The sequence below is a fragment of the Ceratotherium simum genome, chromosome 19 (assembly GCF_057802395.1).
Source record: "Ceratotherium simum simum isolate JZ-2026a chromosome 19, ASM5780239v1, whole genome shotgun sequence".
Classification (NCBI taxonomy): domain Eukaryota; kingdom Metazoa; phylum Chordata; class Mammalia; order Perissodactyla; family Rhinocerotidae; genus Ceratotherium; species Ceratotherium simum.
The window spans coordinates 11,897,109-11,969,197 of NC_141918.1; the positions used below are offsets into that span (position 1 = coordinate 11,897,109).

General features: G+C 40.1%; 1 pseudogene; it reads left to right on the top strand.

Annotated features, from left to right (window-relative positions):
* Nucleotides 1-15,989: 15,989 nt before the first annotated feature.
* LOC101394528 (small ribosomal subunit protein mS26 pseudogene) lies at nt 15,990-52,466 on the top strand (annotated as a pseudogene).
* The last annotated feature ends 19,623 nt before the right edge of the window (nt 52,467-72,089 follow it).

Consider the following 72,089-nt stretch of genomic DNA (forward strand, 5'->3'; position numbering starts at 1 on the left):
AATTCAAATAAATTCTCCTCAGGCCCATCTTTTCTAAGGATTCTTCTTGACAATATGCTCCAACAAAATAACGAGCTAACCAAGAAAGAGAAAAGTAAGGAAATCTGAAATGGTGGATTCAACCTAAAAAAGTGGTGAGAGAGTCCCAAAAAGGCAGCTGAATAACAGGTCTGGAGAACACTCAGGCCAACAATCAAGAGCAAAAAGACAGGACTCCAAGTTGACTCCAAGGTTTTCCAGGAAAAAGGGGAAGAAGACCAAAGGAATAGAAAATATGGTAGAACTTTTAGAAAAATTAAAGGTATGTGGATGGAATTGGACAAAAGAAAAAAGAGCACTTACAAACTCTAGGAAACAATTTTAAATATATAATAAATAAATGTATTCATATAATTATTGATTTCTGATCACTTAAATTAGTAATATATCCATATTGGGAAGATTGGAGGAGAGGTGGTGGGTGTCTCAAAAGAGATAAATCTTCACCAATCAAAACAGGAAGTCAATAGGTAATCTCTCAACTTGATTGGTAAGAATGCAATAGTATAAGCATATCATTGTAAGTAAGGACAAAACTACTGAAAATAAAGCAAGTAAAAGCATTAAAAATGATTACTTCTTAAAAGTTCTCATCACAAGAAAAAAATTTTATAACTTTGTAAGGCTATGGATGTTAACTAAACTTATTGTAGTAATCATTTTGCAATATATACATATATCAAATCATTAGTTGTACACCTAAACCCATACAATGTTGTATATCAATTATAGTATCTCAATAAAAAAAAGAAAAAATAATTGCTTCTTAGTGGGGGTGGCAATGGGTAGCACATGGCTAGTTTTCATTACAAGTGTTCTATGACTAAGTAATTTTTAAAAATATGTCCATGTTTCGTGTTAAACTTTTATATTTAAAAAATTAAAATATTAGAGACCTCACATTTTAAAAACCAGAGAAATAATACAGAATTTCCCAGAGATGTGGGGTGGACGTGTCCATATTGACAGTGCCATCCACATGTCCAGCACCTGGTAATGTATATGTGCCAGGTTATACCACTATAAAATTTTGGATCATTAAGGAATAAAGAGAAGACTCATGGATACAGAAAGCCATGTACTAATTCCAATTTATTTTCTAATCCATATTTTCTGTTCTTTCTTTTTGTTTTACTCAATAGATATTTTTCTTGAGCATCTAGCAGGTGCCAGGCACCATCTAAGATGCTGGGTCTATAGTAGTAATCAAAACCAAATTCTTGCTCCATGGAGCTCATTGTAGGTGGAGAGAACAGACAACATAATAACTAAATATAAGAAGTGTCAGGGAAGGTGAATTCTTAGGATTAAAAAGCATGGGAATTGAACATAATAATTCCATAGTAAATTCTGAATAAATTAAACATTTTTAATAGTTTCCTACCATCCATCAACCTGATAGTATTTCCCAAACCTGAGATTCCAGCTATTCTCAAAGCTATGTAAAAGTTGAAAGAATAAACCGATAAATCACCTATATACCCTTCTCCTAAATTCATCAATTCTTAACAACTTTCTGTATTTGCTTCCTCTTACTCTCTCTCTCCAGATAGATAGATAGATGAATAGAGTGTTTTACATTATTTAACTTTTTACTGAGCCATTTGAGAATAAATTGTAAGCATCATGACTTTATCTCTATTTCAGCAGGCATCTCCTAAGAATATTAACTTAACTAACCACAATACCATTATTTCACCTAAGAAAATTAATGAGGTGCGCTTTTGTTGCTCCAAGGGTATAACTGCTTCTGAGACATTTTAGTGCAGAGAGCAAGGAATATATATATACATATTCAATTAGTTCATTCTGATATCTCCAATTCCAATCCAACATCCTAGGGTTCTTCCTTAACTTCCCACATTCCATATTTGTAGCTCCCTTTTCCACAATGAAAATCCTTGTTTCCCTCCAAAATCTATATATTCATTAATTTACTCTGTTCCACTACACAAACACAATAGTTTGAGAGTTACACCACCAATATCACTAACAATAGCAAACCTAAAAAGAAGAGTTCAGATGTGTTTTGTGATTCTTTTTGTCCTTGGAATATTTTTTTAAGTGATTATGATCAGATTACTGTGTTCAAAAGTTACTTGAATTAATTCCTTTTTCTGTGTGGTTATGATATCAACTTTACATACAGTAAACGCTGTTTGCGTTTGTATTCTGTTTTAGTGTTTGTTTGCCTTTTCTTTCATCCTTTTTATTTTTTTATTTTTGAATATATAAAATATTTACATGAATATTACGTTACAAAAGTCAAAACTATTTAAGAGCATATTCGGGGCCGGCCCCGTGGCTTAGCGGTTAAGTGCGTGCGCTCCGCTGCTGGCGGCCCGGGTTCGGATCCCAGGCATGCACCGACGCACCGCTTCTCCAGCCACGCTGAGGCCGCGTCCCACATACAGCAACTAGAAGGATGTGCAGCTATGACATACAACTATCTATTGGGGCTTTGGGGGAAAAAAATAAATAAAAAATTAAAAAAAAAAAAACGAGTATATTCGGAGAACTCTAGCTCCAAGCCCTATCCCTTCCTTAATTCTCACCTGCCTGCTTATGTCACCACTTTCGTTAGTTTCTAGTTTGTCATTCCTGTGTTTTGTTTTTGAAAAACTAAACAGTGTGTGTTGTGTGTGTGTGTGTGTATTCTTATTTCTCTTCCTTTATTATACAAAAGGGAGTTCACTACTCATCCTCTTTTGTACCTTGCTTTCTTTATTTAATGATACATCCTGGAAATCACTCCATATAGTTTCATAAAGATCTTCTTTGTCATTTTTATGGTGGTAAATTACTCCATTTTGTGGTTGTTCAGTTAATCTAAGAGTGAGTATTTAGGTTGTTTTCAATATTTTACTATTAGAAATCATTTTGCCATGAGTAGTTTTGCACATTTTTGTTTTGTATTTGTAAGACATATCCTCAAGGGCTTACTAATATTTTTAGTATTTGGCATAACAGATGGCTAAATGCTAGAGAAATGGGTAAGATCATGTAATAGTTGTCTATACCTTATCCAATTTCTTCTACCTACTAACAGAATCCTGGTTTAATTACAGGCCTCAGTACGCCAGCTGGAAGACTATATTTGCTACTCACTTTTATGGTGGTAGACTCTACAGGGAGGGGATCCCTTTGCCCTTCTGTCCTCTGCATTCTTTCTGTATAAAACTTGAGCAAATTGTCTGGAACTCCAGCTGCCGTTTTGCACCATGAGGCAACCTCAAAAGCTGGATTCTAAGTACAAAGGATGGCATAGCAGATAAACAGTAGACTAAGTTCTGGCCCCAAATTGCCTGCCTCCAGACTTCTTTTACATGAAAGAGAAATAATCTTCCATATTTCTTGCGCTATTTATTTGGCTTTTTCTTATAATCAGCCAAATAAAATCTTTGTGATATAGAAACTGGTACCTGAAAGTGGAGTGCTACCAAGAATTTAAGCCAAAATATGTCAAGGCTTAGCGGAGGCAAGCCAACTGCAAAGCTGGTGATCCTTATAGTGAGGTAGCAAAATACATAGTCAAATGCTTGCCTCTGTACTTTGGAATAATGCCCATGTGTGAATAGAGACTCCAGTGTTAAGGGAAATGGTCGGAATATTCATAATGATCCATGTGTTGGCTCTTCCTTGTCACTTTTAGTAACACCTATAAGGGAGAAATAAACTCAGACCAGAGTTATCAAGTCTGCAAACTGAGATCAAAGGAAACACTGGCTTAGCAAGGGAAGTGTTCTCTGCCTGAGGTCTGCAATCTAAGTTGAATGAGAGACCCACAGTTCAAAACCTCTGAGCTATAAGAGACAACCACTGCTTCTGCACTTGCAACCAAAGCAGTAATAAGAGATGTCTGTAAACCTTCAGCCTCAACAGGATTTAATATGGAAGGTGCATCTGCTGGCAATGGCAAGATTAAGAATGTGGCTTCCCACTGGAGTCATTATTTCACACGTCCTCAAGACATCAGCCTTGAAGTTGAGAGTGTTGGAGAGAACACCAAAGTCAAAAGTAAAAGATGAAACTCTTCAGGCTTTAGAATTACATAGCTAGGGGGGAGCCAGAGTAGTATCATGCTTTTTGGAAAGGACATAATGCCACTGTAGCAGCCCAGGCCCATGACCATGAAAACTGTCCCTGCCTCCTTGACTTCTATCTTCCGGAGGAAAACCAGCTGCTGCTAATGCTCAAGTGTCTGCCCCAAAGCACTTATATCAGAAATGCTACAAGGAGGAAATCTGTTATTGGCTTTCTTCCTCCTAAGACCAGGAGGAGGACAGGAGGTCTAGCTGCTATTGGCTGGACTAACAAGTTCACTAAATCAGAACGTTCTTCTGGATGGGCCCTGCTGACCAGCACAATGTTACTTCATAATCACTGATACCTTTTGAGTCAAAATACTTGAATGCTGGTCTTTGACTCTTTTCAAGGGAAGAAAAAAATATGCAAAAGAAGGCACCTATGCCATAAAAGTCTGCTTTGCCTATTTCAAATAAATCCCCAGGATGAGATCAACACAAGGCTAAATGAAGAATTCATACAGGAGGTGAAACTTGAAGGATGGGCAAAATTTCAATTAACTGACTTATTTCAAGCAGAATAAACAGCATGCACAAAGGGTCGAAGGTGAGAAGCCTCAGGGTTTGTCCGGACAATGGACTGGCTTGGCTGAGGCTTCAGGCCCAGGTAAAGGGACTCATTTGGACAAGACCTTGAGTGCAAAGCTAAGACATTTGGACTTTGTCCTGTAGGTAGTACGGGTTTGTAGAAAACAGTGGGTGATGTTTGCAAACACTGTTTTCATACATTTGTATAGCAACGCCCAAAGCTAAATCATGGAGTCAGCTAGGACCCATAGGAAACAACCCAAGTTCAACTGAGGAGAACGAATAAGCAAAATGGAGTAAATCGCTGGTTAAACCAGCAATCCCCTTTTGTGCTCACCAGCACAGGCAGCGATGGCAGGGTGGAAACGAGGTCAACTGCCTATTTGGAAAAACTCTTCCATCTGTATTTCTATAGAATCAGACTAACCAATTTGGGGACTTAGGTAGCATATTATGTATTATCCTTGCCAACTGAGAACTTTTTAAATCTTGCCTTTTTTCTCTCCATCATTATTTGATAGTAGGTCAGCACTGGAACTCATCTAGGAGCATCAAGAGTCAGCTTTGTGACTCATCGATCTGGATCAAAATCTATTCAAATGTGAGACTAAGTGACCATTTATAAATGTGTTGGAAATGTCTAAATAAATACAAAGACAGAAGCTTTTCTAGGCTTACTAAGCAACCTTGAATTTTTGCATCAATTTGTATAGTACACTCTCTATACGCCTTAACCCAGATAGGATAAAAAAATATTGTCTTTATTCAGTCTCATTTATGTCCATCAGATTATGTACCTCACTCTGGCAATATGCTAGGATTTCTCCAAATTTTAGACAATGTGATCCTGAAATGTGGTGTAACCTCAGGTGACTTAGTGAACAACCATTATACCCACATCGGTGCCATCATTTCAGTCTCTGAACTGTCGGCCCCAGATTATAAATTTGATCTACCAGTTCATGAAGCTAGGTCACAGAGAGAGAACATCAGGCCTGGCTTTAAAAGGGGATTAGAAACAAAGATGGATTCAAATGTAAAAAGAGTATTCAAAAACAACAAAACAAAAAAATATTATCAATACTTTTCTAAGCAAGAGACTAAATTATTCCAACATAAATGCAACAGGAGTACTACTATTTGCTAGAGTTTCCTTCTCCTTCTCTCTCTCTCTCTCATTCTCTCTGTTTATCTTTTACCTCTCTCTTATTTGGTACAGTACTTCCTTTTAAATTACATTTTGCCAGAGGCAAAGATAGTTTTTGTTGATGTTTTTCCACCTCTGGAGGGAAAGCAAGGGTGAGTGTCATTTGAAGGTAGACAGCATCTTATTTGTTCTGCTGGAGCCCTTGCACACTGCAGAGACTTGATAAAAGCTAAAAAAAAATAAGGAAAAAACCTACTATCATAGTACCATCAAGATCAGTGTCCACGGTTATACTGAGAACAAAAATTTTAACGCCACAATTCCAGAGTTGTGTTGCCATAGATACATAAAAACCCTTCCGAACTCAGGCACTTGACCTGCTGGATCAAGGCTCACAAAGAAGGTGAGAGTCCTGATTATCTGTTTTCCTCCACAAAATAATACTTTCTACTCCTAAAAGGAATGCATAGCCATCGAGCAGAAATTAAATAGACATTTTCTTTTTAGTTTAAAGATTTTTTAAATTAATAATGTTCTCTAAATCATAGAACAGTCTCCTCGGTGGGTTAGTATACTATATTAGTGTGGAGATGAAGACGATTGTCTGGTGCAGAAATCCAGGAGCTCTTACTGGGTTACTTGATATTATGAGTTGAATCGTGTCCCCAGAAAGATTTGTTGAAGTCCCAGTCCCTTGTACCCGTGAATGTGATCTCATTCAGAAATAGGATCTTTGCAGATGTAATCCAGTTAAGACAAGGTCATTAGAGTGGGCCCTAATCCACTATGACTGGCGTCCTTACAAGAAGAGGAAAACGCCACGGGAAGACAGAGACACACAGGGAAAACAGAGGCAGAGACTGGAGTGATGCAGCTGCAAGCTAAGGAACATCGGAATTGCTGGCCACCACCAGGAGCTAGGAAGAGACAAGGAAGGATTCTACCCAAAGTCCTGATGGAGCATCACCCTGCCAACACCTTGATTTTGAACTTCTAGCCTCAAGAACTGCGAGGGCATAAATTTCTATTGTTCTAAGTCATCTAGTTTGTGGTACTTTGTTACAACACTCTAGGAAACTAACACAATAATATTGTATTACAACAATGGCAGACATGGGAGTCAGGCTGGACTGGGAAAAGATATGAAATTTATCTCAGAAAACCTGGATTTGGATCTTGGTTCTGCCACAACCCTGACACATGTATATTATGGTTATTATGATATGCTAACTTAAAATATTTTTACCTGAATTACAAAATGATTATTTAAAGCCTTACACAAATTGTAAAAGTATATGATTCTATGCAAGTGGTTCAAGAATCAAAAGAGTTGGACTTCTCTACTATTCTAGACTACCAGAACTACTCTAATATGTCCTACCAAACAATTGACTATATCACTTTGACACTTTTTACTTTGTTTCTTGACGTCACTGATTTTTTTAAATTTCCACTTTGCAAATTTTAAAACAGTGGTGAGAAAAGAGGTAACGTGTTAATAATTGTAGTAGAGAGAAGCTAGAAAACACTCTGTGTGTGTGCGTGTGTGTGTCTGTGTGTCTTACTGTTATTGTTGTTGACAGTCTCTCTTGAGACAGTGAGATTGGCTCTGTAGACCACTGCTATGGACTCATATGTTGAAACCCTAACCCTTTGTGTGACTGTATGGGAGATAGGGCCTTTAGGGAGGTGATTAAGGTTAAATGAAGTCATAAGAGTGGAGCCCTGAACCAATAGTACTGGCATCCTTATACAGGGAGGAGACATCAGAGATCTCTCTCTCCCTCTCCACCGTGTGAGGGCACAGAGAAACAAGGCCACCTGCAGGCCAGGAAGAAAGTCTCACCAGAAACTGAATCCTGCTAGAACCTTGATCTTGGACTTTCCAGCCTCCAGAACCATGAGACAATAATTTTCTTTTGCTTAAGCCACAGAGTCTATGTTATTTTGTTATGTCATGGCAGCCTGAGCAGACTGAGACAATCACTGACTGTCTGGCAGGGTAAAAGAAAGGCTGCATGATATGAACAGTTGGAGAAAACCTGTTCCAGGACAAAATTCCCATCTTGAAAATACATTGTATCTGAGTCTCCAGCAATATTTTGGTTTTCTTTTTAACACATTAAGGAATCATTTGGGGAAACTTCAAAAAATACAGATTCCTGGGCCACAGCGTCAGAGATTTTGAGTCAGTAGGTCCAGGGCAGGGTCTGGGTTGTAGTTTTTTTTACATTCCCCAGATGATTTGGATGCACAGCCAGGCTTAGAAACCACTGCACCAAGGAAACACGTTCATTGACAGAGGTAATGAATGAAATACCCTCCTCTCACGTTCTCTCCTCCTCTCCTCAAACCTGCCTACCCCTGCCCACTCCTTTTCTTACCAGTAAAATGAGTTTAAAATAATCGTGTTGAATTGGAATCAGTGCATAGAAATTATCTGATGAAGAATAAGAAACTTGCCACTCTTTGGTCCAACAATTAGGTGGTACACACAAGAGCAGGACAAGAACCTTAGGAATCCACCAAATCAATTCTGTCTGCTCCATAGGTCTAATACAGATCTCTAGACACTTGTATTCAAAGTGCCTGTCTGGATTAGTCTACTTACTTTCTTTTCACCTTTGCATTTTAAAACCATAGTTTTTGTCCCTCAGCCTAGAAACAAGTAAAAATTTCAAGATTCCTCATCTCTCCTGCCCCTCCTCTCCAGTTGGTCACCAAATCCTGTTGATTTTTCCTTTTTAAGTCTCTCTCAAATACTTCCCTACCTCTATATCTATCCACAGTCTCTGCCTTATTTCAGATTTTTATACTTTCACACATAGTTATTTCAATAGCTCTGGTTTTCCTTGCTTGTAGTCTTGACCTTCTACGATCTAATCCAGATTAAGGTCCTTCAGACTCCTTACAGTGACTGGCAGCATTCATCCTCCTTTCAAACTTACATAAACAAACACCCAGGGCCAGTCACGCTGAATTATTTTATTCTCTGAACACTTTATCTTATGACTCAAATGAATTCACACATTTGCTATTGTAAAATGTCCTTCTGCTTGGAACAGACTTCCTGAAAACTTGTACAATCGTACTCATCATTTTTTCCAGACCATCCTAAATGCTGTCTCCTACATGAAATGCTCCAGACCTTCCCCTATAGGGTTAACAGAAAAACAAAAAACATAGTTTTTCTGAATAACTCAAATCTCTGAACCGGCCTGTCCTTGATGAGAAAAGAGTATAGAGAGGTAACAACCAAGCTTTGAACTTGTGCCTCTGGAACCTGGGACGTAAAGTGGGGTCTGAGGAAGCCATGATGAAGGGAGAGTCTGGCGCCTGAGAGACAGCTCTGCAGCCTTTGTCTCCCCAATAGCATTGGGGGATGAAGAGACTTTCCCCCACCAGGCAACGTGGCCCCAAAGGAAAGGCTTGAACCATCTCCCAAGGGACGGACCATTTAAGCTGTAACACCAGGGACCCTAACTCACAAAGTGAGGAGGAAGGAAGGAGAGAAAATTCACTGAGAGAAAGGTAAAATATTGCAGTATTCCACAACTGGCTCTGCAGTTATGATATTTGAAGTGTCTAAAGCTGAAATTTTGAGAGAAGCTCTCATGGAAACTCAATCTATTTTCCTTCCAAGAACTCACTTTGGGAAGTACTTGTTAATAATAGTTTCCAAAGCCTGATGTAGCTAAATTTAAAAATGTTTTTTTTAACACCAACCCTTGCTGAAAGAATTGTGGCCAATTCTCTCCGTAGAGGCACAGGACACACGTGGAATTTTCATGCTGGCCTAGTCACCTGTAAATTCAAGAATTTGCTGGAACTAAAGTAGGTTTGGGGCCCTGTCAGACATGCATTCTTTGTGCTCCAAACTCAAAGAGAAGCAATTATGTCTCCTTTGTGCTTTTCCTTCCCGTTTCACTATCCTTCTCCTCAACATAAAGCTCACCTATGTTTTTCTGTCTCCCTTTTTTCTGTCTCCCATCACGTCAGCCGTTGAATCCATCTTTAAGGAGGTAGTCATGACAAAAGTACCAATTCTGGGGTCAGGAGAACTGGGATCTAATCCAGGCCGTGCCTCTGACCAGATGTGTGACTTTGGAAAAGGTCGTAAACATCTTTGTTTTCTCAGCCCATGTCATCATCTATACAAAAGGAAGTTACTATATATTAATGTCTTAGGTGTCTAATTTCTCTAAAATTCTCTGGGATCTGATAAATAAATTTATATCAAATATATCTGCATCAAGAAGGAGAGAAACACCTCCATTTACTAGCAATGGCCTTGAAAAAGTCATCTCACTTCTCTAGGCCTCACTACTGGTGCCAGATTGCCTGGTTTTAAAGTCCAGTTTTAAAGCCAACTTACTGGATGCAAAGATTTGGGAATGTTACTTAACCTCTTTGACACAGTCTACCAATCTAAGAGATGAGGCTAAGAATAGCCCTTTCCCCATAAAGTTGTTGGAAAGATTAAATGAGTTAATACACATCACATGTTTACAGCAGTGCTGCAAACAGTAAGTGCTCAATAAACATCAGCTACTATTATCATCCTGATTGCCATTACAAAATGAGAATAACAACCCACTTCGACTTCTTCCCATGATTCATGAGAGTCAATTAAGATAATGTATGTCAAAGTGATTTGTAAATTTAAAAGTGCTATTTAAAGTTGAGGAATTATACAAATGTTTAGCAACTGGTGACTGGATTTTTTTAAATGTGCCATATCCATACAACGGAAAACAATTCAGCAATTGAAAGGAAGGAACTACTGGTATGTGCTACATACTAATGAACCCAAGGACATTTTGCTAAGTAAAAGAAGCCAGACACAAAGTATTGCGTATTTATAGGTACTGGTCTGCAAATTTATAGAGACAGAAAGCAGATCGGTGGTTGCCTAGGACTGGGGCTGGGAGCAGGGAAATTGACTGCAAATGGGCAAGAGGGAACTTTTTAGGGCAATGGAGATATGGTACAACTGGCTGCACAACGCTGTAAATTTAATAAAACCACTGAATTGTACACTGACAATGGATGAATGTTAGTTATATAAATTATACTCCAACAAAGCTATTAAAATAAATAAGTAAATAAATAAATATAAAGTTAAGATATTATTTTCACCTAATATGTTAGGTTGTAAACCCATTTCTTTTTTAAAAAATGATTTGAAATTGTTGGGTTTTGTGAAGACAGTGAAAGTGCTTTGAAAGTTGTAAATTTCTACAGAAAGTAATAATATTACTAATAAAAATAAATAATAATAAACACATTTTAAGGCACTCTGTGATTGGTTCACCCACACACACAGCCACCCACACCACCAAATAGTCCCACAGGAAGCCCCTGCTTTAGTGAGCCTGAGTCCCACAGCCCACTCATTCCCATAACCAAGCTTTCCTTGGAGCTCTATCAGCCCATCTCTGGAACACATGGCAGTGGAATAGAAAAGAATAGGCTTTAGAGCCAGTCATGGGTTCAAATCTCAGCTCAGCACACCCTACCTGTATGATCACAGGCAACATATTCACCCCTGAGCTCCTTTTCCCGAGGGCAGGAAGACACGCACCAAGGCAGATAGATTAGCACTACACCAAGAGAGCCTAGTCATACTCCACGCGACTTTCCAAATCCAGCTTTGCCTCAATTCCTCCATATAAGCTTCTCTGCTCCTTCAGCTCTCACTCTGCTCCTTCAGCTCTTTCATGTGGTAATTCATGTAAGTGCCTTCACCTGCCTTGACTTTGAGCTTCTTGAGGGCAGGGACCAGGTATATGTCTTTCAAACTTCCAGGTTGGAGGTGTTCAAGAAACATTTATTGAAAATGTATCAACTATTTCTCTCCATCACTAAGTGAGCTGCTTCTCACGATTACTTCTGATGAAGATGTGTGTTGATCATGGGCCACTGTCTATACCACCAGAGCTTGAGGTTTAGTTCCATGCTAGGTTTGTCCTAATCCACCTAGTCTGCCTTACTTATTTCTTCATGAGAACAAATACGAACATATGCCAACATGGAGAAATAGCCAGTTTGTGGCCAGAGAATGGAGTTTTTTCTTAGTGCAAGGCCAACTGTTCCTGTAGAGTTTGGACCCTGATGACATGTTCTAATCAATTCAGTTAATCAACCTAGATTCATTATTTTGCTCCCTATATCCTGATGTTGGTGAACACCATTAGCCAATAGAGTTAACAAATAAATATTTTTAAAGAGAAAATGTCTTCATTCAAAAGCATTGTTCATAATGAGTTTCCACAAATTAAAATGTTTAGAGTCAGTAAAAAAAAAAAAACAAAAAAAACAAAAGCATTGTTCAAGACTGTTGCCAACTGAACAATTTGTTCACAATATTTTGTCACTCCCAGGCCCATCTCTACAGAGCCCTTCCCTGGAATTCCCCCCAGTGGGAGAAGTACGCTTTTTATTCAAAAAATTTAGGCTCAGCCATATGACTTGCTTTAGCAAATGGCATGTGAGCAGAAGTGATTTACCCTATAATGAAGCAAAACCTTTAAGGACCATTATAGTATTCCACCATTACTCTTCCCTCTGCTTTGAGAATGGCCTGGCTTCATTGGCCTACGTCCCATAATGACCGTGTCGAGCGGACCTGCAGCCAATCCACAGCTAGTATGCTTTGTTACCATAACATAACTTATTGAAAGTTGACTCATGCAGAAAGCTACCTATAGACATTTCATCCTCTCCCTCTGGCCTTTGTCATACCACAAACATAGGATATAATTTGAAGCGTACTCTGTGAAATCAACAGTAAAAGAGATACTAACTATGTCATGGGGTTATTGGGATTGTTTGATGCAAAAACATATGGGAAGCACCTAGGATTGTGTGAGTTCAATAAATGTGAGCTCCCTCTCCATCACAACTCCTCCCCTTCCCATTTTATTCCCACTTCCAAGGTGGAGAAAGAAACTACAGACAAGTGTCTACTAGGATCTTGACTTTTCTCTGTACTGGTGAGATGAACAAGTCATACATAGTCCCTACCTTAAAAAGCTTCTAGTCTAACTCCTAGCAGGAAAATGCAGTATGTGCATGCTTACTTCCTCATATATTAAAGTAAGCTTCCAGCATCCAAGTGGAAAGCTAACAAATGTGATTAGGTTGTGTCTTGCGGATGGAGGCAATCCATTGTTCATCATTTTTCCCACTCCCCACCAATACCAACCCTCCTCCTCTACACACACAACCACCACCCCCACCTCCAACTGTTACTCCCTGATCCTCAAGGCTGGATTACACTGCCCTCCTTTGTGCTCCCACGGCACCCTATACTTCCACCTTCACCCAACTATTACTTTGGTTTGGATTTACTAGTTTGTGAATCAGTCTTTCCACTAGACTCTAGGGTCTGTAAGAGAAGAAACTGTATCTTCATTATTGTATTCCTAGAAGCTGGCTCATGCCTGGAACAGAGTAGGTGTTTATCAATATTTTTTTAAGGAATGAGTGAATTTGATCAGTTAATTCCTTCATAGTGACTTTTGATTTCTCACTTCAAGTTGATGAATTTGTTATGCCATGTGCCCAACTCAATCCTTATAGACAATTTTAAACTGACAAGGTATTCTCCATTATGAGATTGGCACGTGATTTACATATACCCACAATCTTAAAGCACTCACAGAGCCCCATGGAAATTCAAATGAGCAGTCCACAAATTGAATTACCAGGTCCTAATTAAGCGGATGTTGATTTCCATTAAAACTAGTAAAAATATATCCCAGAAGTTAATTAATAGATTGAGAATAGCCATGAACCTCATGAAGCTGAAATCTGCCAAAGCAGGAGTATTCTGAGCTTTGTCCAGGAGAGTTTCCAAGTGTATAATATGTTTACATAGTTGCTTACACTGTAATAACCAAATAGGTAAGCTAATTTCCTAAAAAAGAACAGAATGAACTCAAATTTCCTTCATCTCTTGGAAGGACTCCAGAGGTGCCAGGGTAGGACCACATCCTTACTTACTCCTGGAGTATCTAAAAATCTTTGATCCTATGAGGTTCTTTTTAAATATGAGGAATGATTCTTATTATGTTTATTTTTATATAACACCTCCATCATCAAACACATTTCAAAATAGAAGTACCATCTTTCTTTGGTAGGAAAATATCCTTCCATCCCATCCTCCTGTTAGGCTTTAGTCCACTGAAGCCTTTTCTCTAAGTGTAATACGACTAACAGAAGCCAATCACAATTCAAGACTATAGTTTACCAACCTTCCTTTCTCTTGTTCAGTGAAATTCCCCTTCCCATCCATCACCCAGCCCCTCCTGACCCTAACAGGCCCTCCAGAAGGCAGGAAGGAGCACACACATGCTTGCTTTCTGAATTGAAGAAGAAGGATTTCATTGTTTCAGAATTGCCAAGCTCCAAAAAAAAAAAAAAAAAGCCTTCTTAATTCAGCCGTAAGGCTACACACAAGAAAGGCAATGTGAGACAAGTATTTTGGAGAGCTACATGAGTTGTCTACAGGGGTTCCAAGGTCCTTCCAACTCGAAGATTGTATCAGGCTGTCTATAGATCACATTGTCCGCATAAGATTTTCTATTTCTTTTTATGGCTCTCATCTCTCCTCTCCCATCTGTCAGGGTTGTAGTTCAAATAATCTGATTTTCCCCTGAGATATGGGGGAATCAATCTATGTAAAGCTTCAAGGTTTCAAGCCACCCAACTAGCCCTCAGGAAGCCTCCTTCGGCAGTGCCAGGGGTCTGTAAAGTCCCTCCAAGTTGACTTCTCGAGCATTGAAGCAAGTGGATGCTCCAGGAACACTAGGAGGAGCATAAAGTCCCTGCCAACCTGAGCTATTAGCTCCAACCACCCGCACCCCGCACCCCTTTCTCTTTTCTTCTCTGCTTTCCCCACCTCTCTGCCCCCTTCCACTTTTCCCCACCCCAATTTTCCTCCACTTCTTCCTCACCCCCTTCTTCCCATCTCTCTCTTTAAAGCATCCTGTGGGTGTTGACTGTAATTTTCCCCTCCCCAGGACTTGCCTGGAGGAGCCGCAGACAGGCAACGTCCACACCCGCCAACCACTCCCTCTTTTCCTCTGCCTCCTCAACCCAGGCTGCCCACAGGAGAGGGGAATGGGGTCTGCCTCTCCTTGCACCAACAGGCCCCTTCTCCGCCTGGGCCGCCGCCAGGAAAGGGCTCAGGAGGTGGGTCCCTTGTCCACACCTCCAACCCGTAGGCCAGATTTATAGCGTGGACAGCGCTGCCCTCTAGCGTTTGCAACCGAGAGCCCTGAGGGCGCCACCAGCTCCAGAATTCTCTTTTACAGCCTAAGCAAGACTTGCACCTTGGAGCTCCGACCTCTCAGTTTTCCTCAACTGCCACCTCCCGAGTTGCACCCTGGCGCACCTTTTCATCCCACCCACCCCCTTTTCAGTTCAGTGATGTCCTGGGTGGCTGCAACCTGCTGGCTGATTTAACAGACTGCCCCCTGCTCCCGCTCCCGCTCCTCCTCCTCTTCCCCGCGCTGGCTCTCGCCTCCTCTTCCAGTCGGGGCGCCCAGACTGGGCGAAGCGAAGCGCAGCGCCCGCTGCCCGCAGCGCCGCCCCGCGCTCCCGGCTCCGTCTCGCCGCAGCCCAGGGTCACCCGCGCGGGCACAGGACGCTCGAGGGGACAGCGCCCCGGGGCTCAGCCTAACCCACAGCTGGCTGATGCGAGAAGCAGTGCTTTGATAAACCTCAGGAGAAAAAGGAGCGGGCTCGGAGTGAGACTTCTGGAGCCAGCGGGACGCCCCAGTTCGCCCAGTGCGACGCGGCTGCACGCACCGTCCACAAGGTGAGGGGCGCACGCCTTCCGGGGGCGACCGCGGCTCCCCTGCTCACCCCCACCCCGAGTCAGGGCTCACGCTCTGGCTTGGGGATTTTGGACCCCTCTGAGAGGCACAGGCGGCCGTGGCTGGGGCACGGGGAGGGAGACTCCGGGGGTCGCCTGGGCGCTGTGCCTGCCCCCTGGACCTCTTAGTGAGGAATGCGTTTCTCGGTCAGTCTCCCAAATGAGTGACCCTGAGTGCCGGCGTTGTGCATAACTGTAGTTTAAGAAATGTATCCTGCTTCCTTGCAAAAGGATTTGAGGCGGCTTCAGATTAAATAAATGTAGAAGGGGTGCTAGGAGGAAAAATTGGGGTGGAAATCACGCGGAGATGGCTGTGCTCCGGGGACCGCCGGAGGACGAGGTGAATTCAAAGCCAACGCGAATTGAAAACCCTTTGATAGAAAGGACTGCACGGTTGCTCCAGCCCTCAGAAAATAATGATGTGTTTCGTCCTGATAAAGAAAATACCCAGGTGGGGAGGTGATGGGGCTGACTCATTTTCTTAAATTACAAAATAAAGCTTGGAAGTGCAAGTTAAGACGGAAGTTTAGTCTTAAGCTGTTTCCACGCAGTCCTGCAAGGTGAGAGACTGGCCCTCTACGTAGTGAAAATGAAAGGGAATTGAGGCTAAATGGAGGTGGTTCCCGCACCCATCACAGGATCATACAACGTTTTGCATTGTTAAAGTATATATACTTTTGTGTGTTTCTGCCTGCGTCGGTTTTGGATAGGACCTTGTATTCAACCTAACTTGCTTGTCCTTGAGTTAGAAGGATGAGGCAGAGGCTGTCAGCATCCTACGGTGCTTCTTCCTAGCCTTCCTTATTGTCCTTCCTTGCCTCCTGCGCCAAATCTCTCTGAGTCCAGGAGGGAATAAAAGATGGTCAAATGCCTGGGGGAGGGGTATTTTTCCCAATTAATTCAGAGTTCTCTTACCATTCTTCTTTTACCCCCAGCTCCAAGCAGTATATGCTCTGGTCTGAACTTGACAATGCTCCGGAATATGTATTTGCCACAGTTACACATTCAGATATAATGTGCATGACCTTAACCATCCAGGGTGGACTTGTGCATCCGGGGCTTTCCTGAATTAACCCTGCTCATGGGGCAGGAAGCAGGGGCCTGTGTCTGGCTCCCTGTGTGGACTCTTCCATGGGGAACATATTTGAAACTCCTTTGAAATACATATTTGAAATACAAAAAGGGGATTATGAGCCAGCCTTTCTTCTCTTGCTGGTGCACTGGTTATGCTGCTGAACTAAATGAGATGACCCTGTCTTCAACAAATAAATGAGTGGAGGCATTTGAGGCTCACTTAGCAAATGCAGGAAATGTGCCTGCCTGCCTGCCTGCCTTTTTCCTCCCTTCAGAATTTTAGCCCTCAGACCACAGAACTGTGAAAATGAAGCAGCCCTCCTAAGTGGGACGGAGCTCAATTTCTGTATCATGGTTAAAGCAAAGGGTGTTGCTTATTTCTAAAATTGCATAGCACCTCCACAACTAACCATTTGCTGCATAGAGGTGAGAGAGGTACTTCTGCCCAGGTATTTCATCATCGGAGAGCTATACAGAGAAACTTGTTCAAATCCTGATTCATCATTGTTGATAGAACTTAACTGTTATGTCATCATCACCTGAAATGGGCTGTAGAAGCCCAAGGATTGCTACAGATCTCTGTATAAATTGACTTGTAATGAAAGAGCTGGAAAGGAGCTCAAACCTAACATAGCCAAGACTCTGGCCCTCAGAGTCCTGGTATGTACATGCCTAAATATTCCTTTAGGTGGTAACTGTTCCTCTCATGAAGAATTCTGGGGATGAAGACTTCACAGATTATTTTTATACATATTATAAAGTATTCAAATTGACCATTTTCATCCACCAGCTGACAAGTTTAAAATTCCACAGAAATCAATATCACAAACATAGTAATTCAAGTTTTCATGCTTTTCTCTTCTCCTGCCCACGGTAACTTTACTCAGGGCATATTCCCAGACTAAGTGCTCCTGGGTATCGTCCTGGACACACCATTCCCTTGGGCACTTGTTGAGACATGAGCCACAGCTTCCCTTGCAACTCACCCTGATATCACCTTTGTTAGCCTTTCTTCTGTCTATTCAAAACATTTGCTTCCCATTTCTTCCTATTGATGCCTGGTCAGCATCAATCATGCAAATAAATTTCTATCCTTTTGAGGAAAATAACCAAGTCAGGGATTTTCATAGGTGGTGTCTAGGAAGAGACAAAATCCAGGACACCCCTCTAGCCCAGGTGACACTGCAATACATTTCCGTTCCCTAATATTTGATGAGATTATTATTGGGGAGCAAAGTGAGATGTATCACTAGCAGCACCTGGCCCCACCTGGCTCAAGCACCTCCCTGTCAACATATTATCCCCACCACCACCACCAAGATCCCAAGGCTTCAAATGGAAAGTAGATCCCTTTGCAGGAAACCTCAGGCCCTGACCTGTTGGGTTATCTTCTCATTACTTGAGCACCCGATTCCCTATGCCTCGCTTTTATGCAGAGGTCATTTTCGATGTTTCTGTGGTCCTTCTTGGAATTTTTTTTCTATGCTACCCTTTAAAAGTGAAAGATCTAAATCTAACATTCTAATATGGGGAGGCCTTCCTTCTATTTATGTAGGCTTATTTACATGAGAAAATAAGCTTGAAGCTGCTGAAGAAGTGAATGTCAACCTAATAAGGATGTATTGTCCATGCCGTATGTTATCAAGGCCATCTCAAGGCAGAGGTGAATCTGGGCTTCTCATGCTGTATGCTCCTTACTGCTCTACCTCCCACATCTTTATACGTGTGAAATCAAGTGAACGTTACCTGTGGGGAAACACTGAAGATGAGTATGCTCTGTGGGTGAGGAGGGGGGCAGATGGGTGGACAGGGAAGAGAAAGGCGGGAAATGGGGCAGCGGCTCTTTAGAGCGGCTGACTTCTCTCTTGTTTTCTCCTTCCTGAGTCATTTTCTGGAACCAGTATTATGGCCCATAAAGTTGGGAGTCCAGGTCGGCCAACTTACCAAAGTGTGCCTTCCTGAGAATGAAAGGACTTTCATCAATATCCCATCTACTTTCATAATTTGGTATCTGTTTCCACATCTTGTGGATTAAGAAATTGAGAACCAAAATTTATAGAGATCATTCAGTCAGTCAATTGGCATATTCCTGGATCACAATAGGTTGGCCAAATCCTTGAGATTCTATTCTTAATACAATTTGATTCTAATTTTATTTATCATTTCTAGCTCTGTTTTCTTTTCTCTCACCCACTGTGGATGACCTGCTTCACTGTGGTCCTTATCCTAATAGATTTCAGTGCTTTTGTTTCATGATTATATTCCCTTAAGACATGCCAAATGAAAATACACGTAGCCAGTGGAACACTTGTAATAGGTTCATTGTTAGCGCTGTCTCCTGTTGATCTGTTCTCAACACATGCACTTCTAGGATTAGGAAGACTAAATCCTTTAAAAGAAGCTGTAAAACCCAATCCTTCTACATCTGGATCATTTTAAACTACAAATTGTAAGAGGAATGAGCACCTCGAGATTCTAGTTATCAGTACAGACCAGATGGAAGGTCTTTATGAAATCTGGCATGTGAAGGGAAGCATTTTTATAGCAAGAAGATAATATTTTGGAAAATAGCAGCTTGCACTTCAAAAACTCTCAGATCCTTCTAATGACCTCATCTACCTAAAGTGCCCAAATAAAGTAAAAGCAGACTCCATGAGACGTCTTTCCTTAGCTGCAGCTGTTCTTTACCCCTGTATCAGATAATGGACATGTGGTGATATTTCCAAGGGATTTGGGAAGGAACAGCATGCCCAAGAAAGTCAAATTTGTGTCAAGATTTGTCTTCTCAGGAATCGAAGACAAGCCAGACTACTTTGGAGAGTAAACTCCACCAAATGGATAGTGAGGTTGATAGGCAATACCTCCCCAAAAGTGACTTCAGCTGCAATACCCCAGTAATGTTGAGTTCTCACAAATCCATTCATTGCACTGATGGGAGGGGAAGGAGGAAGCCGCAACACATGATGAGTGTCTGCCATGCTTCAAGAACTGCGCTACGAACTGCACATATATCCTTCTATTTCATCCTCATAAAAGCACGGCAGGGTAAGTATTATCAGCCCCACAATTCATTCATTCGTTAAAAACCCGTATTTGTGTTCCAATTACCTGATCCACTGTCCTTTTCAGGGAGCTGCAAGAAATACAGAGTGAATGAAGTGAACACACCCAAAGGGAATAGCTGGAGAGAAGGTTTGCAAAGTGTGCTGGTCAGAGAGGGGATCCTATGAATTTGGACTTTACCCTGTAGGCCCGGGGGAATCATTACAGGATTTTTAAATGTGTTTATGAAGAATAATGTACATACAAAAGGTGTACAAATCGTAAGTTTTAAGCTCAGTAACTTTTCTCAAATTGAACATACTCATGTAACTTTCCACACCAAGATAAGAAATGGAGCATCTGCACTACACAAGTTCCCTTCCTGTCCCCACCCCATCATTATTCACCCTCCTCCCTAAATGTAAGCACCACCTGCCTTCCAACATCATAGATTATTCTGAGCTTTTTAGACACATAAATCATACAGAATGGTCTCTTTGATTTGGCTCAATGTTATAGTCATGAGATCTATTCATGGGGATGGTTACACCAGTAGCTTGTTAATTTGTTGTTGTTGTTGTAGAGCACTGTATTGTGCGAATGGGCCACAATTTATCTAAATTTATATAAAATCTACCATCGATGGGCACTGGGGTTTTTTCCAGGTTTTTGCTATAATAAATAATGCTTCATTATAGTGTTTTAAGCTGTTGACCAAAATAATTAGCTTGATGTTATTAGGGAGCACACTCTGGCTGCATTATGGAAGGAAAGGAATGGGTCTGGAGGAGACAGGTACCATAATGAGAGCCCAAACCAAGGCCATAGCAGTAGATATGGAGAGAGGGAAATGGAAACGAGATGCATTGAGGCTGTAAGGGAAGAAGGAAACGATAGCAAGCAGATATTAAATGGATGTAAGGAGTGAAGGAAAGTATGGAATGCAGGACAACTCCCAGGTTTCTAAAACTAGTGAATAATTTCCCCCTTCACCGAGACTGAGAGCACAGGAGAATGAACAAGAACATATCTGTTGGATCTCAGAAGGTTAAAAGAATCGCTCAGGGTACCTTCAAATCTGTGCTTCTGCTGCAAAGCACTTTGCTTCTCACCTGGCTCCCAGCATGCCCCTTCCTCCTGCAAAAGCCATCCTTTTTAGGTGACTACCCCAAATTGTAATGAGTAGTCACCTAAAAAGGAACATGGACCACTTCATATTTCCTGAACTGTTGACTACAAATCACTTGCTTTTCCCTTCAATTTCATCTCCTTTCAGCAAGACAATTACCAAAGAAGGAGATGATGATGAATCAGCTAAAACTTTGTTTTACCTTCTAGACTACAAGACAGAATTCAGGATAAGAGAATGGAATAAAGGAAATAGAATGTAGAGGGCCTAGTCTTGTTCTGGTTGGTTCAGGGTGACAGAGCCAATTAAAATGTGCAGAGAGGCAGATACCAACACTTCTTGGAAGAACTAACACTATCTGAAAATGCAATTAGACCTATGAGGTGTGTACTCTGCGGCTTTGGGAAGTGCGACGTCTTTGGGGACATGTCACAGGTTGGGCTCTCCAACCCAAGAGAGACACACTCTATGATGGGGTTGATTGTGCAGGATGTTTAGTAGGGAATGCCCTTGGGAACCACACGGGAGGAAAGGAAGGAAGCAGGATTGGCAGAGGGAGAAGTTGAGCAGCAAAGTGGGTCCAGCAGCCTCAGACAACCCCGATTAGAGTCTGAGCTAAAATGATCCATCCGACTTGTCCCAAACTAGACCAAAAGGGTGTAGCTTTCCAACCCCTTCCTCCACCAGACACTGAATGTGGGCTGCCCCGAGAGGAGCACGATCTTGGGGAGGCAGCTCTCTGTAGCTGAGGACTTCCCGGAAGGGGCTGATGGTTGGAGGCTGTCCCAAGCCAAGCCCAGCAGCTGGACTACAAGGCCTGTCTCGAAGGAAGGATCTGGGCAGCATGTCTCTGTGTTCATCTCAGGGACTTTTTTTTATATGGACTTCAACTCAGAGGATTAAACTACATAATTTTCCAGGCTCCTTCCAACTCTCGGATCTGCACTTACTTATTTTGTTATATCCAGGTTTCTAAGCCACTGAAGAGTTTACAAATTGTTGTAAATAATTTGCCATTTTGCCTTTAATCTCTCCTCCCTCCCATTTCAGCAAGTAAATATATCACTTGAACCACTCGAAGTGGATGGGAGGTAAGAATCCCTATAAACATACGTGTCCCCTTCATGCAGAACTTCTCATAAGAGGGTAGAGAGGGTGTACTGCCAACTGTCCTCAGAAGGAACTTTTTAGATGATCATAAAGGGACAGAGTGTGTGTGTGTGTGTGTGTGTGTGTGTGATGTTAATATCCATATTTAACACTTGAAAAAGACTTTCCTATAACTGGTGCTTTATGATTGGACCTGCATGACAACTGAAATATAATAGGAAAACTGCTCATGAAAAACCTCCCCCTCCTATCTCTGCCTATTCAACTCAGTAATATAGTACACTGCAAAGGGATTTTATGCTGTACACTTTTGGCAAGGGCTGGCTAATACTTGTGGGCTCGAAGACCCTCTCAGAGCAGATTCTGCTGGGGAAGCCCCTACTCTCACATGACACACAGCAGCCCCTGAGCTGCAGACGCTGCCTCTGAACTCGTGGTTCATTCCATCTTTGCTTTCAGTGCTGGGACTGCTGCTCCAGCTTTCCCACAACTGTATTTAGTGAATTCCTCCCAAGAGCCACTCCACAAAGTTTGTACGGCACAGAAGGGAGGAATTACACTCTGTTTCCTGCATTCATCCCAGCTCCATTCCCGGGCACTATTTGCTTTTTCTCCCACAGTTTGGTCTCCTTTCAGAAACAGTTTTAGTGTCTGCAAAAGCATCATTATAAAAGAAACATGGTCTTTTAAGAAAATGTCGTAGGTTTTTTGGCCTTTGTGTGTTAATTTTCTGTAACGTTCTTACTCCAATTCTCCAGTTTGCTGCTGGTGATTATAATCTGATGCTCCCCCTCCCTTATTACCTAAAATAAGTTCTTTGACTGCTCTGTACCTCAGTTGTCCCATCTCTAAAATGTGAATGATAATTCCTGCCTTATAGACCTGTTGTGAGGAGTAAAGAAAAGATACTGCAACATAGGCCGTGAAGAAATGTCAGGTATTATTACAATTATTATCTTCATTATTATTCCTATGTGAGGTGTTGTAGAAATAATCCTGACCTAAATTTAGATGAAGGATGTGGTGCTGGCCTTGTAGAACATAAAGGGAGATGGGTCCAGGCTGAGTTCCACTGCCCTGAACCCTGTTGGCAAGAATTTTTTCTCTTTGAATAACTAAACTTTTCCTCAGATAAGATATGTCCTCAAGCCTCAGAGAATGCCCTTGAGTGCTGCTTTCTCCAACACTGAATCTCCACACTCTGACGCCACTCACAAATCCCTCCTTTCTCCATGCAGGTGAGGGGACCCATCCCAGTATGTGACTCTGCAGTTCCATTTGCAGTAGCTCTGCACCCAGAAAGTCACATGATTCCTGCATGCTCTGTAGGGGTGCCTCTCAAACCTTAGTGTGCAGAAGAATCACCCAGAAAGCATGTTAGACCTCAGGCTCCTGGTCCCCACCTGCAGAACTATACTAATCAGTAGGGTGGGGTGAGGCCAAGAAGTTGCATTTCTCACAGGCTCCCAGGTGACGCTGATGCTGCTCGTCTATGAAGTGCACTCTGGGTAGCGGAGATCTATGGGGTCAGCACGATACAAAGCTAAATGTTTTTGTTACACCTAAAGAAACAGAAAAATATATAAGGGAACTTACTCTCAAAGAACTACAGCCCTGATTAGAGACTTATAATCTTTAAGCAAGAAAATATGTTGCTGTCATGTCACAAATATTTTATTACCAGAGTCTTCTTTATGGGGAAAGCAAACTGCCTAAAAAAATGAGCAAGAATATCACATCAATGAGCCAGTGGTCATCTCAAAGGCTACCAAAAGTTTACAAAACTCAACATGTATTCATAATTTTTTAAAAACTGGTAAACTAGAAATAGAAGAAAGAAATTTCTTAGTAAACTAGAAATAGAAAGGAACAGTTTTTCACAATAAGAACATCTTTCTCAAACAATAGGCAACATCATGCTTACTGGTAAAACACTGTAAAGATAAGAGAAGAATTCTTGCTAATACCACCATTATTTAATACTCATCTGAATGTTGTAATCAATGCAGTAGAAAGAAGAAGGAAGAAAGGAAGGAAGAAAGGAAGGAAGAAAGCAGGGAAGGAAAGAAGGAGGGAAGGAAGGAAGGAAGAAAAAGAAGAAAGGGAGGAGGGAAGAAAGGAAGAAGGGAAGGAAGGAAGGTGGGAAGGAAGAAAGGAGGGAGAAAAGGAAGGAAAGAAGAGAAAAGAGGTGTTATACATACTTGTCAGCAGTAGCTCTGTTATTACTTACAGATGATGTGATTATCTACTAGGAAAACTCAAGTGAATAAAGGAAAATGCCATTAAAAACAATGGGGGAATTCAATAATATGGCTAGCTACAAAGTAGACAAAAGCTGATAGCTTTCCTGATTAGCTGCAATTTAATTGTAGAGATTTGCACTAAGGTTGCAAATTGCTGAGGAGAAAACACGCCTGAGAAACATAAAAAGATTCTATCAGAGTCCAAGAAGAATAGGGAATGAAAAGCCCACTCATCTGAAGAAGATGGAGGAAGAGGACCCTGCAGGAAAGGGCTCCATATTCCAAAACTCATCCCTGTGAATTCTGTAATATTTAGCCCTCCATGATTTCTAACACACTAATTATAGTGCCATAGTGTGGCACTATAATTAATTCTCTCCTGTGTTACTATAAATGAACAAGAAGTATACTTAAGTAGCTTATATCTTAAACCTTTACTACATAGTGAAAATTTTAGTGTTGGACTCTGCCCTACTCAAGGAAATTTTTGTCAGCTGGCATGAGAATTTGATATTTAGTAATCCATAAATACTCTCCTACCAATAGTCCAGCATAATTTAAGTAAACATTCAGAGAAAGAAGCAGAGTTTCTTCTTTCATTATCTTTTCATTTGAACTGTTTAACTTTCTGATCATTCTGTCCCTCTGAACCTAATTCAGTTCCTTACACAGATGCTCTAAGAAAATCAAGTATTAAATATGACATTTAATTAGTAATCAGCAATTTTGCAAATAAATTTATAAGATACATTCATATTGGCAAGCATATTCTATTTCATAGATTCTAAACTGGTAAAGCAATGTAATCTCACCCTTTCTGCAACATGATAAGCTGTTTCTAAGGCCACCTGAGGCCTTCCTTTATGCCCAAGGCCTTGGAGGACCAAAATGTGCTGACCCCAGGGTTCGGTGACTTACATATAAATGAAGCACCTTAGCAAGAAGGGATGAAAAATGACTTTAGAGGAAACAAAAGTCTCAGAGCTCACAAGATTTGATTAGTTTTCCGCTTGGTGGTAGAGGCAATGCTCCTGGGATGCAGATGGAGCTGTTTTCCCCAGCACATCCCTGGCAATTTGTCCCTTTCTACCAAAAGGGTGGCCAGCCAGGTCCCACTGACTTTTGGATAATCTCTCACATTGCCTTGAGTGTATTGAGTGCCTCTTTCTCAGACATATATAGCATTAGCATACATTTAATTAATAATTGATGATTCCGTATTATTGTTATTATGATTGCTACACATTACTGTTATTATATTAAAATATGTGGTATTTGTAGCATGTGATTTGCCTGTTTAATAAAAATGAGTATGCATCTAAGGGCGAGGAGGCACGGAGCAGAGACCTAGGGTCAGAGGGCATGGGTTAATGTCCCAGCCTCCTGGCTGGGTGAGCTGCGTGGTTTGTCGTCATTACAATAGGACAATGATACCTGCCCTGCCTACCTTAGCCTCCTTTTAGGGAAGTTTCTCAAATCAAAGTGTGCTATTGGAATTCATCCTTCACATTATCACCTGTGTTTAGTCAAACTGCATCTAGTCTTACTCCTAGTGGGCAATGCAGCGCAGGGCTCAAGCTTTGGCGTCCAGCAAGCCAGGTTCAAATCCCAGCTCTACCACTTGTTAACTGCTTACTTTCAGGAAAATTACTTCACCTCTCTAAACCTTAACTTCCTCATTTGTTAGACGCGGCTGGCATAATAGTACTACCTCATAGGGCTATTACAAGAATTAAAAATACGTATTACTTATCTATTGCTGCATAACAAATTACCCCAAAACCTAATGGCTTAAAGCAACAGACTTTTATTATCTCACAATCTATGTGGGTCGGGAATGTGAGCATGGCTTAGCGGGGTCCTCTGGCTCAGGTTTCTCACAAGGCTACAATCAAAGTGTCAGTCATGACTGCAAACATCTTAAGGCTCAACTTGGTGAAGATCTGCTTCCAAATTCACTTATGCAGCTGTTGACAAGCCTCAGATCCTGGCTGGCTGTTACCTGGAGACTTCCATTCATTGCCACGTGGACCTCTTTCCAGGGCTGTTATCAACACAGTTTGCCTCTCCCGGATGTTCCAACTTGCTTTCCCCAGAGCAATGGCTGAGAGTGAGAGATTCCAAAATGAAAGCCACAGTCTTTTTGTAACCTAATCTCAGAAGTAAGATCCCATCGTGACTACTGTATTCCATTCATTAGAGGCAAGTCGCTAGTTCCAGCCCATACTTAAGCGGAGAGGCTTACACAAGGGCATGAATACCGGGGGGGGGGGGAACAGATCACTGAGGGTCACCTTAAGGCTGCCTACCGCGATATGATAATATACAAAAAGCTGTTTGATAAGGCCTCAGTTCAGTATCAGCTGCTGTTACTACCTCATTGTTCTTAGACTGAAATTAGGTAATCTATGTAAAAGAAATTTGTAAAATATAAAGATCCAGGCAAAATCTATATTTTATTAGTTTTATTAATGTTGAGAATCTAGTTCCAAATTATAGGTGGTGCTGTAAGAACAGCAAACCAGGGTTTGAAAGACCTGAATTCTACATCTTGCTCTGTGAATGACCTTGGAAAAACCACTTATTTGTTTCATATCTTCCTTCTTTTATAAGAGCAATGATAATAACAGCCCTACCAGGATAAAATAGGATTTTATATTAAAAATTATACTGAAACCTAAAGAAATGAGATGGTTATGATGATGACGAGGATGATGACAACAATGATAAAGATGATTATACAGTTCAGCTATTGCTTCTTGGTCCTTTGTTGACAATTGAGCTAAACAGATGTGATTTTTATCAGTTATGTTTTAAATGTATGTATCAAATCCAGCTACTCTCAATTTTTACAATAATTTTATATGACTTAATCTTACCTTGCTTTGCACATTAGATATGCTGCCCTGAAAAGTGGATGTGAATAGAATCTCTGGAAACTGACCTGTAATTCAAATGCACAGAGAGGATTTCCACGTAGCTAATGGAATTTTACAATGCACCTGTGATATTGTGATATAACTAATATTTTTCTAAAAGAAATAATTGTCTTTATCTAATTAACTTAAATTTTCTGACATCATATCAAGTGTTCTAACATTAGGCACACGTGTATAAATATTCTTCTAGTATATAATCAAGCCTTAAAGCTATTTAAAGAACTCGCAAATCAGCCTTTTGAAATAGGCAAATATAACCAACTCTTGGTTATCTCAAACAGTGTTTTATGTTTGATTCTTGTGCTATCTACATTTCTTCTCTCACTCTACACTGACGCAAGTTGAGCAGGTAAAAAACAAGTTCAAAAATCATCTGTTCCACTACTTTATGGGGGGTTTTTTCCTGCTTATACACGTATTACATATTCATTGTAGAAAATAAGGAAATACAGAAAACTATACAGAAGAGAATTAAAATTACTCAAAACCCTACCACCAAGAGACAGATACTAATGATACTTTGATGTATTTCTACCCCTGGTGCTTTTCCCCTATATAGGCAGAAAACAGATGTTTCTTTTTTAATAAAATTAGAAGCATACTATGTGTTTTTTGTATCCAATTAACTGCTTTCCAGTTAACATTACATCTTTAATAGTTTCACATATAATTAAATATTCTTTTAAAACATCACTTCTAATAAGTATATAATACTCTATTGTATGGATATACCATAACATTTAACCAATCATTACTATTGGACTTTTAGGTTGTCACCAGTTTTTTTAATACTATAAAATTATAGTGAGAACAGAAATTTTTTACATAAATCTTTGTCCTTTATCATTCTGGTTATTTTAGTAAAAGTTCTGTAGCAAAGGAGTCCTTGAAGACACTAGGGGAAAATGAGGTTCGGTGATTTAATTGTGAATAGGATTTATATACACACCATAGCCTTCTCTTCCCTCTTCCCTTCCTTCCCTCCTTTGGCAGAAATTTACAGGCTTTTAGTGGTGGTAATTGCCAGAGCAGCAATCTACTTGGGGTGGCCATCTGTCAGTTTTTGCCTACCCAGCATCTATCACTCTCCTCTGATAATAGTGCCCTGATTTTCCTTGAGAAACCACACCTCTTCCCTCCCAATCCATATAACTCAGGTCAAACCAAATGCACCCTTCACTCAAAAAGTTACATGTGACCCAGACCGATCACATATCTTTTTCTCCCAGCCACTGTGATTGGTTCAGGGATGGCCTGTGATCCAGGACAGACCAATGGAATCAACGAAACTCAGTTCAGAGGTTTACAGGTGTCATCAAGGCATTCCCTCTATCCTGGCTTTGGAGAGTTGGAACTGCTGGGACCTGGCATAAGAGGAGAGCCTCGTAAAAAAATCCTTCATGGCAGGAAAAAGAGATGGAGAAAGATTCTTGAGTATAGTGTTTGTGTTTCTGGATTCAGTTTTGCCTAATCTCCTCTGGACACTGAGGTGTCATGAGCAAATAAATTCCCTTTTTTAAATAAACCAATTTGAGAGGATTCTGTCATTGGTGTTTGAATTGATCATCACTTATCCAGAGATCTTACACTCTCAACTGATGAAGATGAGTAGTGATTAAGATAGTGTGAGTACATACTTTATAACTTTATGAGTTGTGGGTAAGACAGATCCTGGAGCTGAACCCTAGTGACTCACTGCATAGCTGAGGGACAGTTACAGACCTTTCCCGCCTCACCTTCCCTGTCTCTATGATGAGGAGAACGCTAACACGTACCTCATGGGGTTTTGGAGGGTTAAATAAGGTAATATGTGAAAAGTGCTTCGAATAGTGCCTGGCACCTTGTAAGTGCTATGTGAGTCTGCCCCTGCTGCGGCTGCTGTTATTTTGAAGGCAGAAAGTGAAACGCAGGAGGGTAAATGACCTGTTTTGCTCATGCCGAGCTTTATTGGCCAAGCTAAATTTCAGACGCAGATCTTCTCTCTTCTCTGCTCAGCGGGCCTTCTCAAAAGTTATCCATGTCGTCGTCTTTATGACAGAGATTTAAGCATTGAGCTTTGAAAAGGTTTTGTCCACATATTTGAATGTTTCTGTCAAAAGCATTTGAGGGAAGTCTGGAGCCCACAGAATAGGTTCATGTTACTAGCAGTGACCAGACCCTGTTGTTGGGACTGTAGGTTATAACGTGTAACTGAATATCTTTTATTATGACAAATTTAATTAAATTTATTGTTAAATTTATTGATTTGACTTTAATTAAAATTAAAATACATTTTATTGTAATTTCTATTCTACCAAGTGACGGAAAAAGAATACTTGGTGACTTTTGCAGCTTTTTATTTTTAAAATAAAATACGCCTTCCCACTAAACCATTTGCTCTTGCAGAATTCATGAATCACCCGTCTCTGGGTTCGCAGACTCCCATTACCTGCTTGGTGCTGGGTGAACGTGTTTCCTGGGCGAGGCAGCTGGTCTCTCCCAAATGTAAATCAGATTTCCTCATGTCTGGCTCGGAGAGAACGTGGCATATGGCAAATGAATACACAGCTGCCTGGTGAATTTTTCCACCGAGAATTAGTCTACTATCTGAATGCACAGTGAATAAAACGTTTTCTAAATAAGAATATTATGTTCAAATTCCTCGTCACTGTTAAATATTAAGAGTGAGGTCATTCCCTTGAATTATAACAAAATCCCACTATCCTACTGAAAAAAGTACACATTACCTAGGATTTAATGTTATGCTATTCAAGTCCAGGCTGGCTTTGAAATTCTGTTATTAAACAGTATTTTCAGACAGCTACATTGCCTGTTATTAAAATGCAAACACTTCTTTGGGTAGAGAACTTTTCCATAAGGCCTTGTAAAGTCCTGATGGAGAAGGCGTGTGGAGGGATGATAGTGTGGTGGGAGGGTCCGTGGCCTGGGGCTTTGGAACAGTCAGGTCAGAGTTCAAACACAGCCCTGCCTCTTGGCTGCCCAGCATCGAGCAAGGTACTTACCTACCCTCTGCCTTTGTTCCCTCATCTGTAAAAAAATATCAATAATATTATGCAATGATGACAATACAAACCTCATAAAATCGTCAGAATCAAAATGAGGAAATGTATACAATACTCTTAGCATAGTGCCTGCTGCATAGTAAGCCCTCAGAAATAATTATTACTGGTTCTGAAGTTTTGCTGGATTATCTTTGTAGCCATGGGAAAATTATCAAGCCTTTCTGGGCCTCAGTTTTGTCATCTTTATGGGTAAATTGGATCAGATTCTGCGTAAAATGCCTCTCACGTTTAAAATGCTATGACAGTGCCCATAGGTGTTGGGGTGAACCCAAAATCTATAAGTGTCAAATTTGGGAAAATTTTTTCAAACCTGTTCTTCCACAGTGAAATGGAGCTGCCTGCATTCTCCAAGGGGGATCATTCCCTCAGGTAATACAGCAAGGTTCGTCTATTCATGACTTTTTATCCATCCAATGCTGAGATTTTTATTTGGGGAGGAGAGTTCAGAGCTCACTGCGGAACTTTCCTCATCATGACAACTTTAATAATATTATTGACATTCTTTCAGATTCCATAATGAATCCTAATTATAACCAAAGGATTTCCTGATGTTGATAACACAGACAAAAGTAACCAATGCAAGGATTAACTTGGTTAATGAGGATCACTTATATAGATTATTCCCTCCCAATTGTTGTGATAGGGTGGGTGTTGGGGGCACTATCTAAGAGTTGTCTACATTGATCAAGCTAACCTGAAAATCTCCTTATCAGCTCTTAAGTTTGCACTTCACCAACACAGCTTTGAAGTATTTATGTTTTTCTTTTCGTGCAGAGCTTTTGAATTTTTTTGCCTAGACTCCAAATTATGAAATTAATTTTAATAGAATTATTTTCAAACTAGACTTCTGAAAGCCTCCACACATCATCATTAAATCTAAATTGATATTTTTGTCTTTAAAAGATGCAACTTTTAAAGCTAGTACTATTTCCTCTGTGAATAACTATAGCTATATTGATTTATGAACTCCAGGAAGAATTACCACTGGGGAAAAAGACAGGCTAGACCAGCATTAGTCGTATGGCAGATATAACACTTTTAAATTGATGATAATGCTCCTGTTTATGTGTTTACTGATATTTTTACTCATTTTCCAAAAATTAATTGTAGATTGATGAAGGATATATTCAAAACTCAATTCACTGGAAGAAAAAACAATAGATATGTCTATCTAAATATCTGCAAGATTGACAAATGTTGTTCTTCTAATAATATAAATGGAATAATGCAAAAAAGAATGTCACCTGAGTTTTGAGTGGCACACAATATTTTTGGCCCCCAGATTGACTACTGCCATAAGTACCAGAAAATAAAATAGAAACCAGATACAGCCAGGCATTGGCAAATATTCTTTCATATGATTGTTAAGAAACTCATAATAACTGCCTCTTCATTGATGTGAATTTTCCTTAGTTGAGGCTCTCTTGATTACAAGTAACAGATTCCCACTTCAAATTAGCTTAATCATGAGGAGAGTTTATTAGAAGATGCTAGGATATTTGGTGGAACCCAAGAGCCAGAACTAGCTGCTAGGAAATTATCAGGAACCTGGAACCCAGTGTGTGTATGTCTCTCTTTTCTCTCCTCCCCTCGCCCTGCCTCCTTCCTCTCCCCAGATTGGTTTTCAATACTTCTGCATAGTGGCCAAATGCAGGTGTTCCACAGCTCCTTAGTTTAGATGCCCACGTTCAAACAACTCAAAGAGAAAACCAATAAGCATCTCTCACTTGCAGGTCCAGATTTTTAGAAAAGAGACTAATTGGCCCAGCTGTAGTTAGGTATCTACCCCTGGCCTAGTCAACAATGGCTAGGGAGTGGGGTTATGGAATGCAAACATGGTTACTGGGAATCTAGTCCTAGCAGGAGGGGAACAGTATGCAGAAAAAAAGGTATAGGTTGTAGAGATACTCCCCCGAAAGTTGTATATCCTGTCTTTTGGCTGGCACGTGCACATGGGCATACACACACACACACACACCCCTACCTGTCTTGCTCTTTGTTAAGAGGTCTCCCTGCCATACGTGATTTACCCATCCTACATTGAACTCTACTCTCACCCAACCTCTTCCTAAAGGGAGATAATCCAATCTGTCATATCCAGCAATTGAAACCAAAATGTCATCAATGGGCCCCTCTCCTCAAAGTGAATGATTTCCAGATTAGTCCATTTTCCCTCCCGATCAGGCTCCATTTTGTTCAGACAAGACTCCTTTCCATCCTGCAATGCAATGGTTAAATGGCAAAATTAAAAAGCTATCAGAACCACAAACACTCCCACTTAGAAAAAGATACAAGAAGCAAAAATCTTCACTGCAACACCACACATTGGTGACCAGACCCCAGAATATATCACACCCCACAGGACAAGGATTACTAGGTAAAGGGTAGGATAAACGTATTTGATGGGCATCCTTTGGTGTTGGGTGGCTTCCTTGCCTAATCAACTGCTTTGCTGCAACATCATGCAAATGGAATTCTTTCTGCATGCCGCCCTGAGTGACTCAGCCAGTCAGTTCCACATTCTCTCTGGAACTCTGTTCATTGTAGCCTTCTCTATTGATACAATTTCTCTCTTAGTCAAGACTCTTTTGGTTGCAAGTAAAAACATACACAGAGACAAAACCACACAGTTCAAGTTAGCTTAGGAAAAAACTATATTAGGAGTTTATCAGAAGCGTGCAGGAATGCACCCGCTAGCTTTTACTGAATAACAAATGACCCCAACACTTCATGCCATAAAACAGCACCCTTTATTTAACTCAGTTTTGTAGATTGGCTGGGTAGTTTTTCTGATCTGGTGCAGCTCAGCTGGTCTCTGCTGAGATTGCTCATGCTTCTGCATACAGCTGGCAAGTCAGTTGCAAGCTCAATCTAGTATGTTCTCACATTTCTGGGGCTTGGCAGCTAGTGCAAAGGAAGCAGGTGGGCATATGGTTCTGTACATCCAGGATACTAGGTGAGGTGTCTTCACTTGGTGGTCTTTTAGGTGCTCCTAAAAGAGCAATGGAGAAAGCTGCAAAGCTCTTGAGACTCAGACTCAAAACTCACACAACTCCATTTCTGCCATGTTCATTAGTCAGAGTAACATAAGTTCAGCCCAGATTCGAGGAATGGAGAAACAGACCCACCTCTTGATGGGAGGAGCTGCAAAACATTATGGACATTTTTGCGATCTCCAGCAAGTGATATTTTAAGGAAATCAAGGATTATATGTATAGCCGGACACCACAGCGGCTCAAACTGGGAACTGTAAAGCTAGCAGTGGATAGGAGATTTCAGTTTTTTTCAGGCTATCTGTCTACCTCTCATCATATGGTCTCTTGCTGTGCTTCTCTCAACGATAACTAACTTTATTCTGTGACTTTCTTCTCTTCTTTGGTGTGTGTATACAAGACTAGGGAGGACAGCCCCACAATTCACCAGCATGCGTGTCTTCAGTTCAAGTGACCTACACAGCAGCTGAATAGTGTCTTTCGATACCAGTGGGCAGCTGTTCCCCCAGTCCATCCACTACGTCTGGGTGAAGAGCCACAGAATAGACACACAGTTGCTGGGAGCCCATCCTGTGGAAGGGGATGTTGTGGGATCCTTCTCAGACGCTGAGAGATCCAGGAGGCACTTTCTATCACTGTGTAATGACAAAGCCCGCATGCCATGAAAAAGACAACTCTCCAAATGAAATAAGCACTCCATTACCAATCAGTAACTGGCAAATTGCAACAAAAATGGAAACCAAGCTTGTCATTTTCTTTTATTCCTTCTGAATCTGAAGCTCCTGTAAATACTCTGTTCTTTTAGAAGGTTTGTAAATAATATTTAATGGAAGTCAAATTTGGTATGCAGCATATTTTTTTTCATTTGATTTTTTCCCCTCATCTTATCTTGGGAACATCCCGTAATGAAAGAAATATTCCAGAGCACCATCACAGGATGCCTCTGGGAAATGAGCACAGCATAAACTGAGCAAATAGACTATCTGCTTTGTGGTAGTAAGCTTGATTTTCAGGAGCTTCCCCGAGCCCACGTCTTACAACTTCACCACACTTTCCAGAGGTCCAGCAAAGAGTCAGTTTCCCTGGCAGTCTTGGGGCAAACGATATCTCTTGCTGGCACCATTGCTTATTTTCTACAGAGGGATTGAGAGGGAATGTGTGCCCCATGCAGATTATCTTCCCATCTGCACTTGCCAGTCGTGTGACCTCAAGCAGAGCCTCCTCTCTGTCAACTTGTTACCTGCAAACTCTAGATTTAAAATATCTGCTCCTGCTGGTACTCCATGTGCTGGTTATCAAGATCAGATGAGACCGTGTCCACATGTGGTGGCACCTTGAAGAGTAGAATGTCCTGTACGTGAAAAGAAAATGGAACTTCTTTCACAGATACTTGGCAGTGAGATTAATTGTCACAGGTCATCTTGTGCCCAGTGTCATAGTACAGAACTAAAATCCCACCTTGGAAATGTAGGTGACCACATGTAGAATTTTTGCTCTGCCCGCCCCCCAGCCTGTTGCTGCCCTTTGCAGTATCTCGGAGCTTTCTTCTCAGCCTTCCTTTCTAGGAAGAAACACTTGAATAAGTCCATCAGAGGAAAGTTGAAGGCATGAGAACTTAATGAAGTGTGGTTCTCCCAGAAAAAGGCTCCAGAAAGCTCACCTGCGGGTTCAATGATGGCTTGTCACTCTGTTCTAGTTAGAAGCCCTTTGGCTCACCCACCTTCTGATATCTCTTCCATAGTTTTCTCCTAAATTTATCATTATTGTCTTCTCCGATTTCCTTTGAATTTTTCTTTAATGGATCATGCTTTCTCATGCTTGGAATCACTTCCAAATGTCAAGAGGACTCTTGTAAAATGCTAAAACAGCCAACCTTTATGTTCTGCATGTAGTACCTTTTCCTGTTATGTTTAATTCTTACACTTGAAATTTTTCCCCTAGTCCAACATTTTGTTTTGATAAATGTCAAATCTATGGAAAAATGGAAAGACTGGTACAATGAGCATGGGTATATCCTTCTAGATTCTCTAGTTGTTAACATTTTCCCACATTTATTTGCCTTCTGACTCTCTCTCTATATATATACATATATATATATATATTCACACACACAGATTAAACATAAATACATTATGCATATTCATGTGTGTCTATAAGTGTGTATACATAACACACATATGTACAGGTTTAACTATTTGAAGTCACAAGATATTCTGGGCTCATCTTGGACTTTCTTTATACCAATTTGGAATCATCCATTTCTCCAAGGAGTACTGGTTTCTTTTAATGGAGAATGGTACTTAGAAACCACAATTTGGGCTCTAGGTATACTTGTTACAAAGGTGTCATTGCTTCTATGCCTTTCTAGTGAACAGAACTAAAAAACCAGTTTTAAGTTACAAGTTTATATTGATGTTTCTAGTTCAAATCCAGCACCCCAGAGTACATTCTCACCATCTCCCGTTTCATATTTGTATCTCCCTCTTCCACAGTGAGAACTCTTGTTTCCAACTACATTAAGGTATTTACTCATGTGTTCTATCCTGCAGTACACGCAAAATGGTTTCAGAATTACTGCAGCAATACTACTGCTAACAATAAAGCTTCTAAGTAAAGGTTAAGATTTCTTTGCAGTTCCTTTTTTTTGGAATATATATCATTTAGTATCGTAGAGTATGTGTCACTATATTATCAGTTTATGTACATTCATTCCTATTTACATTCAATTTTACAGTTTGCTTTTTTCCCATTGTTTTTCAATTAATTATTTTTTGAACACATAAAATGTTTACAAGTTCAAAATTCAGAGTATATTTTTACAGAGTATACTTAGAGAAGTAATTATGCCTACTCTTTTTTACCTCATTCTTACCCACTCCCCATAGGTAACCATCTGCATTACTTTCTGGCTTATCTTTCTTGCATTTCTTTTTGCAGACTAAAGATACACATTTCCCTTTTGTCTTACACAAAAAGTAGCATATAAGATATATTCTTTTATACCTTGCCTTTTTTTGCTTATCGGTATGTGTTGGAAATAGCTCCATATCTGTTCATAGAGATCTTCCTCTTGATTCTTTTTCATGACTACAGAGTACTCCCTTTTGTGAATGAACCATAGTTTACTCAACCAGTAGCATATGCAAGGGCTTTAAAGTTGTTCCTAATATCTGACTTTTAAAATGACATTACAATGATTAATGTTGGACTTTTTTATATTTATAGAGGTAAATTCAAAGAATTAGAATTACTAAGACAAGGGTTAAATATACTTGTATAGTGAATTCCTAGAAATGGGATTGCTAAATCAAAATGTAAATGTATATGTAGGTTTGTTACATATTGTCTAATTGCTGTTTCAGTAGTGTGAGAGGGTGATGTTTTCTCTCAACGTGGCCCAATAGAGTATATTGTCAACTTTTTACATTTTTACCAATCTGCTAGGTGAGAAATGATATTTCAGTATAGCCTGGTTTTTTTTTTTTTTTTGAATTTCTCTTATTATGAGTGAATTTGAGCATGTTTACATATGTTTAAAGGTCATCTAGGGGCCAGCCCCATGGTGTAGCGGTTAAGTGCGCACACTCCACTGCTGGCTGCCCCAGTTCGGATCCCGGGCGCACGCTGGTGCACCATTTCTCAGGCCAGTCTTCGTCAGCAAAAAGAGGAGGATTGGCATGGATGTTAGCTCAGGGCTGATCTTCTTCACACACAAAAAAAGAAAAAAACAAAATAAAGGTCATCTATATATCTTTTTTGTGAACTGTCAATTCATGTCTTTTGCCCATTTTTTACATTGGGTTTGGGTCTTTTTCACTCAGTTTTAAGAGCTCTTTTTATATTAGGGAGATTAAACCTTTATCTTCAGTACATGCTACAAATATTTTCTCCCTGTGTGTTTGTGTGTGTGTGTGTGTTTTGCCATGTAACTTTTTTTAATACAGTCAAATTTATTAATATTTTCTTTTATTGCATTTGGACTTTTGAATCAACATTATAAAGGCTTTCCCCTGGGCTATAAAGGAATCGACATATATTTTCTTCCGTTCTTGTATAGTTACATTTTTACATGTAGAACTCAGATTAACTTGGAATTCTGGTATGGATCTAATTTTATCTTTTTTCAACTTCCTACCCAGTAGTCCCAACCCCGCTTATTTACAAGTCCATCATTTTCCTAGTGTTTTTAGAGGTCACTTTTATCATCATCAAAATTTCCATTTGCGCTTGAGTCTATGTGGGGGTTTCTATGCTGTCTCATTGGTCTGGCTATTCATGCACTAGTATAAATGTGATACCTTTTCAATTGGGTTTCACACAACAGACATTCCTCTGCATGGGGGTCCCATCAGGCCCAGTATCTCACAATTTAAAGACTTGGAAAAGTGTCTGTGGTGGACAGACTCTAAGATGATCCCCAATGATTCCACTTTCTGGTATTCACACCTTCCTGTAGTCTCCTCCTCTTGAATATGAGTGACACCTGTGACTTGCCTCTAACCAATAAAATACAGCGAAAGTGATGGGATGCCACTCCCCTGCGTTACATAAGACTGAGTCTAGCTAGTAGATGCACTCTCACTCTCCTGCTGGCCTTGAAGAAGCAGACAGCTGTGTTGTGAACTATGGAGCGGGCCACATGGCAGAGAACTGGAGGTGGTCTCTGGCCAACAGCCATTAAAAAAACAAAACAAAAATGAAGCTCTTGAGTGTCTCTCTGTCTCCATCGTAGGCTTTAAAAATGCAAGTTGCCATGAATCCTCCAGCTACAAGGAAATTAATTTTGCTGATAACCTGAGGAAGCTTGAAAGTGGATCTTTCAGCATTTGAATTTGTGATGAGGGCCTAGCCCTGGCTGACACCTTGACTGCAGCCTGTGCGCCCTTAAGCAGAGGACTCTGCTCAGTCATGCTCAGACCCCTGAGCTCAGAAACTGTGAGATAATTGACATGTGTGGTTCTAGGCTGCTAAATTTGTGGTAGTTTATTACACAGCAATGAACAACTAATTCAGTGTTCAATCTTAAATCTAAAATAATATTTTAAATAATAGAATCCTAAGTATGTATGAGTGTGTGTAGGCTTGAGTGAGAGAATGTGTGTGTGAAAAATGAAACACATTTAAAAATTAAATACATTTTTAAAAACATCGTTTTCTGGGTCCGGCCCGGTGGCGCAAGCAGTTAAGTGCGCGTGCTCCACTGTGGCGGCCTGGGGTTCGCCGGTTCGGATCCGGGTGCACACCGATGCACTGCTTGTTGAGCCATGCTGTGGCGGAGTCCCGTATAAAGTAGAGGAAGATGGGCACGGATGTTAGCTCAGGGCCAATCTTCCTCAGAAAAAAGAGGAGGATGGGCAACAGATGTTAGCTCGGGGCTGATCTTCCTCACAAAAAAAAAAAAAATTAAAAAATTAAAAATAAAAAAAATAAGCACAAGGAGATAACCAATCAAACTGAGGAAACTTTTAAAATAAAAAAAAAAAACACGGGGGCCGGCCCGGTGGCGCAAGCGGTTGAGTGCGCGCGCTCCGCTGCGGCGGCCCGGGGTTCACTGGTTCGGATCCCGGGCGTGCACCGACGCACTGCTTGGCAGGCCATGCTGTGGCGGCGTCCCATATAAAGTGGAGGAAGATGGGCACAGATGTTAGCCCAGGGCCATCTTCCTCAGCAAAAAAATGAGGAGGATTGGCGGATGTTAGCACAGGGCTGATCTCCTCACAAAAAAAAAAAAAAAAAAAAAAACACGGTTTTCTTGGAGTCAGAAAAGGCTGGGATGATGCTTGCCCTGTGGCCTTGTGCACATTATTTTCTTCTTTTTTTTTTTTTAATTTTATTTTCTCTTTTTCTGAAAATAAGAATAACCCCACCAGCCTCAGAGTTTTGTGAGAATAAAATGATAAAGGTATATGAATATGCTTAGCATGTTATTTGGCCACACTAGACTATAAAGTTAGGTTTTTGCCTATTTGTTTGTTTGATTCTTTATTGGTCCTCACTGGGTTCAATGGCTGACTTCCATTACATGTCAACTTTGTGGCTCAGTATCTAAAACAACGTGGAATTTGTACCATTGTTGAAACAGCCAGTCTCCAGATACCCAACAAGCCTATGACACTGAGACAGCTGACTTAATAAAATCTATCCAACAGAATTTAAGAAGTCTTGGAAACAGATGTTTTGGGGCATTTTTAAACAACTTTAGGCACCAGGAATTTTTGCTCAAGTGGAGCAAAAACATTGTGGGACTTTTCAAAAACAATAAGCATTCAACATTGTTCAAAGCTAATTAATTCCTGCCTTCTGAGGTGACTACTTGAACAACATATTTCCAATAATCCTAACTAAGAAGAATTTTTCATGTTAACCTTTTAAAAAGGCATGAAAAGAAAATATCAATCTTTTTCTCTTAATAGCTGTGTAGAATAACTTCTATTTCTTAGGGCATTTGAAAGTTTCCTTTTATGATAGATACTGGCTAAGACCATCTGTGTTTTTGTGAAACATTGTTAGAATTAAACCCTAAAATGCAAGATGAGCTGTCCCTTACACTATCACTGTTCCCCCCACCTCTTAACTGTTAAAGGACTCTCAGTGGATACCTCAGCCCTGTCATCTCATCATGTGGCACCAGATAAAGAGCACAGTGGTACCTATCTCCCAAGTCAATTGATTTGAGTGTTTAGTACTTCCTACTTGTTTTACAATTTCTTATGAAATAAATTATTTTCCCAGTGGGAAAAAAGAAAGATTTATATGCATTTTCATGGAAAGATTTCGAAGATATATTGTTAAATAGAAAAAAAGCATGTGGCGGAATGAAGATTAAGATGCATAGCAAGATCTCACATGCATGGAAATGCACGGGCGAAGATGTGCAGGGTGCATTATGGTTAATACTGGTCCCCATGGAAGGGGAATGGAGTGCGAAGGGGGAGGGCGACCATAACTAATGAGCTTTAGTTACGTATACTTCTATATTATTGAAAATTTTTACATTTAGACTAATTCACACATTGTTTAATGTTTTAAATTGGTTTTAATTGGAAACAGAACATGTAGTCCTTGATCAGTAGGGGCACTTGTCATCAACAAGCCTATACTTAAATGTCAGCGCCTCGAAATAACCTTCTGTGACCATTCTATCTAAAGTACCCTCTCTTCCTCCAGTCTGTTCCTGCTTCCCTTTTTTCCCTCAAAACACTTGCCACAATCCAAAATTAATTTGCATAGATGTTTATTGGCCTCACCCCCAACTAGAATGCAGGTTTGTGATGGCAAAAGTCTCATCAATCTTGTTCAGTTTTGATTCTCCAATGTCTAGAAGAGAACCTGGCATGGAATAGACAGTCAGTAAATATTTGAGTAAATATTTGAATGAATGAGACAGATGTCCATTTGCCCTTGTACCATTGTTCTCAGCTGCACAACCCCAAAGGGGCAGGAGCCGCAAGGAAATGTGGCATTTTGCCCAAGTTTTGCATCTGCTTCCAAAGCACCTCTCTCTTCTTTGTTAGACACACTTGTTTCAAGAGCCCCAGAGAAATTTTGCCCAAGGGAGGATCCTAGCAGTCACAGACCCTGAAAGAGAAGTGTCTACCAACTGCATGTTGGCCTGGCTCCCCAGCAGTGTGAGGCAATATGTTAATCAGGGTTCCTCAGAGAAACAGAACCAATAGGACGTATATATATAAAAAGAGAGATTTATGTTAAGGAATTGTCTCACGCTGTTGGGGCTGACAAGTCCCAAATCTGCAGGGCAGGCAGCAGGCTGGAGACCCAGGGAAGAGCTGATGTTTCAGCTCAAGCCCAAAGGCAGTTTCCTGGCAGACTTCCGTCTTCTCAGGAGACAGTCTTTTTTCTGGTAAGGCCTTCAACTGACTGAATGTGGCCCATCCTCATTCTGGAGGGTGATCAGCTTTACTCAAAGTCTACAGATTTAAATATCAATCTCATCTAAAAAAATTCATAGAAACATGTAGAATAGCATTAAACCAAATATTGGGGTACCTTGGCCTACCCAAGTTGACACATAAAATTAACCATCACAGGCAGGATAACAGTGTTTCCGCAGGTGGGGTAGAGGGTACTGTGGTAAGAAGATTAGAAACAAGGGCACATGTGAGGAAGAAGGGCAAATTTTATGTAACTTCCTGACAGATTTTGAACCTCTTTTAACCCTCTTTTATGCAATGATTGGAAAGAGAAGCTGAAGATAGAGGCAAGTTCAGCAATGGAAGCCCTGGCTTTCCAGTCCCAGCTCAGCCAAGAGCCAAGATAAAGCTGTTGGCAGAGACTGGGTAGCTCTGAATCCCCAGCTTTGTCTCTAGTGACATTTTCTCTAGTGTTACTGTATTCCTGAGTACTAGGAAGAAAGCCAACCAATTCTACCCAGTTTACAGAGAAGTAAACTGAAATGCAGACTGTCTGAATAGGCAAACTTAAGTGGCACTCTGAAAAAGTTGTCCAGATAAATCAGGAGAAGAGTTGGCAGGCAAGTTTGAAAGGTTTGTATTTTGGGTTCACATGATTCCAGCTGGTGACGTTCACCACTTAGATTCTTTTCATGACTCAACTTAGGCAGGTGCCCTGCTATCACAGGTGTTCGGTCAAGCTCTGCTGAGGTGCAGGTGGCGAGAGGAGTCCAACAGGGACAGCCATTCCGGGAAAGCGGGAGTTAATCAGAGAAAGGCCCGACTGGGCATCAGGGGAACAGAATTCTGATGGGTGTTAACACCTCTCCGGGTAATTTGGGTCCAGTCACTTAGTCTTCAAGCCTTAGTTTTCTCTCTGATTCTCTCCCAGCCCTACAGTTTCATGAGAGTTCTAATCTCGGACACTCTGCTGGCCGTAATGGCCTCAAGCCCCTCTCCTGATGCCTTATGCTAACCCCCTATGCCTTCCAATATCCGCTACTGCTGCTGTCAATTTTACTTCTACCACTCAAGTCACGAAACACCCGTATTAAAAAACATTTACTTTCCCCACAATGGTGAGTCAGAATACAGGTTGTGAATTGCTTTACACGTACACTGTATGTTTATCTAATTATAAATAGAAAATAATACTGTGCCAGTGGTAAAAACGAAGCTAGGAACTACCAAAAGAGCCTTGTCGTATTTCCAAATACCATTATATTCTTTAATATTTTGGTTTCAAAATAGCTTCCAATATTTGGGGAGTTGGTTTTTTTTTTTTTTTTTTTAATATTCTTGCTGCTAACTTGATTCAGAAAATCTCTTGTTGCTATGGAAGTCAGATGGGTTTTTTCATCTGTTTTAAAATCTTCTCTTCATGCCTTTACAATTAAAAGTCAGACCTAATTAAAATACTAAACTACTGAACGTGAGAACACTTATGGAATAAAAAATGCTTTTTCTGACCATGTTTATTATTTTATCAGACTTTAACTCGTTCCCATTCTTTCACATCCCAGTTGAATAAGACTAAAGTGTGACTAAATCAATTATATGAGTTTTATTTGCCCAAGCTCAGGGTAAAACTTTATTACTCTTTTCCTGAGTATCTGGTTATTCTAATTAATTTTCTCCTCTTTATCAGCGGATTTAATGATTCACTTCCATGCTCTTCTTTTCCAAGTGCGTCAGAGCAGTATTGTTAGCCAGAGGTGTCTCTATGGCTGTTAAGAAGCTGACTTTGGATGAAGAAACAGAAGCAGTTTGCCGAGCAGGAGGAGAGGAATGAGGTCGTAACATTGAGCAGTGACTGTCACCTTCATTTTGCTCTTGGGTTGTGTAATGTACACACATGCACATCCAAATACATGTGTGCAGACACAAATATATGCATCGTTGTATGTATCCATAGGTCAGAAATGGATGGCAAGTGAAGAGGAGGGCATGTTCCACAGTTTGTAACCTAGGCTAAATTCAGCTCCTTTGCAGAACTTCATCTGAGTAACCCCTTTTAAATCTGAGTCCTCTAATTACTCCAGATTCCCTTAACACTTGGCTACCTATGTGCCTCTGCTGTCAGAGCAAAGTCACAGGCTGACATCCACAGCAGGGGGGATAAGTAGCAAATGCATGAATTTGTGGCACAAGATCAGGCTGCAGGCATATGTGCTCATGACTGGCATTGAGGGAAATGTCAGACCTGCTAAAAACAAAATTAAGAATATGATCTGAGTGCCTGGAATTAAGAACGGAGACAAATTAAATCTGAAAGGTATGTATGGCCCTTATGGAAGGTGTGAAGATGTCCCTGGTCCACTGCAGCCCCAGTAGGTTTATTTTCTCCTTCCCTGCCCACATTCTTTTTTTTTTTTTTTTTGTGAGGAAGATCAGCCCTGAGCTAACATCCATGCCAATCCTCCTCTTTTTGCTGAGGAAGACCGGCTCTGAGCTAACATCTATTGCCAATCCTCCTTCCCAAAGTCCCAGTAAATGGTTGTATGTCATAGTTGCACATCCTTCTAGTTGCTGTATGTGGGACGCCGCCTCAGCACGGCCGGAGAAGCAGTGCGTCGGTGCGTGCCCAGGATCCGAACCTGGACCACCAGTAGCAGAGCACGAGCACTTAACCGCTAAGCCACGTGGCCGACCCCCCTTGCCCACATTCTTGGTACATAGCTCAGCCCATATGTTGAGTGTCTGCCAGTACTGAACAATGTGTGGGAAAACAGGTGCATGAACATGAATACATCCATGTGGAAGGGTACTATCACCACCAAAACCTGTCCCAAGGCTAACGTCAATCATGCAGAAAGAATACATCGACAGCCCCTGCCCTGTGCTTCTGTTTTGCCTTTAATTCCCAAGGCTAATCTTCTAGGTAAGAACTGCCTTCCTGAGAGCATTTTTCCCTGTACCTTTTACTTGTTCACAGAGAATGGGCAAACAAGAGAGGAACATAAAGCAGGTGAGATCTTATTTGCACATTATGGAGAATTTCTTGGTGATGAACAATGGAACAGTTTATAAAATATGGTTGTGTGGTCTCCAACCTGGAGCACATAAAGAAAAAAATCAAAAACCATTTGCCTGAAGTTGTTTGGGTCACAAACAGAAGGAATTGAATGCAAGTCATCTTTATCAGCTGTACAAAACCAGTCAGACATAGATATGAAGAGACCAAGAGAATCATCTATCCTGTAAATACTTGCCAAGCACCTGCTATATGCCAAACACCGTGTCCAGCACCAGAAACATGATGAACGGACTCTCTCTTCAAGGCCCTCATAGTCTTAGGGGTAGGACAAACAGACAAGCGAAAATTACTATACAGTTCAGGACACAATTCTAGTAAACCCTAGAAAAGAAGTATGCATGGGGTGCTATGGAGTGCAGAGAAGAGGTCCCTTACCTGGGGCAGTGCATGCGAGGGAAGCCTTCCTGACAACATCCAGCCGTCAGTTCTAAACACTAAACTGTCATATGATTCTGAAGAAAGCTTAATTAGTCATTGGTAGGAATAAAATAATATGCACTGGATTCAGATCTGGGGGTGTGGGGTAGGTTGCACTATTAGCACACAAGACAAAAATCAAGTATATTTACAATTATTCATAAAATTCCTGCATGTAGCATGTAGCATAGTACTTTATAGTACTATGTACATGAGTATATGCATATTTTTATAACTATATTCAGTAATAAATATGCATAAATATATGGTCTAAGCAATAAACACAAGAATCATCCAGTGTAGCAAGATGCTCTCAATGTGAAAGACACAAGGAAAAGGTGATGGAGGTCTCACACTCATTTAGTGATATAGCAGAATCATTTGCAGTATTTAAATCATTTCTTCCTTCCTCTGCCTTTATATGTTTTTTCAAGCACGGCTAGTTAGATTTGTCTAAGTTAAATGAGCAAGTGGTATGATTACACTGTATTATTTTGACTTCTCTTTACAACAGTAATAAGTTACAGCTTGAACAAAAGTCTTCAAAATACCTTAACAAATTCCCTTAAAATAGTGATTCACAGTACTGAAGAACTAAATGAAACAGCAGTAAAATGAACCTTTACAGATAACAAATGTTTATTCATTTTAGTATTCTTATATTTTTAATGCTCTGCAATTATGAAGAATTACTTCATTTGTAGGAATGATAACTTTCACATAAAATTACAACTGATCATTTAAAATTAATAAATGAAACAATAGAGTACCGTTAAAAGAAATTAAAAGGAATATCATTAGAGACATAGTCTCCAAATTTACTGTCCTTCATCCACCCCCAGACTGTGTTGTTCAGAACCAAATACGCTCAATTAATATCATCTTCTGCCTCATTTCTGTTGCCTCTGTAGGCCAAGTTCCCCATCACTGCACCCACTCCATGCCCCATAGTCAGCCTTCCAGACCAATCCTAACTTGAGGGACTCAGCATCCTGGGCTTCCTACTCCTGTCAGTGGAGCTGTCTAAGGGGCTCCTCCATCAATCCTGGGGCATGCTCACTGCTGCTCTGACCCAAAGTGTGACCAGAACCAACCACTGACAGTAGGCAGTTCCCCGAGTCTCATCCCCCTCTACAGTAGTGCTCCCTATCTGATAATAAGGCTCCCATTCCTGGTGTGGAATCTATCCCACTCCCCCCACCTTCTGTGAGTTCAGGGATTCTCAATGATTCTCAACTGAAAACATTTAATTCCTTAATGAAGTGGTTCTCAAACTTGATTGCATATTTTATTCATCTGGGAAATTCATTTTTTTTTTAATATCAGTGTGTTTCTGCTCCCATAGAGTCTGATTTAATGGTTCTAGGGTGGGTAGAGTCATCAGCATTTTGTAGAGGTTTCCCAGGTGGTTCTGATATGCAGCCAGGGTTGAAGATCACTGCCCAAGTAGGCTTCACAAATAATCCCAGCCTCACCTTCCAAGGCAGTGCCAACAGCCAGGCCAGTCCATCCAGGGGTTTCCAACACACACACACACACACACACACACACACATACACCCCAGACTCGCTATAAGTAAATAACTCAAAGAATGATAACAAATAAGTGGTCTTTATAACTAAGGAGTTCTAACTGATACAGTCTTTCTTGGAGGGTGGTAAGGGATGAAAGGATGAGTGGTTTCATAATTCTTCAGACTCTGAAAAAAATAATTGAGTAAAGGAAATGCCTTGGCCATGTGGAATTTGAGGGAGAAAAATGATATTACCAAGAAGAGAGAAGAGAAAACACAGCTGCAAATAAAAGTCAAGTGAAACAATTAAGTCCAAGGGGAAAAAAAAAAAAGAGAAGAAACAAGAGAAGAGTGAAAAGTAAGGAGGGAATGGTTGATATTTTTAAGAAAGTTCATCTTACTCAAATTAACAGACTTACAAATAAAGGGAACCCCCATCCAATTATTAGCATCATCAAATGACTGAGGCCTGGTACTGGAATGAAAAGTATAGAGGTTTTGAGCTAAAATGGATAGGATGAATCTCATCTCTACCTCTTCTAGCTCTGAAACCTTGAGCAATTGTGGCAGATTTTCCAAGAGGCCCACAACAAGGTCTCTTATCACACAGACTCTTCTTACAATGTGACATTAAATGTCCTAATGAGATGTGGGGTCTGTGTTCCCCATGCCTTGAATCCGGGTGGGCCTATGACTACAGTGGCTTTGACACTGCATGACTTCTGTGACTGCTTCATGAGAAGCAATACAGCTTTTCTTAATCTTCTTGGGATGCTCCTGTTGATCCCAGTCACCATGATGTGAGGAAGTGAGAGACCATATGTAGAGGCCACGTGTAGCTATTCTGGTCGACGGCTCCAGCTGAGGTCCCAGCTCACCACCAGCATCAACCTCCAAAGAAAATCTTTAAGTGATTCTAGCCCCCAGCCTTCTGGGCATCCCCAGCTTCAAGTCTTCCCAGCTGAGGCCCTAGACATAGAGGAACAGAGACAAAGTACACCCATCAAGCTGTTTCTGAATTCCTGACCAGCAGAACACTGGAGTATAAAAAAATAGCTTTTGTTTTATACTATTATGTTTGGAGGGCTTTGTTACATAGCAAAAGATAATTGGAACAGAAGTTACATAACTTTTCTAAGGTTTGGTTTGATGGTTTTCTAAGGTTCTGGTTCAATGGAACCTCCCTTGTGTGTAATTTAGCTGGCACAAAATAAGTGCTCAATAAATGATATCAATTCATGATAACAATTGTCATTTGTTTCCATTAACTTTCGTCTCTTTGAGTCCTGGCCTCTGCCACACTCTGTAGTTGTCCTTCAGACTTGAAGATGCATAAGAATGTGGACACAAAGCTCTGTCTGGTGATGCTCTTTCAAAGCTGACCGTGCAGAAGGACCAGCCCTGTGGATTGAGGTGATGCCAGTCATTTGCCCAACAACTCAATTATAGGTTGCTTTTTTAGATTTACTTTTTTCCAAGAAATTTAATAAATATTTATTAAACAGTGTGCTATGCACAATGATATAGAAGATAGAAGATAGAATCCCTGCCAATAGGAGTTAATAACCTAGTTAAGAAAACAAAAATCATCAGATAGACCTAAGGGAGCTTCTAACATATCCCTTCATTTTATACTTGAGGAAACTGAAATCTGAACAAGCTCATCAAGTTGCTCTGGAGCACACATTATTAGCAGCAGAGCTGGGACTAGAATGTAGGACTCCTTACGTCCAATTATTCATTCACTCATTCTTCAGGAAACATATTGCGCACTCCCCATGTTCCAGCCACTGGGCATTCAGAGGTGAACAGGAAACACTCTTGTTTATAATGAGCTCACAGTCTGATGGGAGATCCGGTCACAAAGGCAGATAAGGACGGAGCCGAGAGAAGTGCTGCAGCTCTGGGAGATGGTATGGATGGCAGGGAAGCAGAGAAGGCAGCTGCTGACTCTTCTTTGTCAGGGAAAGATTCAAAAAGGAGATGATGCTCGAGCTGAGTTTTGAATGCTGAGTAGGAGTTTGCCAGGCAGAGAAAGGGCATTCCAGGTAAGAATAACCAATTTTTGTGAAGACTTGGAGATATGAATATGCATTTTCATTACACTGGGGTTCCTGAAACTCAGCTGCATAGGCATATTCTTAAAGAACTTAGAGAATTTTTATCCTTTTAAAGGCTTAATATTTTATTCAAGTTTATTAAACAGACGTAATTCTTTATAACCGAAAACAATACAAGACACCTAAAATATACATGTTTTCTAAAGAAACAGCATCTGAATTGGAGGGGCCCTTTGAGATAGTCTGTCTCAGCCCCCATGTACACATGTGCCATAGCTGAGGAGTGATAGAGCCTAATGAGCAGGGAGACTGTGAAACCAGAGACACGGTTAAAGAGCAAGAATAATTAAAGGTTAGAATTAGGTTGTTATTCCCTTTGATGCCCTTACCCCATAGCACGTCACAAAATATAAAAGCAAGGAAAAGGAAAAAAAATAGCAAACGGGAAGACTATACCCTCTAGCCAGCCTATCACAATTATAATATGGTATTTGAAAGAAGAAAAGACACTTCAAAAGGGCACCACTATTAATGCCACTGAGAAGGAATTGGAAAGTCGCAGTTTAAATCATTGGTTTTGTGCCAGTTCTCTTTTTTATATAAATATCAATTCTCACTGTGAATTATTACACCCTAATTTAGTTAGGAATATATTTTAAAAATGGCTTGCTGCAAGGTATGATTCAATGGAGAGAAAGTATTAACAAGTGGTGCAATGATCCATAAATAGCTATTATTATTATTTAACATTCATTGAACACCCACAGTGAGCTAGGCACCGCACTAAACTTTGGGAAGATGCGGTTCTTTCTCTGACAAGGAAAGGTTAAATACACAGAAGAAAAGAAAGCTTAAATCTACTTAGGATCAGGGAAATTTATTTTTCTACTCCAATTTTTCCTTGCTTCACTTGTCAAATTAACATAATTCAAGATATTAGACTACTACTAATAATACTTATTCCTTACTTGTGTTTAGTGTTTTATACTTGACAAAGGGTTTTATATACATATCTCATCAGATAACTTGGTATATAGTCTCTGGAAGATGTGAGCGTTAAAGAGAGAGAGTTTTACTTCAAGTGAAGACCAAAAAAGTTAGAGGAGTCAGCTGGTCTGCCAGATAGAGCATCAGAGGGCAGTTGTACTTTCGGGGAGGAGAGATATTTTTCAGATAGGCAATATATGCACAAAACAACGGTCCCTCCCACCTCTGCCTTTCAGCCAACAGTTTCCTTCCCTGGAGTCAATCAACGAAACCAGTTTCTTGTGTATCCTTCCAGAGATATCAAATATGCATACTAGCGTACAATTTATACGTGTGGTGTCATACTATATGCACTGTTCTGCACCTCACTTCTTTCTCTTATGATATATTTTGGAGATTATTTCATGCTGTGTTATCATTTTTAATGGTTACATCATATTTAGTATAAATGTGCCATATTTTACTTAATTAGTCTGCTATTAAAGGATATTTAAGGGTTTTTTTGTTTGTTTCTACAAACTTCTGCTATTACCGTGATTCATAAATATCCTTGTAGAAACAACTCTACAAGTATATATATATATATATATAAAATTTCCTATAAGTGGATTTGCCAGGCCAACATGTACATGAATTGGTAATTTGATAGTTGTTGCCAGATTCTCCTCTGGAAAATCCATACTGACTGAAATTCCCAGCAGCAATGTATAGAAGTGCCTATTTCCCACTGTCACTGACATAGTGCATTATCAAAAAGTGTGATCTTTGATAATCTAAGTGCAAAATAGAATCTCATGGTAGTTTCACTTGCCTTCCTTCTGATTATGAGACTTCTTTTTTTCACAGTTTAAAAAACGTTAGTATTTCCTTTCTGTGAACTCTGTTTATATCCTCTATCAGTTTTTCTTTCAAGGTAGTTGTTCTTTTTCTGGTTGATTTTGGGGAACTCTTCTAATATTAATGAAATTGATCCTTAGTACATAATCTGAATTGCATATATTTTTCCTAGTATGTCATTTTTCTTTTGACTTTGTTAATGATATTTTTGCCTTACAGAATTGTCTAGTTTTAACAAATTGGTGAATTAATCCATCTTAGATTTTGTTTCCTATTTATAAAAGTCTTTATTAATGCAAGATTATTTTTAAAAGAAACTTCCTAATTTCATCTAGTACTATGATTTTTGTATGTAAATTATTAACCCATTTGGTGTTTGTTTGGTGTGAGGTAAGGATCTTTGTTTTTTTTTTCTTGATAGCTACTAAGTGATCCCAACCCCATTCAGGAATAATTCACCTTTCCCCCACAATTTGAAATGCCACCTCTGTCATATGTTAAATTCCCTTTTAGAGAGTAGTGCTTTGTTAAGGCCATTATTCAGTTTAGGGATCTAGAAATTCCCCTGAGTCAATTCACCAGAGCTGATGCTAGATATGAACCTACTGAACCCAAGTAGATATGTGTGGCAAGGACACGGAAAAAGCAATATGCAGGAAACAGGCAGAGGGGCTAGCTGGAATTAAGTTAGCAAACAGGAACAGAGAAAAGTTACGATAAAAAATATGAGGGAAAAAGTAGGGAAGATTCCAAAACAAATGCTTTAATGATGCAGAAGGTGATGGGAAGAAACCTATTCCAACTGCCCTCATGATAAAGTTCAAACTCCATCACGTGAACTCCAGGACCTGTCTGATCTGGCCTCTGCTGACCTCTCTAACCCAGCATAGGTTACCTCCTACTGTCTTTCAGGTTTCAGCTTAAGCATTATTTCCCCAGGTGTACTTCCCTGACCTGGCCAAGACTGACTCAGGTACTCCTCTTATGCATCTCTGCAGGATTCTGTACTTTATAGAGTTTAATAATCTAGTCTCTTAATACTTTCACCTCTGTTGTGGACATTTTCCTTCACTCCCCAGATTCTATTTCTCTTTCTCCTGGTAACTAAGTTTCTCTCTGCGAGACTGTCCTTTGTCTTACAATAAGCTTCCATGCTTCTGGTGGCGTAGACTCCACCCAGCATAGAGGTCCCACATGTGATCTAGAGCAAAGCCACTTAAGCACCAATCGTTCTCCAAGCCCCAGTGATTGGTACACGGATGAGTGTGTGCCCAAGGAGAGCTAATAGGACACAGTGAAACAGGCTGGGGAGCCTGAACAAAGACTCAACTAGAAGTCATCTTACAACAGGAGGCTGCAGAATGGACCAAAATGAAGGACTGGGACTAAGAATGGAAAGAGAATATCACTTGAAGCCGTGAGTCAAATCTGAAGCCCGTCTTGTCTCCGGACTTTTTAATATTATGTGAGCTAATAAATTCCCTATTTTTCTTCAAGTCATTTTAAATTGGGTTTTCTGTCACTCTCAAAGCAACTTCTTAACAGCTCCTAAAGGTTAAGCTTCTTAAGGAAAGAAACTGTGTCTTAAAGCTATTGTATTCCTAGCCCCATGCCTGGAGCATAGCAGCATTCAATAAATATACAAGGAAAAAAGGAATAAATAATCTGACAAAGTTCTTTTAAATCCTAAATAACAATTGCTTCCATGTATTGATATTCTGCTTGCAAAAGATCACTCAGCTAACTGATGGTGGAGTCTGGATTTCAAACCCAGGGCTCCCTGAGTCAAAATCCCTGGTTTTCTCATCTATAAAATGGCGACTGGAACACCTACTTTGAGGTTTGGCATAAAAATGATGATAAAATAGGACGAGGGCGCGTGGCCCCGGGTGTCGACCCCGGGGGCCCGCTGCTGCTCCCCGCGCGCAGCCGCGAGGCCCGCCACGCGCCGCCGGCCAAGTCCACGGTCGGGCGCGGGGCACCCGCCGCGGCGGATCCTGCGGCGTTCTCGGTGCGGTCGGAGCATTACCGCCAGACCGTGCGCACCCTCGGCTGAGTTCGCGCCAGGTGCGGAAGAGGGTGCACGAGGCCCGGGCCGGGGTCCTGGCAGAGCGCCAGGCCCTGGAGGACGGCGGCGAGCGCAGGCAGCTGATGGCCTGGGGCCAGGCTGGGAACCAGCTGCGGCAGGAAGCGCGGGAGCAGGAGCCGCGGCAGGCCAAGGGGAGGGCCCGCTAGGCTGGAGGGGCGCCGGCCAGGGCGCACGCAGCTCCAAGGGCGAGAAGTGCTGCAGCTGCAGGGGGAGGCGAAAAACAACCTCCCCCGAGAGAACCTGGAGGCGCGGGTGGAAGAAGCGTTGGACTCCCCGAAGAGCTGCAACTGGGCCATCACCAGAGAGGGGCAGGTGGTCAGATCACAGCACTGGGGCTCCTAGGGCATCAGAAAGGACAGTGCCCGCCCAGGACCCGGGGACCACGTGTGGGTGGTTAGGAGAGTTGGGCCTCATCTGCCTGTTTTTGTAAATAAAGGTTTACTGGAACACACACACACACACGCTATTAATAATAACTACACGTCAAATGCTTATTCTTAAACCGATTATTTCACCGTTTTTCTTCTCTAGGCTCATTGCTCTTCAGAACCTTTATGGGTTATAAAAACCACATAGAACTCTCTAAACTCTGAAAGGAAGGCATCATGGCTTGGAGAGATTACTCTGATGTCCACAAATAAATTATGTTTTTATTCAGCTTCCAATTGTCTCTGCTAATGAGCGAATGCAGAGTAGTGGGTAATCAAAAGTCATTTATATGTGTTTGAGGACCTTGTTCTATGGTGGGTTCAGCAATCAATTTTCCTTCCTAATTGCATTTTGCCTACAATGGCACCAAAATGAGTTTGGACTGTCTGAGCATATGTTGACTGGGTGATAAAGAAGACAATCATTGTGCTGGATGGGAAGAGAAACCATTTTAAAATGTTTTAAAATTTTACTTTATGTAATCCTCAAAGCAGATAATCCACAAAGCAGAGTGGTGAATGTCAACTGAGTATAGGAAATTTTTTTGTTCTACTGCATCATCATGATTTTTAACATAGCATTATAATTTTTTATTTTGCAATAATTAAAAACAATCTTACCTACTTTAGTTAGTGGAACTTTCATTAACTGTAAAATTTTAGTGATGGCTGAAGCATTATTATTCATTCTATTCATAAGTTAACGCTGTTTAAATTCTGTTAGTGAAGGGTATTACACATTCTTTTTTTTTTTTTTTTTTTTGAGGAAGATCAGCCCTGAGCTAACATCTGCCAATCCTGCTCTTTTTGCTGAGGAAGACTGGCCCTGGGCTGACATCTGTGCCCATCTTCCTCCACTTTATATGGGACGCCGCCACAGCATGGCTTGGCAAGCAGTGCATGGGTGTGCGCCTGAGATCTGAACACCCTGCAGGCTGCAGCGGAGCATGCGCACTTAACCACTACGCCACAGGGCTGGCCCCTATTACACATTCTTTATGCATTTTTCCACCCTTCATATTCTTAGCTATGCAAGGTTTAAAGGCCAAGCAGAATATTTGAAGATATACTTGGGGCCTTCTTAGAAAAAAAAAGTTACCTAAAGTGGGTGAAGTGACCAACTTTTATATGGATCTGGTTGTGTACATTAATTGATATATTATTTCTGGAAGGCAGTTTTCCAATTTGTATAAAAATCCCTGAAATATTTAGCATTTGACTCAATTACACTTTGAGGAGTTATCTTAAGAAAATAATTAAAGACTCAGAAAAGATATGTCATTGCAGTACTATTTATTATAGGGGAAAAAAATCTAAATTTCTAACAATAATGGCATATCTGTAATTTTAAAAATCATGTTTTCAGAGATTATTTTATAGCCAGACAAGGTGCTTACAATATAATTATTAAGTTAAAAAAAAAAAAAACACAGACACACACACACATACACACAAAGGCAGAGAATTATCCCAGATATCTATGAGTATGTTCAGAGCAGGGTGGAGTATGGAAGAAAATTTGCCAGTGATTATTAGGGTTGTGGGATGCTGGATGATTTTTACTTCTCATTTTCAACTTGTTGTACCATCACAAATTTCTGTAATAAACACGTATAGCTTTTATAAGAATGAATTTTCTTTCAATAATTAGCTTCTGGTTCCCAGAACTGGTAGATTAAGTAAACAGTGCTCTTTAAAGGATGCTTTCTAAAAAGCACCTTCAAGACTTGAGCTTGTTTGGCGGCTGCTGTTTCTAATTAGCCTGTTCCTTATCATGGCTGTACTTCATAGCTTGATCTATGATACAGAAATTCTCTAGCAAGGACAGATACCCCTTTGCTGTTCAGTAGGAGGATTTACTTTCCTAGAGAAGAATACTATCTTCCTCTCTCAAGTCTCTTTCATTCCGCCATCCACATTCTCATCTTAAATCCTTGGCTTAAAGCTCACAGTAGGTTCTATGCTCCTTGTCTGGAGGCAGGAAGACCTGCTAGGAGCCTGTTACAATAGTCTGGGCAAGAAATGATAAGCCTGAACCAAAGCAGTAGCCGTGTGTGTGTGTGTGTGTGTGTGTGTGTGCACGCGCGCACGTGTGTGTAGGTGAGTGGGAAATTCAATTAGTCCACACAGATCACAGGTATCCTCTGCCTAGAGTGATCTCTCCTTCATCTTTGCTGGACCACATCCTCCCATCCCTCAAGCTTCCATTTGAATGTCTCCTTCTCCATAAAATCCTCCTTGTAACCATAACAGGAAATAGTTTCCCTTCCTTTGATTTTCATTTTTTTGCCTTTTTTGTATATATATACTTTTTTATTTTGAAACAGTCAAACTTACAGAAAAGTAGTAGCTACAGCACAAAGAACTTTTTTCTTAAACCATTTGAGAGTAAGTTCCAAGCTAATGCCCCATCACCACTGAATACTTTAGTGTGTATTTCCTACAAACAAGACATTCTCTACATAACCACAGTACAACATCAAAATCAGAAAATTAGTATTGAAACGTTAATGCCATTTATTCCTCACTCCAGTAGTGTTCGTTACAGGAAAAAGGTCCTGTTCAGAATCAAGTGTTGCGCTTTATTATCATGTCTCTTTAATCTCATTCAATCTGGAACAGTGTCTCAGTCTTAACTGTCATGACCTTGACAGTTTAGAAAAGTACAGGCCAGTAGAATATCCATCAATTTGGGTTTGTCTGGTGTTTCCTCATGACTAGATTCAGGTTATGCATCTTTAGTAAAAATACCACAGAAGCTACGCTGTGTTCCTATTAAATGGTACGTTCTTGCAATTTGTTCTGTTATTGGTTACGTTCACTTTGATTACTTGATTACGATGATTTCTTCCAGTCTTCTCAACTCTGCAGTTACTCTTTTCCTATGTGTCATTAATAATATTTTGTGGGGATATACTTCGAAACTTGTATTCATTCATGTAGTTTTTATCAGTATGGACTCACTGTTCGTTTTATTCTATGAGCTATAATCCATTACTATAATTATTTATTTTGAAGCTCAAATTGAGACAGACTTGGCCAGTGGGAGCCCCTTCAGAGTGCTCTTGTGTCCTCTGATATGTCCTCATCATTCTTTGAACATTTCCTTGTTTTGTGATATAAGACATTCCAAGATCATTTCTGCTTTTCTTGGCCCATAGCTGGAATCATCCATTTCTACAAGGACTCCTGGTTCCCTTGAGAATGGTATTTAGAAGCCAAGGTCTGAGCCCTAGGACTTCTTGTTGCTTTTGGAGTGTCACTGCTCCCAGGACCATTCAGTGGACAGAGATCAGGAATCTTGGGAATATGAGCGTGTGCACATACATATAAATCCACACATATTTACATCTGTAGTTATTGAGACATCTGTCTGCATATACTGAAATCCATGAATTTTCACATATAATCTTCTGACTCCACTGAGTTTATTCCAGCTTTCCATATTTGCAGTTCCTTTTTCCAACAGTGAGAAACCTGGCTCCCATTAACCTTAACATAGTTACTTATTTAAACACTTCCCCGTATGTAACCAGTGTCTCATCTTTGAAACTACCACCTCCCCCACAGAGTTGTCCTCCGTACTCCACTCAGGCCATGACCACACATGGATGTCCTCCTTGGTGTACTCAGTCACTGAAACTTCTTGCCGAGTCACCCTCCCCCACCCTGTAGATATACCCTCCCCAACCTATTCATTCTCTGACACCCCCATGCCAGGCCACAGGCCCCCAAGAGGATGCCCTCTTCACCCTGCCCAGACTCTGATACCCCATTCCAGGCCATCCTACATGTGTGCCCTCTCACTCCACCAGGCTGTCTCATACATGGATATCCTCTTTACCCTGCTTACAAAAAATAAAAATTTTAAGCTAAAGAAAAAAAGATATTGGTAGAATTTTTAGTCTAGGGACATTCTAATACCTTAAGGTCCTTGGTCAAACTCTGACTTTATTAGAATATGTGAAACACACTCAAGAAAGAGGGATCCCTTTTTTCCTACCCACCAGACCAGTCATCAATATAATCATTGTTTAAAAGAGAAAATGTATCAATTTTTGCTTATTACATACCATACACACACACACACACACACACACACACACACGCTCACACGCCTTCACTATGAGAGTTTCCTTCACTGTCACTCATCCCTCTGTGGATCAAAAATTGGCAAAAGAAAATCAAATTATTAATTTTTTAATTAAAAACACTGCCTATTACATTCTGTTGCTGGAAATTCTTCTGATGCAACAAGAATGATGGCAGCAACCAAGAGAACACAAGGAAGGAGTTATGGAAGACAGAAAGAAGGAGAAAGATGAGAAAATAAGAAAGTGAAAAGGTGAGAATGAGGAAGGTAGCAAAGAGGGGGATGGAAAGGGGAGATCTAGGAGAGAAAAGGCAAAAGAGGGAGGTCAAATGGGAGCAATGTTAAAGGGAGTGGTGGAGTGGCATTCAGGAGAGTCTGACTTGGCCACCAAATCCCATGGCAAAGGGCTCCAACCTTATAATCAGCCTTAAAGCAGTGCTACTGTCAAAATGAAAAAAATCATCTATTCCAGGATCACTGACATGTCTAAGTAATAGAAACTGTGAGTTCATACACTTCCCTTAATACACAACTGAATGAAACTGACATCTAGAAGCTTGGTACAGCCAACTTCTAGATTCTGCCTACATATTTGCTTACTGACATCTTTAAGTAATTCCTATTTTGAGAGTCGTTTTTGGAAACCACACACACATCAACATCTGCAGAATGGTGAGAAGGTTCTTCGTTGATCAAAACTTTAACGAGGAAAAATATGGATATTATATGTATAAGTGGAACACCTGCAACCCTTAGCGTCACATCTGACTTTGCTGCTTTGATAAAGAAAGAACTACACATCCTGTAACTCCTGATGTCAGTGTGTTGAACTCAATCCCCCATCAACAATCCAGAAAGATGTTTTCTCTAGCGTTGTGATCTTGTCAAACCAGGGTATTAATCCATTGCTTTTTAATCAGTTTTGGTTCAAAAAAGTGTAACAGAATATGAAGTTCTTCTCTAATACATGTTAGATTGCTGAATTTCCAAAAACACAATAGAACTTAAGGCAAAAGTTTTAGGGAAAAGGAATACTCATTCTCAGAATAACTATAGAGAGTTAATTTATAGTTTGGTTTAATTAGCAGATATTTTTACTGAGGTAAATCTTTCTATGTGCTTCCTACTGGTGCTTTTATAGATACTACTGAAAATATTATTAGAGAAAATTATTTTCCCAACATCCATTTCTCTTTCTTCCTTCCTCATAGAATCCTGATTTTGTTTGGATATTCTCCCCAAATGACTGAGGGAACATAGATCTCATGGTCACATTGTTCCTGCAGGGAGCACATGGCATTGCTCTGGCTCCTGTTGTAGATAGAGAAGTCATGTGGCCTATGTTGGTCAACTCATAGTTGGGGGAAAGGGTTCTCTTTTAGGATGTGAACAAGAATATATGTTGGATCAGATAGTGCTGGTAAGTATCCTGCCACCATGAGAGAAGCCAGTCTGAATTCAATACTGTCACACTGAGAAAAACAGAGAAAAATATGGGAATAATTTGGATCTTTGATGACATCATTGAATTACTGAGTCACCAACCTGATCAAAACTCCACTTCTCGACTCTCTGTTATGTGAGATAATAAACTTCTTTACTGTACAATTCTTCATTGAATCGGGCTTTTGTATTTGCAGCCAGAAGCATCCTACTTAATCAAACCATGTCCAAGCTCCAGTCTGAAAGCTAAAATTGCAGGCAGACATCCATGCCAACCTTGCAGTGTTGGGGAAAGTCCTTTTACAGGTTAGAGTCAAGAGTTACAAGGCCTTCTCAGTTTCCTTGCATAAAGAAATCTGAAAATAACTGGAAACACTGGAGAATTCGCTTGCAGATTCCTTCTGTTTAGACAACTGTAAAATTTAAATATGAACTCATAATCCATTCTTTTCTGGCATAGAGACAATCAATAATGCCAGCTTGCAAAGGTAAACTCACTGATTTGAAGACAAAGGAAAGGATGCTACATAAATTCAACCCAAAAAAGTCTCAGAGAATTCTGGTGTTCTTTGACAGCAACCTACCTTTGAGTCACAATTTTTTAGCACTGGTTGCCATCAGAATAAAAATGTCAAAATCAATTGGTGCCCAAGATAACTTTCACGTTGCTATGTCAACCTCTTATTCAAGTTTAACATCAGAATTCTTAATTTGGGCAGAGTTAATGTTTACTTTTTAGAAGTATTTTTGCACAAATTAGATGCATTTTAATTGTTTCCAGAAAGTCACTATTAGATTTTACATGATTTTTTTCCATGAATAAATTATTATGTGGTCAAAATCACTTTCCAATTTAGTAAAATAAATCATATGCAAATTCATTATGTATATATCTTAGGTACTGTTCTGGGGAGAAAAATTATATTTTCATCTGATTCACAAAGGAGTCATGACTCAAAAAAGTTAAAACTATTGCTGGAGGCTGAATAATAACTGTAGGTGGTCAGAGAAATTACCATGAAAGGGGAAAGTAGATAGGAGGAATAAAATAAGATATATTCAAAGAGTTTTGACATGAACACATATAAGAGAGGACAGATACAAGGAAACTGCCTCCTGGATATGGCAAAGTGCTTGTATATATATTTGAATCTGTTACAGTCTAGTTGTGGAATACAACAAGCACATAAGAAGCCACTGGAGTCTTTAAGATACTTAATGACAATACACTGTGATTCATGTATGAGTCAAATAGTATATTATCTCCAAAGTTTCCCCTGACAGGAAATTTAAGGCACAATCAAAAAGGATAATTGAGGGGTCAGCCCGGTGGCATAGTAGTTAACTTTGGCACACTCCACTTCGGCAGGCCAGGTTCACAGATTCGGATCCCACGTGTGGACCTACACCACTCATCGAGCCATGCTGTGGCAGCGACCCACATACAAAATAGAGGAAGATTGGCACAGATGTTAGCTCAGGGCTAATCTTCCTCAAGCAAAGAAAATAAAGAGGAAGATTGGCAACAGCCATTAGCTCAGGGCGAATCTTCCTCAACAACAACAACAACAAAAAGAACAATTGAAGAGATTTTAATGAAAGGAATATTTACAAAAGAGTGGACAGGATTAAGGTAAGCCACGGGGATGGTGAAGGAGCCTAGGATTGACAACAGTAAAAGCCATTACCACTCCTAAGCCTGAAGAGTAAAAGGAGAGAGTTTTCTCAGAAGCTAGCCTAGTGAGAATCAGAGCTAGAGGACAAGGGCTTCTGACAGGAGCTGTGACCTTAGGTAGAGGGATGCAGGAACTGCCAAATGGCAGCCCAACAAGAAAGGAGCCAGGAACTTAAATGGCCAACCTCACTCTCTCCCCATCCTCTGACCTCCTGCCACAGCCTCTCATTGACCAAATTCACACAAAAGCTGAGGGAACGAGTGCTGGATTAACTTGTCTGAAGAGGTCAGTCCCTGAGGCCCAAATAGGGTCAACAGTAGAGAAGGACCTGACAGGGCAAACAGACGCTGCCCGAACAAGAGCACACGAGGGACTCTCACTAAGAAATGGAGATATTTGGTTCCACGACAGCTTTGGTACACATTTTGGGCAAAGATGTATATTTTAGAATCCTTTCCTTTTTTTTTAATGTTTTTAGTCATCATACTTCATGTTGACAACTTTTTTAATATAAACAAATACATGTTTCATAATCATTAATTTTCTGACAGTAAATCCAATGTTTTTTCCCTCAGGCAAAAATAATCTTCTAGTTTGATAATCCCGGCAGTACTTTATTACTGTCAAAGACCAAAGTGTTTATGTAAACTTGGGACAATTGGCTTTGATTCCATCTCCAAACTGTACTAATTCACATTAAATTCACACTTCTCTTTTGAGTTATGATGAATATAAATGGTGCCTGGGCATGTGGGTGGGTGTGTGTGCATATTTGAACTGATCAGTGGAGAGTCCCTGTCTACAGGCGATCTGGAAGGCCACTAGCTCATCCTGTCTGTGTCTTTTCAGGAACTGATTGTGTGGATGGTGTGATGCAATGGAACGAGTTCTGGGCTTTTGGTCTGGAGGCACTGGTTATGATCTGTCTTTTGGTTAACAAGCTGTAGGATTCTGGCAAGTCCCTTCACACCTCTAGCTTCTCCTTTATTTTCATAAAAGGGGTTGAGGCAACAGAGGCTCTGATGTCACTTCCACCTTTAAAATCCTGTACTTCTCGTGCATGACCCTAATTATCATGCCTAATAGGAACCATCAGTTTTGCTGCTTATTGGTTGTTTTAATTTAAAAAGGGCTTTTTTTTTAACGGATGTAGAGAATGCTAAATATTCTATTTTAAATTAAATTTTAGATAACATTAAAATACAGCAAATCCTCAGTGACTTTTTGAGAATCTAACAGTTACGGCCTCCAATGAACGTTGGCATTTCCCTGAATTGCATAAATTCTGGTTACCATTTCATGGGTAAATATTTACCTACCTAAGTAATGACTCCCCAAAGCTGTGAGGAATGAAGAGGATAATTTATGCCTTAGAGTAGATCTGTACTTTGTAATTCAGCTCCATTGAAGAAACTCTCCTTAATAGCTTCTTCCACGTCCTAGAACAGAGGTTGAGGCTGAAGTATTCCATGTAAGCTGTCACACGGGTGTTTGAACAACATTCCTGCATGGTATAAATAAATAATTACCTATATTTCATACCTACTACACACTGTATTAAGTGTATTTAATATATTATTTAATTCTCACAACTGTGCTTTGATATTATCTCCGATTTATTGGTCTCAAAGAAGTCAAGTAACTTAACAAAAGACAATAGCTCGTAAGAGACAGAGCCAGGATTTGAACCTAAGATTCTAAAGCCGATGCCTTCATTCTTGTGACGCCGGTGTCTCCAGCAACACTGGCCAGACACATCCACTACATCTCAAATACTTCACTTGTTTCTCACAGAAAATGAGGAATTTCACTTAACTTTGATTTCTCCCTGGAGTGATGCCTCTGCACGCTGAGCCCCTCCACATGTCCCTCTAGCGATATCCACCACTCCCTCGGGAATGAGACCCAGGTGGGCTTGGTCTCAAAGATCCGTGTTCTCAAGCTCCGGTTGACACACCAACATGGCAGGTCTTTGGGCATTAAAAGCCCTATCTCTTTTCTCTCTTCTTAATTATAGACCACATTTTCCCCATAAGTATCTACCTCCTCTCTCCTTCCACCATAATTACCCAGTTGTCCAAATAACCTGCTCCTTGCTTCAATTCTCTCTAGAAAATATCTACCTTCTAAATGTGCTTTAGAAAATTTTACACCTTTACTGGTCTTTGAGAAAGAAAGAAAGATTGGAGGCATTGACCTAGACCTCTCCCCTTCTGTCTTAGATTGGGTCTCCTGGAAACACACTGAGATGGAGAATTGTGTGCAGAAGGTTGGTTGGGGAGTCCACTCAGGAGATACACCTGCAAGGAACTGAGGAAAGAAGCACTGAGGGAGAGAGGGCCCAGGGATGGGCCAGCCCTGGAGATGAGACTGGGATGAGGAGCATGGTGTGCACTATACCCTGTCCAACTGGTCGACCTAGTTTGTGTCTTCAGTTTAATTACCTGTTTCTCTTCCAGACAAAGGGTTTTTAAGGCTCTAAAGACTAGTCTGGAAACTGACTATGCAGAATGCAAAAGATCTTGAGCTCTCTCTCCTGGGAAACTAAATGGAAAAAAGAAAGATTATAAAATATGAAAGTTCTAAAAATAATAGAATGAAACTGGGTAATTTGAATGAAAGCCTGTCAAATCTATGTGGAATATAGCATATTACTGATTGATTATCAGGCCACATAATTTAATTATATTCTACTTCCTATGGAATTTTCACACCCTAAACCTTCCAACATGAAGTCTGTGTTACCTGATTAGAGAAAGCAGAGAGAAAGAGAGACACTGAGACAGCAGAGAGACAGAGACAAACAGAGAGGCCATGCAAAAGGGAAGCTTAGTTAAGGATGGCAGAATGCGTTGCAAATTCAGAAATATCTTTAATATGTAAAAGAAATGATGCAAACTCATCTTTGGTTCTCTATAAATAAGCTGAGTTTGACTATCTCAAACTATTAGTAAGAATATCCTTCCCTTTCATCTTTCTTGAACTTGAGCCATTTACACTTTATAACACAGAGAACCATTTGTCAGATCTAACTTAACGTGTAACTCTTTGTTGTTTCAACTGAATTTAGCAAAACCCAGAAAGAAAATTCTTTACTAAGACATAATTAATTTCTACAAAGTACTGATTTAAGAGCTGCTAAGTTAGGAACATACATATCACTATTGCTAGATTCTTCTGGACAAACTTTAAAGATAGTCTTTCAAAAAATATATATACCTCAAATTCTAGGATAAGGAGGTTTTAGTGACTGAAAGATATTGAGGAAAATGTAAAGCTCTTACTTAAAAGTATCGAGTCAAACACATCAGTGGTATTATCTATGCCAAAAAAAATTATTTATTTTTGGCCCATAGGAAATTATGTAATAAATATGCAAATAAGGCTGCTAGCTTAATCTGATCAAATAAATTAATAACTCAATAAACACTCTAAAGTTTTGAGGAGTGTTTCCATATAAAAAATAAAGAGCAGGGCCAGTCCCCTGGCATAGTGGTTAAGTTCGGCGCGCTCCACTTCCGCGGCCCCAAGTCGCAGGTTCAGATCCCAGGCATGGACCTATACCACTTGCTGGCCATGCTATGGCAGTGACCCACATACAAAATAGAGGAAGATTGGCACAGATGTTAGCTTGGGGCTAATCTTCCTCAAGCAAAAACAGAGGAAGATTGGCAACAGCTGTTAGCTCAGGGTGAATCTTCCTCAGCAAAAAAAAACTAAAAAATTAAGAGCTATTCCCATAATTTATTGTGTCCTAGGAATTATATAAAATGCACTTTTAAGTCTGTCTGTAAAGGAGCTACAATTAATGCTTCATTTTAAATAAATTATGCTAGGAATAGGATATAAAGTTGTGGAAGGCACTTTTTGATCTGTTTTATTTACATCATATCCCCAACAAGTGGGACAATAACTGCACAAAGTCCGTGCTCAGTAAATCCTTGATTATATTTATCTGGTCTCTGAGATTATTTAATAAATTAGGATCACGTCAGTGAGAAGTGTAAGGCAATACCAAGAACAAGAAATGGCCCTGGCCATTTAATGAATATACTTTGTCTTAGAAAGAGAACTAGCAGATAGTTAAAGCAAACGAGTTCAATCCAGGTTTGGGTTAACATGAAAACACTCTATCGATATCTGTCCAAATTCTTTCACAATCTTGGATTATTACATAAATGTTCTGAAATATTTTAAAGTAACACAACAGGCATAAGCCCAGAACCACAACAGCTTTGTTTCAACAGAGAGTTAAGAGCTAGCCTGTTTATGAAATATCTTTACCGTGAATTATTCATGCTGGGAAATCAACAAAATATTTATTAATTCAGCTGTAATGCTTAACTGTGTTATTTGACCGAGAGATTGAAGTGTTCCTGGAAAACCCAGGAGAGACGAGAGAACTTGGCAAGGAATAGCATCACATGAAGTCACATAAAGACCCTAAATATCACATCATCATCACTAGTATAAAACGTGCTTTATAGTTTACAAAGCACACTAATATATATTATCTAAAGTAACGCTCATGGGCCAGCCCAGCGGCGTAGTGGTTAAGTTCACGCAATCTCCTTCGTTGGCCCGGGGTTCGCAGGTTTGGATCCCAGGTGCAGAGATACACCAGTCACCAGCCATGCTGTGGTGTTGACCACATACAAAAATAGAGGAAGATGGGCACAGATGTTAGCTCAGGGCTAATATTCCTCAGCAAAAAGAGGAGGCTTGGCAATGGACGTTAGCTCAGAGCCAGTCCTCCTCAGAAAAAAATAAATAAATAAATAAAAATAATAAATTAATGCTCAGGACAACCTTGTGAATTGGGTAATATTACTGAATCATGTTGGAAGATTGGGAGAACTAGTCACAGCCTTTTGCAATCTAACCAATTTAAAATAATAATAACAACAATAATCATAATCATAATAATCATAGCTAGCACCTAAATAGCATTTATTTATGTGCCAAGTACTACCTATGTGCTTTTACATCTGTTAACTCATTTACTCCTCACAGCAATCACAAGTTTTCAAATACGAATCAAGGCATATGATTTACTGAGGTTGGTTGGCAAATTCAGTTTCCACCTGATGCAAAAACTGCACTTTTGTCCCTCTCTCCTGAATTGAAGATAATCAGGGAATGACCACCCTGACTTTTCCACCCCATGTCACGCTGTAGAGCTGGAACGGAGAGAATTAAAGTCTATCTGGAACAGGCTCGCGTGGTCTGGTGGTCTGTTACCGACGCAGCCTGAATGTGTGAGCTCCAGCCTCACATGGGCAGATCTGTGAGCTGAGGGGAATGAGGTGGGTGTGAATGTCAGGCTTTCCCCAATCTCTCACGTTTTTTCCGTGGATGGGAAATTGTGACTGAAAATGATGCTGCTCTATTCTAGGAATTAAAACAGATACACCCATGCCTCCATGAGAAACTGCAGAGAAGAAAATGAGTGCTCCAATCCATCCTACCCCCAACATCTCCAACAGCCGAATGAGGAAAACTGAGGACAAGGTAGGCTGAGCATCCTCCTCAAAGGCTAACAACCAGCAAGAGGAAAGAGAGCTCGAGCTGTAGCACTCTGACAGCCCCGTACTCACTCCACACACACAGGAAACCTCCCTCTCAGACAAGTTTGGTGGAAGCTGAAGGCAAAACTCTAGCACACGCTTCTAGAACTGCTTTCTTTCATGCCTTAACCAGATTCTCTTTTTCCCATAATTTCTTGCCACATGTGCTGAAAATGTATCATTCAAACTATTTCTTTCTGAGCCAAGAGATGAAGTGAGCAAAAAAAGAAAAGAAAAGAAAAAGATTGTAATTGTACTTCATCTCACATCAGCATATTTAAAATTTGACTGAGTCTGACTTTGGTGTATTTCCATTACTCAATAAGTAATGGGTAAAACATCTTCAGTTTGTAGAGCTGCCAATTGTGCCAAAAGCACTGATATTGAATATGAATATGAATATCAGACTCAGGAACAGATACTACATTATTCTCTTATTTGTATTTTTTCATAAGTCTTCATTCAACTGGTACTAATATGAAACTGTTAGTTTACTTTCCACTAAATATATACACATAATTAATATGTGCTAGTCCTACAGTATTTACCTTACTGTGTATTAACAGGCTCAAATTGCAGAGTAGGAATAAATTTGACTGCACATTACCACTAAGAAAAAGTCGTATCAGTCTAATAAAATTAGAAGAGATCTTTCCTCTAATTTATTGTGTGGGTTTTTAAATGACCAGCTTGAATGATTCACTGTATTTCTATAGTTCTTTTTAAGAATTCCGCTATGGGAATTCAGAGTTTAGTATCTAACCTCTCATGTAGCCTCTAATGTCTTAAACTATTCTCCCACCAATCAACTCTCCACCTGTAATTATAGTAAGAGATTCTGTAACTGATTACAGTAGAATTTGAGCTGTGGGGTGGAATGGTTATTAAGAAGATTCCATGGTCATGCCAATTGTTGACACTGTTAGTGTGTCTGTGGGAGCAGGGTGCCTTTTGTTTCTGCTGTGATGCTTCTGGATCAAGTAAAAAAATGAAAACATTAACTAACTTCAAGACCTTATAAAATCATGAGAAAAATAATTTTAGTTTAAAATAAGCTGGTAATTACTTGAGACAATGACATCCATCTCATCTGTCTTCTACTTCCTGTAGACCGATTTTCCTGGGTATCCCTTGAAATGTTTCTTATTTTTTTGTTTGATTATTTGATTTGGTGGTTATTTTTCAGGGGCCCAATTTAAGTATGTAATTTTTTTTAAAAAATCAACAAAAGTTGTTCCCACTAACCCTGCTAAGAGCCAGAGCATCCTTTCAGTTCACCCATCTTAATTTTGTTTTCCAATAGGCTTGGTTAGTTTCACAGTGTATCCACTATTGGATTCATATAGTTCTGAATAACTTCATTGCCCATGAAAATGTAAGCAGAATATAGTAAAACCTTAATAATCATCAAAGAAATGCATTTCAATAGTACAAAAATGTTTCAAATCAAATTCTTTCTCTATTTCTGATTGAATAAACCTATCCATCTCACTAAGCGATTAGCGTTCAAAAATAACCAATATATAAAACAAAAAAAATCAAATGTCGTATCTTGAATTGCAACAATAGTTATTTAAATATGTATATACTTCTAGAATTATTTGATTTTCACTTAACTAATACTTTTCCTGATCAATTCCCCCCTGATTAAATTCAAGTTCATATTGGTCTATACTCACATTTGTTTTTGGAAGTACTACAAAAAAATTTTCCAAATTGGGCTTTTTAACATGGTTCATCCTTCCTGTTGCTGTAAAAAATTCCAATATTATCCATTTCCTGGAGGTAATTGGATCTTAGTTGCTGTGGCCTTTGCTTCAATGGCTTTGATTTTTAAGGTACAGCCTCACTTGCCTAATACATTCTATGACTGGGCATATGTATTTAGGCCTCAAAAGGCCACATCTTCAGACTTAAGAAACAAAAGCAGTAATGGTTTCAGAATACATGCATGTAAAACATAAAATTGTCTTCCAGAGCAGTAGGTCCTATAATTCTACTTTCATTAGGAAGTCCAGGACTCCGAGATGTTTTTCAGAAAGTAGATAAATGCATTTGAACTGATCAATCCACATTCTTTCAATCAGCCTTCCTTAAAACCAAAGCACAGCCCTCTGAGCTTCAACATTTAGAGCAACTCCCTCTGGCCTACACAAAGAGCCTACCCATGACTTGAGTTTCAATACTGTACCTTTAACCAACAGCAAGAGTGAGCCACCAACAAGAGAAAACAGGGACACTAACTTTAAGTACTTAATTATAATTCTTTATAGGTTAGAGTAACCCTAAGTACTTTAACAAATAATCCCTGAAATGTCAGTGGCTTGACGCAGCAGAAGTTTATTTCTTGTTCAAATAACGGTCCAACTTGAGAACTCCTGATGGAGAGGGAGCTCTCCTCTACGTGGTAATTTCAGACAGATTCCTTTGTCTTTTGGTCCTGCCATTCAAGGCCTTGTAATCTTCTGCATTCAGCCAATTAAAGAAGAAAGGATTGAAAAGCACTCCTGCTTTTTTAAAGCCATAGCCCAGAAGTAACACACGTCATTTTTGCTCACATTTCATTGATGAGAAATACTCACAAAATCAAACCTAGATGCAAGGGAAGAGGGGCATCGAAAATGTAGTCCTTGACTGGATGGCAACTTCCCAGTGATAAACCTCAGCTATGCAGTGAGAAGCATGAGTTTAGTGTACAGTTCATCATCACTACCGCAAACATCATCAAACAACCATTTATTAACACTTATTTTGTTCTAGATACTGCATTAGTAATCAAAGACAGCATATGTGCAGTGACGATAATTAACTATAATTTATTCACTCAGTCATTCAACAAATGCTTATTGAACATCTACTGTGTGCCACTTCCTGGGCTGTGAACTAAGGAAACAAGGATAGTGCTTTCAGTCCAGAGTAGGAGACAGGCCTGAACAATGGTAGATTACTCCAAAGGAAGTCAAAGACATTTTTAGGGTTCCAGTGCAGGAACACCAAAAATAAAGTCTTTTCTGTCCCTTTTTTCTCTAAAAGAAAGCTTTTGATGGGCCGGCCCCGTGGCTTAGCGGTTAAGTGCGCGAGCTCCGCTACTGGCGGCCCGGGTTTGGATCCCGGGCTCGCACCGGACGCACCGCTTCTCAGGCCATGCTGAGGCCGCGTCCCACATACAGCAACTAGAGGGATATGCAACTATGACATACAACCATCTACTGGGGCTTTGGGGGAAAAAAAAGGAGGAGGATTGGCAATAGATGTTGGCTCAGAGCCGGTCTTCTTCAGCAAAAAGAGGAGGATTAGGGTGGATGTTAGCTCAGGGCTGATCTTCCTCACAAAAAAAAAATAAGAAAAGAAAGTTTTTGAGACAATTTATCCTTGATATTTCCTTAAAGGGCATAAAAATGGTCATCAAAAGAAAGGTAAGTACTTTGTGAGACTTTCTTATATTTAAATTATTTAACATTTTTTAATAACATGTAGAAGGAACATCAAAATATTTTTACAATGCCTGAGCCCTCTAAAGTCTCAACTTGGTCTTGGATATTTAAACAAATAACTTGAGGAATGTCAGAAAAGACCTCACAAATGGGATGGGATTTGGGTGCCTTGGAAGAACAGTAGGGTTCAAATGAGGAGAGGAAATGAGACAAAGTGCTCCAGGTCAAAGGAACTTGAATAGTGCTAGTCAGTAGACAGTGTTGGGGGTACCATTATGGCTAGGAATGATCAATTAATATGGGGGAGGTGGGTTCCTCTTATCAGCCTAGCTTCACTCAGGCTATAATGTAGAGAAATCAGGTCTGTCTGCCCTGGTGAACTGTGAGCATCTCAAGGGCAAGGGCCATAGTCATCCTTTTAACTCCAATAGTATCTGTCCAATTTGAAGTGTCTACCCAAGTTTGGAGAATTAAATAAAATTGAATGTGTGCATCCACTTGCTTCTTATAATCTCCACAATATACGTTACAACAAGGGTAAACTTTTTAATCATATCTTGACTATGAAAACTATGTGTTGTCAGGTTGGGATGAAAGGAAGATGAATGCTCTTATCTGTCTAGCATTGGGATGCTTCTGACTTTTATCACAAATTAATTTACTGGAATCTTTTCTTCTCTGTACATTTCTCCTTCTGTCATCCCCTCTTTCTTTGTGTGGGAAATATGAGATATTTTTCCCCACATAATCTTCATCCCAGAAAACTGTCATGATCTGTTCTATTAGTCCTAAACATCTGAAGAATTGGAAAAACTATTAGTTAAAAATTCAGGGTGGTATTCTTCACATGTTCTAGAACAAATCCTGGTAATTTTTATTATTTCCAATACCTAGAGGGCTGTTATTTACTATTTGTGGTATGGTAGAAGGGGGAAAAGTTATATCACTACCTTGCTGTGCTTCTTATAAACAACAAAAAAGTGGCATGCAGGGCCACAATTCTATCAGTTTTCTCATAAGAGCTTGAATTCATAAGCATGGTGATTGAAATAATTTGTTTTTCTCTATGTAGAAATGGCATTGAAATTAGATTGAATCAAGATGACGATCCTCAAGACCTTTGCTGCCATTTGGAAGGACAATGACCTTTTTTTAATTCTAGGGAAATAAAAAAGTCTTAGCTTTTCAGATACCAATTCTAGGCTAATTACTAGTGATCGATCACTAATCAGTCATAACTCTCTTCTGCCGAGTCTAGACACCACCTCTGAATCCTCAGCCCAGCACGCCAGCAGCCAGAACCCATGAGGTGGAGTTTATGTGAGGTGAAACTATTTGCCTTTCCTATTATACCTGAAGTACTTCACTTGCAGCAGTTTAAAAAGAAAAAAATATGTATAATCCTATAATATTTACAGAGATATCAGCGCCCTTTCAAATTCTGATTAGTGCTGCTAATCCCTGTAGACTCTTCCAACACTTCGCTGGAAAATAGTGAAATCTAATTAACTATATTCTAGAAGTGACTGTGACTGATAATAGCTTAGCAGCTAAGAGGCTTCATCAGCGGTAAAAAGAAACATAACAAAGTCCCCTTAGCCCCCTTAATAACCAAAATATTGAGGAAGGGAAAAAGAAAAGGAGGCAAAGATTGACAAAGTAAATATTGTCAATTTGGGAGTCAGACAATATAGCTACGGGAAAGTCAAAACACATTTAGTTTTTGAGGCAAGACAGTCAAATAACAAAGTAAACAAACAGATATAAGACAAAAAAGGCAAATGTATAGGATGCATGCTCTCCAGCCCCTTCCCACACCCATAGCGCATATCACTTGCCATTCACAGCACTTTCATGCTGAGCCCAAATGCAACTTTCAAAAGTTCAACACAGCAGTCCGTGCAGCCACTGGTACATGAGATGAGGCTTAGCTGTCATTCCCAGTCTTGTCTCTGTTGCCAAACTCTTCCTAAGTTTTTACTGTACATAAAAGCCAGGGCTCTACATGGCACACATGAGTCTTAAAACTTGCCACAAGATAGCAATAAGGCAGGTGAACTGGTCTCATCCAACCTCCCAACAATAGCAAAGGAACAAGAAAACAATATTATATTTCTATAACACTCCATAACGTATAAAGAGCTTTGTCAGCACTGACAGAATTTTGGGCATTAATAGAAATGTTATATATCTGTTTTACCCAACATGGTAGCCACTAATCACATGTGCCTTTTGAGCTTTTGAAAAGTGGCACTAGTATAATTGATGAACTGATTTTTTAATTTAATTTAATTTAAATTTAAATAGCCATGTATGGCTACCATACTGGCTAGCACAGGTATATATTATCTTGTTTTATCTTCAGAATAGCCTTGTGAAGCAGATCATCTCCAGTAAAAAGAGAAGGAAACAAAGTGCAAAGATATTAAGTGACTTGCCAACATTACGAAGCTAGAAAGTGACCAAATGTATACTTGAATCCAGTTCTTTGGGAATCCAAGTTCTCAGCTCTTTCTATGGTACCACATCAAGATCAAGGCAAGTATGAATCAAGAGAGGACCACCCCACAAAACTAGCGATTCTATACAACCCACTAGAAGTTCACAATGAGCAATACACTGCAAAGAAATAACTGAAAATATGAGATTTTACCCTACTTGTAAGCTAAGAAATTAGCATGTCACGGTTTCATGGAAGCCATCAGAAGATAGAAAACTTCTGGGTCAGAGAGTAAGCACTTTATTACAGCAATAGTAGTAGCCAGAGTATTAGCATTTTCTTGCACCAACTTCCCAAGCCCAAATTCCCACAGAGTGTTGCAAAGAGGGCCAGATGACTCTTGTACATGCAGTAAGTGCATTACAGGTTGCATACTGAGCTAGGGAACCCAAATCTTTTATAATAGGCAGTAAGCATCCTGTCCCCTACTCCAAATGGAGGCATTATCTTTATCATACTAGACAGTAAGCATGCCTCTTTTGCCCAGTCTCTATCTTTCAAGGCTATTCTTTATACAAACACTCTTGAAATGATAGTCTGGAACAAAGGCAATCCCAAGACTTGCATAAATGTGAGAGATCGCACACCACACCCATGTCAAGTGCCAAACTGGGAGAAAACCAGCCAAGAAAAGAGACATGGCTAAATATCAACATGAGAGTCAAAGTGTAGGGATGAATGTGTGTGTTTGATAGAAAGATTATGTGTTCAAAGTTAAAAACAGAAAATTAATGTTAAAATCAGAAAATTAATGTGAAAGTAAATTTGAAAAATAATAGTGCTGTATAAATATCAGAAACCCTTGGCATTTTTATTGGGCATCA